Source organism: Quercus lobata, chromosome 3 (assembly GCF_001633185.2).
Source record: "Quercus lobata isolate SW786 chromosome 3, ValleyOak3.0 Primary Assembly, whole genome shotgun sequence".
Classification (NCBI taxonomy): Eukaryota; Viridiplantae; Streptophyta; class Magnoliopsida; order Fagales; family Fagaceae; genus Quercus; species Quercus lobata.
In genome coordinates this window covers 68,683,890-68,753,967 of record NC_044906.1, presented here as the reverse complement: position 1 = coordinate 68,753,967, position 70,078 = coordinate 68,683,890, and the positions used below count along the sequence as shown (strand labels likewise).

The 70,078-nt window shown below is 33.0% G+C and overlaps 8 protein-coding genes and 1 long non-coding RNA gene across 15 annotated transcripts; 3 read left to right on the top strand and 6 right to left on the bottom strand.

The window, feature by feature from the left end:
* The first annotated feature begins 10,205 nt into the window (after window positions 1-10,205).
* Window positions 10,206-16,288, top strand: LOC115978736 (beta-1,3-galactosyltransferase GALT1). Of its 2 annotated transcripts, none has more exons than XM_031100594.1 (9): window positions 10,206-10,503; window positions 11,888-12,077; window positions 12,201-13,010; window positions 13,735-13,913; window positions 14,052-14,333; window positions 14,677-14,805; window positions 14,877-15,056; window positions 15,328-15,435; window positions 15,605-16,288. In XM_031100594.1, exons 3-9 carry the CDS (start codon window positions 12,206-12,208, stop codon window positions 15,815-15,817), a joined length of 1,896 nt encoding a protein of 631 aa, XP_030956454.1. In that variant the 5' UTR covers window positions 10,206-10,503; window positions 11,888-12,077; window positions 12,201-12,205; the 3' UTR covers window positions 15,818-16,288. The 2 variants fall into 2 exon arrangements, with proteins under 2 accessions (XP_030956454.1, XP_030956455.1); XM_031100595.1 differs by having other exon boundaries at window positions 10,248-10,503; window positions 11,972-12,077.
* Window positions 16,289-17,641: 1,353 nt separating this feature from the next.
* On the bottom strand, window positions 17,642-18,292 carry LOC115981336 (protein DMP9-like). The gene has a single exon (XM_031103487.1). The coding sequence runs from the start codon at window positions 18,290-18,292 to the stop codon at window positions 17,642-17,644; it is 651 nt and encodes a 216-aa protein (XP_030959347.1).
* Window positions 18,293-21,959: 3,667 nt separating this feature from the next.
* On the bottom strand, window positions 21,960-24,644 carry LOC115979525 (50S ribosomal protein L18). Of its 5 annotated transcripts, none has more exons than XM_031101580.1 (6): window positions 24,627-24,644; window positions 23,875-23,900; window positions 23,692-23,795; window positions 23,338-23,432; window positions 22,493-22,645; window positions 21,960-22,244 (listed from the first exon to the last, which is right to left on the bottom strand). In XM_031101580.1, exons 1-6 carry the CDS (start codon window positions 24,627-24,629, stop codon window positions 22,089-22,091), a joined length of 537 nt encoding a protein of 178 aa, XP_030957440.1. In that variant the 5' UTR covers window positions 24,630-24,644; the 3' UTR covers window positions 21,960-22,088. The 5 variants fall into 5 exon arrangements, with proteins under 5 accessions (XP_030957440.1, XP_030957442.1, XP_030957441.1 ...); XM_031101582.1 differs by lacking the exon at window positions 24,627-24,644 and adding an exon at window positions 24,184-24,365; XM_031101581.1 differs by lacking the exon at window positions 24,627-24,644 and adding an exon at window positions 24,184-24,364 and having other exon boundaries at window positions 23,692-23,900.
* A 2,265-nt stretch (window positions 24,645-26,909) lies between these two features.
* Window positions 26,910-27,993, top strand: LOC115978734 (E3 ubiquitin-protein ligase MPSR1). Its single transcript, XM_031100593.1, has one exon. It carries the CDS (start codon window positions 27,190-27,192, stop codon window positions 27,868-27,870), a length of 681 nt encoding a protein of 226 aa, XP_030956453.1. The 5' UTR covers window positions 26,910-27,189; the 3' UTR covers window positions 27,871-27,993.
* An 83-nt stretch (window positions 27,994-28,076) lies between these two features.
* Window positions 28,077-30,120, bottom strand: LOC115978733 ((R)-mandelonitrile lyase-like). The gene is made up of 3 exons (XM_031100592.1): window positions 29,981-30,120; window positions 29,245-29,886; window positions 28,077-29,088 (listed from the first exon to the last, which is right to left on the bottom strand). Exons 1-3 carry the CDS (start codon window positions 30,075-30,077, stop codon window positions 28,211-28,213), a joined length of 1,617 nt encoding a protein of 538 aa, XP_030956452.1. The 5' UTR covers window positions 30,078-30,120; the 3' UTR covers window positions 28,077-28,210.
* Window positions 30,121-30,760: 640 nt separating this feature from the next.
* Window positions 30,761-32,784, bottom strand: LOC115978843 (myb family transcription factor PHL8-like). The gene is made up of 6 exons (XM_031100716.1): window positions 32,305-32,784; window positions 32,139-32,215; window positions 31,984-32,041; window positions 31,813-31,891; window positions 31,649-31,718; window positions 30,761-31,558 (listed from the first exon to the last, which is right to left on the bottom strand). Exons 1-6 carry the CDS (start codon window positions 32,435-32,437, stop codon window positions 30,911-30,913), a joined length of 1,065 nt encoding a protein of 354 aa, XP_030956576.1. The 5' UTR covers window positions 32,438-32,784; the 3' UTR covers window positions 30,761-30,910.
* Window positions 32,785-33,746: 962 nt separating this feature from the next.
* On the bottom strand, window positions 33,747-35,277 carry LOC115982745. Its single transcript, XR_004089721.1, has 2 exons — window positions 34,995-35,277; window positions 33,747-34,485 (listed from the first exon to the last, which is right to left on the bottom strand). It is a non-coding gene; the product is annotated as an uncharacterized LOC115982745 (long non-coding RNA).
* A 10,790-nt stretch (window positions 35,278-46,067) lies between these two features.
* Window positions 46,068-47,018, bottom strand: LOC115978639. Its single transcript, XM_031100472.1, has 3 exons — window positions 46,819-47,018; window positions 46,662-46,720; window positions 46,068-46,488 (listed from the first exon to the last, which is right to left on the bottom strand). Exons 1-3 carry the CDS (start codon window positions 46,940-46,942, stop codon window positions 46,363-46,365), a joined length of 309 nt encoding a protein of 102 aa, XP_030956332.1. The 5' UTR covers window positions 46,943-47,018; the 3' UTR covers window positions 46,068-46,362.
* An 11,155-nt stretch (window positions 47,019-58,173) lies between these two features.
* LOC115978732 (cyclic dof factor 3-like) lies at window positions 58,174-62,498 on the top strand. 2 transcript variants are annotated; one of them, XR_004088845.1, is made up of 3 exons: window positions 58,174-58,597; window positions 59,871-61,416; window positions 61,806-62,498. XR_004088845.1 is itself a non-coding variant. In XM_031100591.1 (2 exons), the coding sequence occupies exons 1-2, from the start codon at window positions 58,412-58,414 to the stop codon at window positions 61,152-61,154; spliced, it is 1,470 nt and encodes a 489-aa protein (XP_030956451.1). In that variant the 5' UTR covers window positions 58,174-58,411; the 3' UTR covers window positions 61,155-61,703. The 2 variants fall into 2 exon arrangements, 1 of the variants encoding a protein (XP_030956451.1); XM_031100591.1 differs by lacking the exon at window positions 61,806-62,498 and having other exon boundaries at window positions 59,871-61,703.
* Window positions 62,499-70,078: the final 7,580 nt, after the last annotated feature.

Sequence of the window (70,078 nt, the reverse complement as noted above, 5' to 3'; positions counted from 1 at the left end):
ATCCGGGGTCTTGTAATTTTTAATCTCGAAAGGCATTCATGAAGTTCAGTTTGTTGAGTTTATGTATAAATGTCACGATTTATGTCACTGTGTATGTATTGCTTTTATGGAAAGTTAAGATTTTTGTGAGAATGGAATACAATATCAGGAGGGACTAGCTAGGGTTCTTAGGGTTCCTGAAAATTTATTTGACTCTATATGCATACACGAGTGAATATGATGCATATGTATCTTCTGTGTATACACACTGAGAGTTTGCTTAGCAGAAAACCTGAAAACGTACATATATCCTTAAATGTTTATGTTTGATTATGTTAATTATTTGAAGAGGAAGGCTTTCCTTCCAATGTGGGACTCTTTAAAGTCAAAAATGACTACATGTGCAACACTTGGTTTAGGCAAAAATTGACCCCACACTTATAAAATTAATGAGTTATATAAAATGAAAATGCTTTGGATATTATATTAAATGTTATAAAAATATTAATTAAATGAGTATTTGTATAATTTTTAATATATATATATATATATATATATATATGTAAAAGTGAAGACCTTAATAAATTTATACCTATTTTAAAATTTTAATTAATAAAACAGAGGAGGATAGGAGATATTTGAAAAATAAAAACTTTCCTCCAAAGGTTTGGATGTAAACTTTGTCAGTCTAAATAATGCATGTAAATTATTTCACCTAAGAAGCATACTATAATTTTTACAAATTTTCTATGGAGAGAACTTATTTCACATTTGTTATTTTCAATTTTTTCATAACTACTTTTATTTTCTACTACTCACTACATGTTACTTTAACAAGATGTAGACAAATTGTGTTACCAAAATTATTCTATTTTTTTATGAATGAACGTGGGTAGGTTTTTTATTTTATTTTTAAATGTGTCTTTATATTGTTGAAGAACGTTTTCAAATTCTCATTGAAAAAAACGTTCTTTTTTTCCTTAAAAACAATGCCTTAGTGTTTTTTTTGGTGGCATATATTCTATAAGTCACATGAAGTTTCTTTTAAAAACGTGAATTTTTTTTATTTTTGAAAATGGATGTCTCATTTTCTAGCGTATTTGGAAACGTGGTCTCATTTTTATTGGGAGATGCATATTCTTTTCTTTGAGGGGCATGCCATATTTTTATTATATATGTCTTTCTTTTTATTTTTTATTTTGGAAATGTGACCCATTCTTATTGGAATAAGCATATTAACCTTTCTTTAAGAGATGTATCAAAAAATTTCTTAGATATTGTGCCTTTAAAAATTCTAAAAATGATGGTTGATGCATGCCATACTTTTATTATATATATATATATGTGTGTGTGTGTCATTCTTTTAGATGTTTAGCACAAATTTTCTTCTAGATAATATTCTTCTCAAAAAAAAAAATCTGAATATAATATATTTCAAAGTATGTGGAAATTCTTGAAAATTGAGTCAATAAAATTATTTTTAATAAAAGTTGTAAAATAGGTCCACTCCATTTTGTGTATCATTTATATTTTTTAAAATAATAATAATAATTCGATAGTTGGGAGGGGCATGTGATGTGAGCACTGAATGTCTCCATTGAAAATGTCATAATGTCCCAATTGAGTTATAAAACTTTTAGCTTTTGTATCTCATTCACGTGTGGATCTACTATTAACAACATTTTTTTATTTTTTACTACTTACAACTTAATACTTTTATGAGTTATGAAAAAAGTTGTATCGCTAAACTTATTCTAATTTCTATGAAAAAAAATGTTGATAGTTTTTTTTTTGGAAATGTGTCTTTATTTTTTTGAAAATTATGTTTAAATTCTCTCAAAAAATGCTACTTACTTTTTTGGAAAATTGACAATTTTTTTTATTAAAAACAATACATATATTTTTATGGGAAAATATGATTTAAAAATAAGTCACGTGAATTTTCTTTTGAAAACATGCTGTTTTTTATTTTTATTTTTAAATATTTTCTTAATTTATTTGAAAACGTGGTCTCCTTTATATTGGGAGATGCATAATTTTTTAGACGCATGCCATATTTTCATTATATATCCTTTTTTAAGATACGTTTAATAATTTTTCTTAGATATTATGCTTTTAAAAATTATAAAAATTATGATTTGATGCATGCCATACTTTTATTTTATATATTTCCATTTTTTAGATACATATCATAAGCTTACTTTTCTAGATAAAATTCTAAAACATGATGATTTTCAAAATTATATATGTGGGGCCAGAGAATTTCTGGTCCCGACCCGCTTCCCGTTAGGGCCCAAGGTCCGCGCCAAGGAGAGTAGTTGCCGAGGACAAATAGCGAAAGTCCCAATGGCTTGGGGATGCAGCCGAGGATGACCCTATCCTCGGCATCCCGAGGACTAAAAGGGAATAACGACACGTCATCAAAGGCAGCCTCTAAAGCGCTCTCAGAAGAAAAGGCGTGTAGAATGGCACTCGCACGAGGGTACAGTATGGGAGTGGCTCAAGGGAAAGATGTCACCTCCGCATTGAATGCGCCAACAAACGTCCTAACCATATTGATGGGAAAAGACTCCTGAACAGTGTGATTTTGATTATTGCGACTAACAGAAAGTGGGGGGAGGCGGCTGATGAGACAGGTACTCGAATAGTTACCTGCCTGACCAACAAATGGAATGTCAGGATCAACAGAGAAGGGCTATATAATGTAAGGATCCATGCGCCAAAAAGAAAGGGGACAGTTCGTCTCTCAGACTACTGAGCCCAAAAAAAGGGGAGAACAATAAGATCATGAAGCTCCTCGAACGAGGTCTAAGGACTGGAACCACTCAGGCCACGCCGGGAAAAAGTCTTGTTAGATACGCTAGGTTCATCCTAGTGCGATCACCATAAAAACCATGACTAACCACTATCCGGTGATCAAGGCCTAACCTTTCAACCCACTCTCTACAAATTTATTGTTTGGGCCTTTAACGTTCGAACCCAACACACCAACTTGGGGTCGTTACAAATTGAGTCCTTACAATATACTATATAATAAAAATTGGGTCTAAAAGCCGTGATTGTACCAAATATTTATTTGTTCTTATTAACTACCGTTAGTGTTATTCTAAAAAAAACTATTGTTAGTGTTTTAATTTTTTTGTTTTTTACATTTCCAACAGCTTAATTGTTTTTATTAATATATATTTTTTTTAGTTCTAAACTTTTTTTTTTTTTTTGATAAGATAGTTCTAAACTATTTGATTTTACATTTGGTTAATAATATTGTGAAAGATACAATAGAATTTACTTTTTTGTTTTCTTTTTTTAAATCTATCCTATTTGATTTTACATTTAGTTGATATGTTATTAACAATATTTTTTTAATATAGGGATCTTTTGTTCTTATCCAACCTACATTTTAGGATTTGAAATGAAACAACCACATTAGCATCAACTCAAAATCTATTTTGTCTCTAAACAAAAAAAACCACTTAAGCACTAAAATATCTTTTAAGACTCCCCCTTGTAATTATATAGGTAAAACTAATGTAGATTTTTTTAATAAATTCAGATTTAAAATAATTACTCCCAATCCAAGTTTCAAAAAAAAAAAAAAAACCAGTAGTTCAACTGATTAAAACTGAGAATCGGACTATTTTCCGGTTCTTGAACTATTCTAGTTTTTAAAACGATACTCTCAACCAAAACTTGTATTTTCTCATTATTAAGTAAGTGTACCAAATGGATGAAATTGGATCAAATAGACTGAATTGGACCTAATGAACCGAAATGGACCAAGTTGGACCGAAATAGACCAAATAGCTGAATGTTCTGAATTAGACCTAATTGACCAAATTGGACTGAAATAGACCTAATTGACCGAATGGACCAAAATAAACCAAAGTGGATTAAATTAGACCGAATGGACCGATTTATACTGAAGTGGACCGAATGGACCAAATATGTGCAATGCACAGGACTGCTACTAGTATGTTCAAAATTTTGAAAATTGAGTCAATAATATATATTTTATTTGAAAAATTAATTGTTGAGATTTTCTAAATTTTGGTAAAAATATTATTTTGTCTTGAACCAACTCCCAAGCAAAGGGTTATCACATTTACACTATACTCTAAAATGACTAATTATACTACAGTTGGAGTTCCCTATAAAAGCCTGTATAGAGCTCTAGCTAGTTCAACTTAATACATGACCAGTGTGGGATTCAATATATGTCCATGTAACATACATTGATTAAATATAATCTAATCCAAATACTTTAGGGCACTGCGAGAATGATAATTCTTTTTAATTGTTTTTATTTATGTTTAGAATATTTTCTTGGAAACACATCCCATTTCCCACATAAGGCAATTTTTCCATATGACCAGACAACCCGTACTACTTGAGAAAGGACCGTCCTGGGTTGCTGAAATGTTTTTGAGAGATTTTGGATTGTTGGATTGAAAGGCCTGGATCACGTGTGAAAGGTGAGGATAAGTGTGTCTCCCCTTAAAAAACAGACTGTTTTTTGCAAGTGGACGGAAAATATTTTATATAGTCAACTATAAATAAACCCAATCTGTTTGGATGGAAAATGTTCTATTAGAACTTATACCTGTATTTTAGGCTGATTTGAACAGTCTCCCTTAATAATACGCATCAGACTTTTTCTCAAAAAAAAAAAAAAAAACCCAATAAAGTAGAAAACGTTTTCAAAAATATTACATATTCAACAAGTTATTGCAAATGAACTCCACACAACAAAAATCCCTCCTAAATGAAGCTTCTCTCTATTCTTCCCCTTTGTGTTGACTGACTGTTAGACTCTCTTTCTCTCTTTTTTTCCAAATTATCCCTTTTACTCAAATCATTCTCTTTCCTTCCTTTTTTTTTCCTTTCTTTCACAGGGTCTAAATTTTTTTCCCCCTGCGTTTGAGACTCTCCTAAATGGTTCCATTTTTTTTTTTGAGATTTTTTTTTTTTGTAAATAAATTTTTTTATATATAATTATTTCAGATTGTATGAAATATTGATGGTTTTCCATGAAAATCAAACAATAAAAAATGTTTTTTTCTTCATTTTCGGGATGAAACCAAACACACAAAAACAAGTAAGGTTTTTTTTTTTTTTTTTTTTTTTTTTTTAATATTATCTATAAAATTATTCATTTTTCATAAAAAAATTTCCAACACAACAAAGTCTTATAAGCCAGACTCACTAATCTCATTCACCAAAAGTCTCATGCCCATAGTAGCATTATTTGCTTTTCTCAATAGGAGAATTTAGATCCAAATTCCATCACCGCTACTTATTTTAAAAAAACAAAAACAAAAACAAAACCTAGTCTTTTTCACCTCTTAATTACCCACACAACCACCCCCCACCACAAAAAAAAAAAAGGGAAACTTAAAAGCAAATGTCTTTGTTACCCTGTTAAATATTGATAAAGAATCTTGCACCCATCCCCTCTTCAATCTGAACTTTGAAGCATGAAGCTATTTTTAGCCCATGGGGCCAGTTTGCTGGGAGAAAATTTAAACTTCAAAAGATAGGGAGGGCCCCCATAGCCCAGACAATGATTGGAGAAAAATGGAAAAGAAAAGCTTAATAATAGCCCAAGAAATATCTTCCATCCAAAGAGTTAGTTGAGGCCCAATGAGATAATTGATGTTCAATAATGAGAAGCTCATATTATGGGGTTGAGTACTTGAGATAACTCCTGCTCCAGCTACCAAACGGTCTGCGAAATAATTCAGCTAATCTCTCATTGATATACCTAGTACTATAGGTCTACAGATTACAGACTCTAGGGTCTGTTTGGTTAGGCAGAAAACAAAAGGTGATGATGGGAACCTATGGAAGAAAAAAGGGAGATGATGCATTGAGTTTTCATCCTTTTTGTTGGGTGGAAAATGTGAGTGGAAAGAAAAGGGTGGATTTGGACCACCAAAGCTTTGTACTCTCAAATTGGAGGAGAAAATGGAGAGAAAAATGTGTAAAGATTTTTTTTTTTTTTTAGTTTTTATTTTTTGTTGTTGATAATTTGATAATTACAGCAGAAAATGGACATTTGAATTCTGAATATTTTGAAAATACTAGAATGTATCAACTAATTGAGTTAAGAGGCAAAATTAAGGGCCATCTTTAATTACTTTTTATTTATATATATAATGAAGAGTTTTATAATTTAGATGCCTTCATTGGAAATATTAGGAAATACCAAATGAGCTATAGTACTCTTGGTTTTTTGTATAATTTTAAAGCATAAAAGAATCGTATAGTTTTAAAATCAATGACTTTCATAGTAAAAAGATTTGACTTTGTTAATTATACAATATAATTACATAATAGACATCCTAATTTTTTTTTTTTTTTTTATAGAAGAAATAGACATCCTCCTAATTCAACAATAACAATCCTTTTTTTTTTTTTGTTTAACACAAAAATTATAATAAAAAAAAAACTATAAAAAGAAAAATAATGCAAGAAGTTTGTGAGGTGTCATAGAAAATTGTATGTCTACATAGCTTCACCAAATTGACCTTGACATTTTGCCTACCTTCATTTCCGTACATACTTGCACAACAACAGCGTGTACCCAAACCAAAAAGGAGGGGTGGGGGGGACTATACATTATATGCCCCTCCGTATATTCACACGAAAGCCTCCTTATATGGGTGTCTTATTCATTAAGAAAAACAAACAAATAAATATGTGAAAGACCCAATTACCTCTTTTTCTTTTTCTTTTTCTTTTTTATGATAGAGGTTCATTTGTTCCTATCAAAAAATAAAAATAATAAAAGAGGTTCATTAGTTCCTATCAAAAAATAAAAGAGGTTCATTTGTTTAGGTGGATGGCATGAATGTATGAGTCAAATCCCATCTCTCTTTTTGTCCACCCTTACACGTGCCCCAATTGTTTTTTTTTTTTTTTTTTTTTTTTTTTTTTTTTTGAGAAATGCCCCAATTGTTTTTGACTATCTGATTTAACTATTGATTGTTCCATGAAGTTGAAATCCACAAAGAAAAGCAATTTGGTCCCTTGTGTTGTGTTATTTTTCACCAGCAAAATAGGTAGGCTGTCGGTGCCATTGTTTGTTTAACATAGGAACCAATGATTATAAGTGGCCCATATCTCAAGCATCACCAAAATTAAGATGCCACATTATAATTAGTGAAAAAAAAAAACTTGATATATGATACAGATCAATATAAAAATAATGTTAGTCAAATAATAGCTATTAAGTTAACAAGTATTATAAAAAAAAACTACAAAAAATTATCATAAATCTAGAGTCACAATTTTCCCGTATATGTTGATGACACGAAAAAAAGTTAACACATAATTATTTTAAAATATGTATAGTGTCTGACTGTTTGTGTTGTATTTTTCATACATGTCAATAATATGATATGGACTTGATGCATGATTATTTTAAAACACGTATAATGTTCGATGTCCATGTTATATCTAGTGCATTTGAGTGCTAATCTAATCTCAACTCACACAATCTTAACAAATTAGGAAGAACATTATATGCTTAACGTTACTAAAAAAAAAAAAAATGGTATGCCTAACTAGTTTTAAAAATGAGTTTGTATATAAAGTCTAATGTTGTCTGATTAGGTGGCTTGTTTGGATTGGATTTTACTTTAGCTTTTGTAAAGTGGAGTGTCTGCCTCTCCCCATTATAACGTGACTTCCTGTTTGAAAGTCACCTTTCATCCGCAAACAACGCCATTATCTTTTCTTTTTTCCTTTGTTGTACCTCGTAATTGTACGAAAGCAGTGAGGATTTCGTTGTAAAAATCTATAAAATCCAGCTGTTTCGGCTTGGCCTCTATACATAGCTACAGGCCTTGGCCAGCAATTTTTTTTTTGTTTGTTTAAACAAAACTAGGAGACAAGCATTGTTTGTTCAGATTTGTGTTATAATTAATCCACATGTTGGTCTGGTTCTTCCTCGTTAGCAAATCCATTCCCTTTGATTCTTCTTTGTCTTAAATGATATCACTCCAAAAATTTATATTTAACAAACAATGTTGCAGTCCATTTATTGGAAAATGCGAAATTTGGTAATGCTGGAGTGTAAAATTCATATTTTATACCATCAAATGAGAGATTATTACATCAACTTTTTACTTAAAATTCAATGCATAATACTACACTTAATCATAACATCTCAATAAACTCTAAATTGAATTGGATTTTCATATGTGTATTAGAATCGTTTGAATATAATTTTACCTATGCTTTAATATGAGATATGATAAGGTGACATGTTGAGATTAGAGAGCGTAAAACTTGAGTTTTACACCATATCCTTACAGAATTTAATCTTTTATTGAAAATGGTTGATTCCTTTACTTTATTATGCTAATTTACGTGTATTCCATTTAACTCAACTTATAGAATTTTTTGTTATCTAGTAATTTCAATTGAGTAATGTTAGAGATACAAACGATTTTACAAAAAAAAGAAAAATTACAAATTTCTGATATGGTGAATGATTATTAGCAGATAAATAAGTAATATTAACGGTGAGTCTATATGAAAACCAGTAAGAAGTTAGCCATAACATCAGTTTGTAAAAATGTTGAAAATAGTTTGTGTTTGTAGCATTACTCATTTCACTTACACTAAAAAAGTAATTTGTGTTAATAATCATCATAAAGCAATTATTATAAAACAAACACTATAGATTCAAATCTAATTGTATTTTTTAAAAAAAATGTTAATTTATCTTTTTTCTATTTTTACACAAATTATGTAAAATAAACCAATGAAAATATACTTACCAAAACACACTAAGCAATAAATCTAGTAATTTTGTTAAAAGACTCATAATTTAACTAGCACTTCTAAGTATTTTCAACAAAGATGTACATAGTTTAAATCACCTCTCTCCCAACTATCAAATCATCAACAAAAAAATAGTAATATTTTTTTTTTCAAAATAGTTAACTTTATGTGTTTTGATTACCATATAAAAGTGATATTATTTTAATCAAAATTTACTAACTTTAACAAATTATGAAAGAATTTATTCTTCTAACATTGCTATATAACAATAATAATGATCATTGTCATGAATCTTATAGTTTAACTACAACCTCAAAGATGTTTTCAAGTCTCAAAGAATATCCCAAGTGCAAAAATTCCCCTCCCCAACTCTCCAAAAATGTAAAAAAGAACATTAAAAAATCATAGTAATGATCGTTGATCACTAGGCAGTAACTCTAGAATTGTCCACAAATGAATTCAAAATAGTTAAAAAATAAAAGTAAGAAAAGAAAGGCATAAAAGTATTTTGCTTCTCCACCATACATTTCACATTCTTCCAACCACAGCAGTCCACGTCAAAGAGTTGACAAAAAAAGAGACCAAGAATTACGCTACGTGGCATTCTGCCATTGGCCACTGTAGTCAATACACGCACAAAAGTTAGAATTACAAACACGCCGTCCCAAGTTTCAACTTTACTAGTAATCTTGCTTTTGCGGGTTGGATTTGGTTTTTAAATTTCAATTCCCCGCGAAATTAATTAACTAATCAGTATTTTTTTTTAAATAACTAATTAAATAAAGAAAAAGTTAACTGATATCTTAAAGATATTAAATTAGAAAAGATTTATAAACTTATTATGAGAAAAAAATAATTTTTTTACAACTTTTTATGTTTTCCAAGAAAATAATATTAAAACTTTCTATTGATAAAGGAAAAAGTTAACGAATGTCATAAAAATAACTATTAAAGTACCCATCAAATAAAGGGAAAATTTAATTGATGTGGGTATTAATTTATGAAATATTTTTTATAAGAAAAGAAAAAAAAAGCAACTCATTTTTTTGTCACAGTTTATTATATTTCTCATAAAAATAATATTAAAATTTTATTACAACAGTATATTAACAAATATATTAAAGATACTCGTTAATAGGACCTTAAATAAAATAAGATAAAAGTTATCCGATGGTATAAAGACATTGATTTAGGATATATATTTTAAAAAATTTCTTGAGAAAACATAGTTAGGTCATCTTGAACTTGAACCAGATATATCACTCATGAAGTAAATCATCACACTTATAATCCAACCAATTGGGTAACTAATTTTTTTTTTTTTTGTTATTATATTTTTTGATATTAAAACTTTCTTAAAATGATCGATTATCAAATGTTCTCAGTGTAGACGTTAATCGGACACGATAAATAAAATAAATAAAAGGAAAGAGAGAGCTTGGCACTTAGATTGTTTAAGACAGTCAAAGCGCGAATTCTAACAACTATGAAGACTTTTCTATTCACTCTATAAAAGAATTATGAACAAAGTCACCATTTTAGACCAAAAAAAACCGTTTCTCTCTCTTTCTCTCATTTTCAACTTTCAAGTCTTTCCCACCGTTAACGCGTAGTCTTCAAGTTCCAAAACGACACAGCATCGAACTTTCTCTCTCTATCTTTGTTTTCCTGAGATTTTCTCGCAAATTTTCTCGCTGCCTCATTTTCCGGCATTTTCACGAGCAGAATTCCAAGGTAACTAAACTAACTTAACTGTTTTTTTTTTTTTGAATTTCAAACTTTTTTGAATTTTATTTTATTTTCGTGTGCTGGAACTGTGAATTTCCTTTTCTGTTTATTGTTTGATTAAATATTTTTCCTTTTTTTTTTTGGCTTTTGCTTTTCCTTTTATGTTTTTTTGAAGTACGGTGAGTTCGGATCTGTTTGGTTGCCGAGAAAATTTGGAGTAAACTTGAACTCTGGTTTTTGGTGTTGAAATGAAGTTGATCAGTTGAATCATGCTTAAATTAGTAAAGTTGTTTAGTTTAGAGCAGAACAAAACTTTTTTTTTTTTTAATCTGTTATTTTCTCTCATTTTCTCAGTAACCAGTCAGGGCAGTATAAGATAATTTTGAGCTATTGAATAATTAGAGATTTATTTTTATTTTATTTTATATTTTTTCGGTTTTCTTTGGCTGAGTCAATGGTGGCATTAACCTGCAATGGCAGTCAAGTAATTTTGGGAAAAAGATTAGGTTTTGAATGAGTAAACAAGGGGTTAGTGTAAAATAATCAAAATAGCCTGATTAAAATCGAATATTTTAACACTAATTTTGAATGAAGTTAGGATTTCAATTTGATAAATTATATTTTTTGAATAGTGGTTGAAAGAAATAGTGTGGTCCCATTTGCTTCTTAGTTTAGTATAGGTGATTCTAAGATGGTTTCCTAGTAATATATGTATAATTTTGTCTCTAACTACGAGTTCTTCTAGTTTAATTCAACGAGTCTTCACTAATATAATATTGGGCTAACCTTAGTGTATGTATTATATTGTTTTTGAACGAGGGAAGTAATTGCCATCTCCATTTTTAAGCATTTGGTGATGGTGAAGAGCTCAGGAAGGTGTTGACTCATATTTTTATAGGTGTGATTTGTTAATAATAATATATATTTGCATACCCATAGAGACAAGCCCATATATTTACAAACACGCGTACACAGCACAAATAGATTGTTTTTATTTACAAAAACGTCCTTCATGAATTTGAGAGAAAATGTTCCACTGTGGGGGTGGCTCGAGAACATTAATTGAGTCAATGGTCAAATTGGGATTTATAGCGGAATGAAATTGGTGCAAAACCCAATTGAGCTTATTGTGGAAACTTATCTCAACAAAGGGTAATGTTCAAACTTTTTTTATTTAGTTCCACATTATGTTTTTGCTTCATTAAAACTGTTTTCATTATGTGATTGTAATGCATGGAGGTTCACCACATTTTCATATTTTGGGCAAAATTAGGAGCAGATGTTCAGTTAGTTAACCTGTTGCTTACATGGTTTTAGATGCAAATATGTATATGTACTTTGTTTAGTTAATTTTGTTTGCAAACTTATAGACTGACTGTTTTGAATATAGGTTCAGTGTTGAGTGTCTCATGACAGAGGCTTTATGAGTAACTTTGGTAGTAGATTTTTCATACTCAAGAGCAATCAATTTCAGGCAAGAAGAACATTCTTGCATAACCTGACAGTTGACGTCCGATGAGAACAGACTGAGAATGAGAAGATCTGAAGCATGCACTTCTGAGAAGTGAAAATCCTTCCATGTATGCCTCTATTGATCTGGTTATTTATTACTGAAGGGCTTTATTTTATATGTTAAAACATAATTTGTTTCTAATGCGTATGATGATCACCAACTGGTGGTCTTTTGGTTTCTCTATGCTCAGTTACCATGGAGATCAGGTTCAAAACTTTTGATGCCCTGTCAATCAGTAGAATGAAGAAATGGTTTGGTGTTGTTTTAGTTGCATCAGTGTTTATGCTGCTGGTTCTGAGATATGGCATCACGAAAAATACTATCGGGCAAAATTTTTTGACAACTCCAATCTTCAATACCACTGGCATCAATCCTCTTGAATGGCTTGATCCCGGAGTTCCACCTGCAGCTCAAAATCCAGAGAATGCTTCTAAAGTGGTATCTGCTGATATCATAGTCTTAAGTCTCTTTGCTAAGAGGAATATATCCAATGAAGAGCAAAATTCCCTTCAAACATGGAACCATTTGAAAGACTTGATTAATCATGCTCAGGGTCTACCTAATGCAGTAGATGCTATTAAAGAAGCTGGAGGAGCATGGAATATACTTGTGGATTCAGTTGACAAGCAAAGACTTCAGAATGAAAGTTCACATGGGAGAGCAAAAGAGAAACAATGTCCCCATTTTCTTAATAAAATGAATGCCACGGACCTTAATAGTACCGGTTATAAGTTGAGGGTTCCTTGTGGCCTGACTCAGGGTTCTGCCATTACAATTATAGGAATTCCAAATGGTTTTCTTGGTAATTTCCGTATTGACTTAACTGGTGAACCACTTCCAGGGGAGCCTGATCCACCCAACATCTTGCATTACAATGTAAGACTTCATGGTGATAAGATAACCGAGAACCCTGTAATTGTCCAAAACACCTGGACTATAGCTCATGATTGGGGTGAAGAGGAGCGTTGTCCATCTCCTGCTCCTGAAAAAATTAAGAAAGGTACAGATACCTTTCCCATATTTTTCTACTTATTGAGTACTTAATTTAAAATTTATTTATTTTTAATTGATTTCATGTTTTAGTTCGTATAAAGTGCGCGTTCAACCTCCATGTGACACTCTTACATTCAAAAAGAAAATGTTATCCCCATGGCCAACTGAGCAGAACTTTTACATGCATAAAATTTTGAGTAGTGCCCATTTTGGACTCTTAGTTCAATAATGAAGCTTTAGCCTAGGAGTTGTAGCTCAAATGTACTTCCTCCTCCATCCCCCCCACCCCCACCCCCCCATAAAAAAGGGGTGGAGAGTGAGATCGGAGAATCAAAACCCATTGGATGCATGTGTAATATATCCAAAAAAAAACTGAAGTTTGCAATATGGTAATCTTGAAAGCAATATGTGTTAGAAAAGACTGGTGCCTTTGTTGCCTTCAAACACATGTTCACTACATTGGTCAATTTATTGTTCTGTATCGAGGCGTGAAGCTCTATTGTGCTACACAATCTGTCTTAGCAGCTGGCCATAGGCATCTATACCATTTATACAGCTTTTGTTATAGTAATGCTTGTCTTGTTCTCAACTTCTTAGAATGTTATAATCTGAAATCATATTCAAATTCCTTTTTTTGTTCTTTTATGTTTACTTCTTTGCGATCTATTTAACATCACATGGTTTATTAGTCATTTAAATTGTATAATATCTCTAATAGTTGCTAATGCCAGTGGATGAGTTGGACCAATGCAACAAGATGGTGGGAAAAGATGATAACCAAGGATCTAAGGCTAGAAAATATTTTCCTTTTAAGCAAAGTTATCCATTTGTTGCAACGCTTAGAGTGGGATCAGAGGGGATCCAGATGACAGTTGATGGAAAGCACATTACATCCTTTGCTTTCCGTGAAGTAATCTTCTTATCTTCTTCTTTTATTTTCTTTTCTTTTTTTTTTTTTAACATTCTCACTCCAGTTGCATCTAGAAATCTGTGGATAAATTCATTTTCCTTTCCATATATTCATTGTCTTGGCTGGTTATCTTTTCAGACATTGGAGCCATGGCTTGTAAGCGAAATAAAAATTTCAGGAGATTTAAAGTTAATATCTGTCCTTGCAAGTGGTTTACCCACATCAGAGGATTCTGAGCATATAATCGATTTAGAATCACTCAAATCATCTCCTCTCTCTCCTCGAAAACCATTGGATCTCTTCATTGGTGTTTTCTCAAATGCGAACAATTTTAAGCGTAGGATGGCTGTTCGAAGGACATGGATGCAGTATCCTGCAGTGCGGTCAGGGACAGTTGCAGTTCGATTTTTTGTTGGTTTGGTAAGTTTCACATGTGAAATTTTGTGATCAGTATGACATTTTTTTAGGTGATGGGTCTTCTACATGCTTGGTGATTTCAAACTACAAAAAATGATTTGTTCATCTTAAGGATGATCCTGCCTTAAATAGGTCCTGATCTTTGGTTTAAGACCACAAGCATATTGCAAATAATTCTAGCACTGAGATGAGTTAGATGCCTCAGGCATGTAACTTAGGAAACATTAGATTGCCATTGTTGCATGTTGCATTGAAAATTTAATCTGATTATTTCTCTCTTCCTCTCTTCTAGCTTTGAATTCTTTTACAACAAAACAAAATTTTAAGCCTATTGCTTGGATTGCAGCATAAAAACCAAATAGTGAATGAGGAACTCTGGAATGAGGCACAGACATATGGAGACATACAGTTGATGCCTTTTGTTGACTACTACAGTCTTATCACCTGGAAGACTTTAGCGATTTGCATATTTGGTGTAAGTTCTTATCTTTTCCTTAAAATGAGGAGAATCCATTGTTTGCCTCACTGACCTAATATCTTCAACAGACGGAGGTTGTTTCTGCAAAGTTTGTTATGAAGACAGATGATGATGCATTCGTTCGTGTGGATGAAGTGCTCGCTTCTCTTAACAGGATTAATGTGAATCATGCATTGCTTTATGGGCTCATAAATTCAGACTCCAGACCGCATCGAAATCCTGATAGCAAGTGGTATATCAGCCCTGAGGTAACTCTAAATTCTGGAAAACACGTTTCATTCAGCAATTTTCCTCAGTGTTTACTTTGCATATCGTTCTTGTTGGATATAAATAACTTGGTGTTTTAGTTCCATTACCTTGATCTAAAAATAATTACCAATCTTGTTTGTTTATGGTAATTTACTATTTGAAATACACAATCAGATTTGTTTCGGAATTTAAGATTTAACTTTCAGACTGATATTCATGCCTCTTTCTTCTCACTTTTTTCTTACCTCCATTGTCTGTGCTCTACTGTAGGAATGGCGCGAGGAAACTTACCCACCTTGGGCGCATGGTCCTGGTTATGTCGTGTCACATGACATTTCAAAGGCAATCTACAAGAAATATAAGGAAGGAAATCTAAAGGTATTATAAGCAATTCACATTTTGAAGAACCTTTTTTTAAGAGTAATTTTGTGAAAGTAATAGAGAGTCGTAAAAAAAAATGGAGTCTACAGTTATATTCCACACATTTCCACACCGCATGGTTTAAACATTAACGTCTCAATCTGACAAAATGAATGCTATATGACAGATGTTTAAGCTAGAAGATGTGGCAATGGGAATATGGATTGCAGATTTGGCGAAGGGGGGTTTGAAAGTTCGGTATGAGAAAGAAGGGAGGGTCTATAACGAGGGGTGCAAGGATGGTTATGTTGTTGCTCATTACCAAGGTCCCAGAGAGTTGCTCTGTTTGTGGCAGAAACTTCAAGAAGGAAATCGTGCTATGTGCTGTGGTGATCGATAAACATATTAGTTTCACTGGAGCTTTTTCAGGCTACAGGATACTTGGCAAGAAGAGTAAAAATCTTGGTAACGAGACTTCAAAAAAATTTAACTGACCAGGATTGTGATATAGACCAAAAAGAAGAAGAAATTTCTCTCTTTTTCTTTCTAATTAAAGGGAGCAAGGGAATTTTTTGTGAGGGAGACGAGAGAGGGGCTTAGCATTGTTGTATAAGTAGGAATTCTTAATTAGTAATTAGTATAGTTCAGAGTTTTAAGATATGCTACGTACGCATTTTTCATGACTTGGAAGGATCTGTATTACATGTAGAGAGATAGACAGCAGTACCTTGTATAGAGTCCACTCTGTAATAGGATATCACAAATACTACCTATAATGTTGCTCCAATTTTTTGTATAATTAATACCAAGTTCCTTAAACCTTAATCATTGTATGATGAATCACTTCAAAGAGACAAGTTTGTACATGTTATTATTTTTCCCCGACCTGCCTACCAAATTGATCGGCAGGACAACCATTTCCTTCAAAATGATTTGGATCAGAAAGTTAATTGAAGCCCTATCAGATGGGATGATATACACTTACAACTAGAATCATTTCAGCAGAAATAATTTTAAGTAAATCAACAATCTTGGGAATAAGTGGTATGAAGTATCCAGGCTAGTCTATAAGACAAAGGTGCGCTCTAGGGAAAAGCATTTAAGAACAAATTTGTGTTTAGTGTTACACTTAAATACATCTACAATGATGTATTAAACTCCTGTTTGGGAATTTGCAAAAACTGCATAAGAAAAAAATTCTCTCTCACTCTTACACACGCGCACACACACACACACACAGCTTCAACTGGTTAGAGAATTTAATTTACTTCCATCAGTTCCCTTCGATTAATATAATTTTTTTTTTAAAATTCAATTTCTGAATTAAGTAATAAGATTATTATAATCTAAGTGTTTGCTAGAGCATTAAGTCGCAGGAAAGCAATGATAACACACACACACACCCATCATCATCATTATCATCATACAAGAACAATAGTTCCATTATATAGTTTTGCAATAACCCTCAATACCTCATTGATTATTACAGCCTATCATCCACAAATAACTAATAACAGTAAATTCATTTTCTCCAAATTGAGCAGTGAATTTAATAGAAAGACACAAAATTGAGTTAAAGGCCATATATTCATCCACAAATAATTCAAATTTGATAATCCAATGCTAATCTGAGGAATATGACTATATAAATCAAACCCCAAACACATTCTAGCCACAATGTGTGTAAACAAATGAGACATGTAAGTTTGGTTAAACTTACTTATACTCTGCATGGAAAGGACATGAAAGAACATAATCCAAGAACAACAGAAGACTCTAATTGTAGTGCAAGAGCATTCACTAGAGCCACACCGTGCAATTCTTGAAAAATTTTAAGCACTCTGAACTGAGTTAAGACACTTGACAAATGACTTACAATACCACCTTACCCTGAAAAATGCCCATTATATAAATCCCAAAACATGTGCTGAAAATTTAGAAACACTACGAACGGTCATTTAGGAATTTTATTCAAACATGATATGCATAAATGTCAATAAACAGAATCGTCCAATAATTTGATATGAAATATCAAGTCTAATCAAATTTAACACATAATCCCCCTTCACTTCAAACATTATACAATGACGATAATTACAATTTACGACAAATTTCGATTGTTTCAAATTTTGTCTAATGACAAAAACATTACATTCATACTGAATCAAAACATAGTAATCTTTGAACAATTCTAGCAAACCAGTAATACTAATACTAATCATAATCAAGCAGACATGCATCCAATGCCGTATCGAGTATTTGGAAACACCAAGAACAGTCCACTACAAATAATCCCAATCATCAAAGGGAAACTCTCCATGACTTCATCCATGTCCTTGACATGACCAGGGAAAAGACAGTCCGTGACACGATGATCCGAGAAAGCAATAGCCACGAAAACCATCACAGACATGATTGCATGGACGAAATCAGTGAACGCAACTTTGTACCTATCATCCTTAGGAACCTCAACACCAAGCCCTGACTTAAACAAAGCCAAACCTTTAGTTGTCACAAAGCCATAGTAAGTTTTCCCATCAGGGCCTTTGAAACTGTCAGTGAAGTGAAAGAAAAAGCAAGAGAGTGCGCATATGACTAAAAGGACATGAATCATGATTGTGCTAACATTGGAGCATAAACCATTGCCAGACACAGAAGGAAGAACCATCTCAAACGTGAGAAGAGTCCCAGTTGGAAGAAAGTTCACAAGCATTGATGTTTTTGAGATTGTTTTTTGGACCCCTTTGGCCACTGCTCTTCTTTTTCGGCCATGTTGAAGAGGGTCAGTGGATTCTGAAGATGGGTCTTTGGTTGTGTGTTCAACCGGTTCAGTGGTGTAGATTTTGATTCCAATGTCTTCAGGTTTTGGCTCCATTGTTGAGTTTTTTTTGGTGTGTAACAAAGCCAAAAAAAATTGAGACACAGATGAGTATGGAGTGAGAGAGAGCAGTGAGCGTAAATGTGTGTGTTTATGGGGTTTGGGGGGGTCGGTTTTTGTAGTTTTTTTTAACGTTGTTTGTAACGGTTAGTTAACTGTCTCTCAAAGGTTGCCGTTCACACATTTTCACGAAATACACTGTTTCCACTGTAGAGTTGTTAAAATCTTATCCATTTCATAAAAAATGATTGAAGCATTTATCAAATTTTTTTTTTTAAAAAAAAAAGAGAGATTGAAGGTAAAAAAAAAAAAAAATGAAAGAAGGAAGAAGCAAAATTAAGAAGAGAGTTTTTTTTTTTTTTTTTTTCAATAATAATTACGAAGAGGATTGAAGCAAAACCCAAGAAATAATGTGCTTGCGAGCAGGGATCTTGAAAGGTATAAATGAGTGTTGTAATTTTAGGGATCTTGATTTGATTTTTTTTTTTTTTTTTTTTTTTTCACTATAAACCTTTTTATTTATGGGAGAAGTTAACGAGAGCCCTAAGGATATTGATTTAAAAAATAATTTTAGAAATTTTTTTTGGGAAAAGAAAAAAGTAATTAATTTTTTTATGATTTTTTATATTTCCCAAGAAAGTAATGTTAAAAACTTTCCTAAAATAGTTTATTAACAATTGTCATAAGGACACTGATAAACAAAATTCTTTATTTATTTTGAAAATATAATTGTTAGTGCCCTAGTAGAGACACTAACTCCTACGTCACACACTTGTATAACATCTTTCTCATTGACATGTGGTTCCCTTATGTGGAAAAGATGGTATCTCCTGTGCTAGGCTTATACAACATTTCTCTCACTGACACATGAATCTTACATGTTAGTAAGAAAAATGTTATATAAGTTCGTTGCCCAAGCATATGAAATTTCTCCTAGTGGAGTACTCAAATATAATTTGATGGACAATATTAAATATGTCAATATACTTTTATATATCCTTATTTTGGGGGTCTTAAATCACTTTCAATTAGATAATATGATTTGCTTCTAAAAAAAATAAAAAGATAATATGATTTTTATTTTATTTTATAATTTAATAGTTTTTTTTTTTTTTGAGAAACTATAATTTAATAGTTGGAAGAGAAAAGATTGGAACTCTAAACCTTTCAATTGAAAACAATAGTAAATACCAGTTCAACTGCAAAACTATTTTCATAATAATGATTTTTTTGGAAGTATAAAAAAGGGAACTAAAAGTTCTATTTCCCAAATATTAGATTTCATGTAACCCCATCAATAAACTAAACATTCATCTTTACTGCCTCTATCACCCCCTCCTTGGTGAAGTCTGTTAGGTTCTAAAGTGTAGGACTTTATGTATTTAGAACTCTAATTTGTATTGTTGGCAAACCATGATCAAAACAATGTGTTTAGAAGTGTTTAAAGCTAGCTCAAAGTTGTAAGTCAATGAAAAGTTGGAATCAAGTGTAAAGCAGAAAGCACTGTGGCTTTCGGCCTGGCTCGATTGATCGAAGCTTAGGCTCGACCGATCGAAACTCGGGCAGATCGCTTTTCTGCAGAATTTTCCAACTCGGCCCTAGTTGTTTTAAAACGTTTTTAGAGTTTCTTATTTGTCCTAAGTATAAAAGGCAAACCCTAACCACGTTTTAGTGTTGCTCATATTGCAGTTTGTGTAAATCTCTTGTGAGATCTAGAGGAGTTTTCCTTTACACAAACTTAAGGTTTTCAAGGAGGAGATATTCTCTACACCTTGATGATCAAAACAGTTGCTGCCATTAAAGTTTAAAGAATACACAAGCGGGGGTGCTTGTAGCTGGTGGGAATCCAAGAAAGAAGGAGTCCGTGGATTCGGAGCTTGCACGTGGTCGTGTCAGTAAGTTCTACTGGTTGGTAGCATTAGGAAGTCAAGCGGGGGTGCTTGTAAGTCCTTTTGTATAAACTTCGATTCTTTCAGATAGTGGATTCAGGTTTACCTTGAGAATAACTAGGTCAAATCCTCCCCAGGTTTTTACCGATTTGGTTTCCTGTGTGATCATATCTTGTGTTATTTATTTTCCGCTGCTTTGCATGATATGATTGTTTTATTGTGATAACCTAGACTTGTTTAATTGGACTAAGTAACAACTTGGCTAATTACTTAGGTTTAATCAATTGTTTAAGGGGTCTAAAAACTAACAAAGTCAATACAACTCTTTTAGCCTTGAAACTTTCTATCCAACACAATTTTACTTATGTTCAATTTGAAGGAAATTTCATTGACAATAATAGAAGCTCTCCAAAATACGGCTTTTGCTACCTCTACACCAGATTTTCTTCCTATTTTGAATATTTAAGATCTCCCTTGCTGGGATTTTAGTTTTGTACCTCGGAACCTGGATTTTTTGGCCCATAATGTTGCTTCTTGGGCATCCTTTTGTAATTGGGATGGGCCTTTAACCATCTCTAACCTCCCTGTTGGTTTGCTGCCCAGATGGTAGAGATGGTTTAGGGCCCCCTCTTTCTTCTTAATGCAAGTATTCTTAGGTTGCGTTTGGATTGGGCGTTTTTTGCCCAATCCGCGTTTGCGTTTTTCTATTTTTTTTTTTTTTTTTTTTTTTTTTTTTTTTTTTCACGCGATTTTCCCACAAGCGGCTACTGTTCATGCACTGTTCAATGAACAGTAGCCGCAAACTTTGACTTTTCAAATTTTTTTGGACCAATCACAGCACATCGTGTACTGTTCACGGACCCACAAATTTCACTTTTCAGCAACTTTTTCATTAAAAATGGGTCCCACGATACTATTCACACATTTAAAAATTATTTCGCTACAGTGTTTTTCAGTTTTCAGTTTCAGTTTTCAGTTTTCAGCGGTATCCAAACGCACCCTTAATTACTAAACACCCCCCACCCCCAATCCAAAGGAAAAAAAGGAAAGACCTTCACCAAGAATGTTGATAACAGTTATATTCTTGTTTTCTGAACCAGCCAGAGTATATATGGCAGGGAAATTTTAGGGGTAGCATTTTCGCTATTGGTAAAAGAATTTGAATGTTCTCTTTGCCTATTAACAAGAGGGGATAGTATTAACTTCCACAAATGCCAAGTATAAACGTAAGACTGTCCTTTTCTTTTTTGGCTATTTTGTAGGATAAATCAGAGAGCATAACATTCAATTTATCCCTCAATTAAAACATCCACGTCCAAGAAAAAAAATCAGCTTTGAATAGAAGGCAAAATTCTGTTTTGCCAATTGATGACACAAGTAAAGGCACTATATATATATATATATATATATATATATACACATATATATACTAGCCTCATCACACGCACTCCGCAAGTGCGATAAGGCTCTTTTTTTATTTTGAGTTTAATGTAATTTTTTAATTTGAATTTATCATTGTTAGTGAGATTATGCAGAAATGAATTTTTAAGAAATTAAAATTTAGAATTTGAAATGAAGTAAACTATTAGATTTAGTGTGTGCTAATTTTTAGGGAAAAAAAAAGTTCATTTGGTAGTTTTTTTTTTTGTTTTTGAATTTTGTTGAATTACAATTTTGACTTCATTTTTTATTTTTTAAGAATAAAGATTATCTACTTAGATTAGGGGTATTTTTGACATTTTCCGAAATCATAATTAACTTTCTGAATCCTTTTAATATATAGAGATAAAAGAACCACGTGTAACAGTTTGAACATCCTAGCTAGCAAGAAGTTAACCGAGTTCTTTATTGCAGAGCTCTAGTTACAAAAATTATCAAGTGCTCAATTTGATGTAGATACAAATCTATCGTGGCAAGAACCCATGACGAGAAATTGCTATCTCAAATGCTTGCATTCTTTCCCCACAAGCAAAACCATTGCGATCATAAGATGATATTTCATTTATGTTTAGATCATTACAAGCTTTGACAAGCTCCTCACCAACAAGCTTAGCAGCTTCCTGATATAATCAAGAGTCAAAACAGAACAAAATCAAGACAATAAGGCATTACAATACGAACCAATAAGGGGAGTTTTTTTTCTTGGGGTGGGGGATTGCATTTAATAATTTGAAAGGAATAATGGAATTGCAACTGCACAATCAAATAGATGTCTATGATGACAGTGGTTAAGATCTCTCCACAAATATGTACATTTATTATTTTAATAATTTTGATAAGAGCCTCTAACTGAAGATGGAATACTTACTGTGGTGGTACAAGAGGGATTCTGACGAATAGATTTCTGCAAAGTGCTTCCATAAAACAAACACTTCTTATTTTTATCATCTACCAGCATAGCATACAACTGCTTATCTGAACAGAATACCGAAAGCCTTGGACTCGTAGGTGTGCCATTAAACTGGTCAAGAATTACACAAATTATGGTTTTGATAGATTAGTTGACTCATACTACCAAGACATAAAATAATTGTGTGACATGAACGTATACTTAGTGCCATATAACCAAAGAAATCCAGCACAGCAGCATCATCTAGACTCATATTCTATTATTATATCTTGTTATGGTTCTGTGTTTTTTTTTTTTTTTTGGGTATATAGGTATGTTCTTCTAAGAGGTAAGCCCAATAAAAACTTTATTGACGCCCAAAGAATGAAAGAAGATTATCTCATAGATTTTGTGACGAGGACTTGTACATGAAAAGGAAGTTTATGGAATTACGTCATGGCTTTTTGTAGTCTAAGAATAAACCCTGAATGTTATTTACGGACATAAGACAAATTTATGAGGGCTATACATCCAAGACATTGAGGTAGAGAGCCTCTGACTTGAAGAACCTGAAAACAATAGTTCAGTCTACTACAATACTATCCCCTCCTGATTAAGTTGGAAGAGAAAAATATGTATATATCTCCAAAGAGTACACGAATCTACTTCGAGAAAACCTAATCTAGTTTAAACTACAAACAGCTTCCTCAACTTCAAAATAGGGCAGCCCACTATAAAGTACAAATAATAAGCATGACACCAAAAAATAAAATGCCCTATGCATTACATTAGCAAATTATTTTAAAAATAAAGAGAAGTCATACCTTCTTTTGCATCCTTATATTTCTGATTTTTGCACTTTCTTTTCTTGCTCTTGCTCTTGCTCTCACTTCAACAACCAATGGCCTCACAGAGAAACCTATGAAAAGCCCAGCATTTAACTCAATCAAGAGTCATAAAGGGAACAAAGTTGGCAGAGTGATTTTTTTTTGATAAATACAAAGTTGGCATTGTGATATAGTTATATGCTAACTGGTCCTATATATGCAGCACCTCACGTTTACCTATCACTATGTGTACTGCATGCATCTCCAACTCTGTGCACAAAATTGGAAAGAATACATTCTAACCACAAGTTCCCCTATGTGTAAAGAAATGAAAATTGATAGTTTTCTTACCCTTACTTCTACTCTGCATGGGAAGGAAGTTAAATGGTTTTGAAGAGATCCCAAACATAGCTGAAGACTTGAATTGCAGTGCAGGAGCATTCACCAGAGCCATTCTGTGCATTTCTTGAAAATTTTAAAGCACACCCAGAACTGAGTAAGACGCTTTAGCAATGACTTACAAGACCACCTTACCTTGCAAAATGGCCACTACATAATACCTGAAACATGCGTTAAAACTTCAGAAACACAAAGACTAGTCGTTCAGGAATTTTATCAAACAAGTTATGTGCAGATGTCAGCAAACAGTTTATGCTCAAAATCAAGTACTATATATCTAAGGTCAAAGAAAGTAAGAGTTAAATCAGCTATTTGGATTTTTTAAAAGCTAGCATTTTGGCCTTTTCTTCTTCTGGGTTTTCCACAAAAAATGAGATTGACTATGATGGCCAAGAAAAAATAAGAGAAGAATACAATGGATTCACTGGTCCTTTGTACACGCACCTTAGCTAGAATAAAGTAGATATCTTGCCTTGTCACTAGTGGAGACTAAGGGGTTCCCATCCCATCAAGGCATCAACAAACCCACCAAACCCAACAAAAGGGGTTCCATTTTTCTACAATATAGCACATGCAAACTTATTGAAACCCCCTCAGTGCATAGCAACATGTCATCAACTTATCCAAGAAGTACTCAAATATACTTATTGATTAATTATTCAGCAATATATATATATATATATATATATATATATATATACTTATTGATTGATTCACTTGAGTTGGAAACACTCTTTTACTTGATGGAAGGGTCCCCAATTTACTTTACAGTTCCAATGCTTCCACCATCCCAAAAGCCAAAAGTAACAGCATAATTACTTGTGAAAAAAGATAAGTCTATTAAACAAATGATTAGAGCTAAGAATAAAAGCATCCAAGAGTCTTACCATTTGTAACTGTGTGTTTCATAATTCATCATTACTTATTGATAACAAGTTAAAAGAAGATGAAAAATTAACGGTATAAAACTCATGAGAAGGGGTTTAATGGTTGACTTTTGTCCTCCTCGGCATAAGTGCTTGGACTTAAGTTGCCATTAACATTTGGGGTCATGAGACTACATGAAGAGAATTTACTTTGAAATGACTAACCTTACTAACTTGCCTTTTAAAAAAAAAAAATAAAATCTTTATTATGTTTTTAATAATAAAAAAAACCATATATTTAAAAGGCAACCACAAATTCATAATTAATAAATACATTTTCCTTCACAAATACGTTCACAATTATTGACATTGAAGTGTAATAGGTGCACACAAAAAAGTGCTTTTAAGAATGGAACAATGTATTAATGATATTGTTTCAATCACAAGTTATTACCTTAATAAGTATGAAAAAAAGATTATAAAAAATTGTATCCCCAACCTTGCCCATCCAAAATTTCAACGCTATGAGGATTCACAAATGATTTTTAAAATTATTTTATAAAGAAAAATGAGCTATTAAATTTGTTCTAAGCATATCAATAAGTTTAGAAATACGATAAATTTACAGAATAGCTAAAATGATAAGTTATGATCCTTGCCCATCCAAAATTTCAACGCTATGAGGATTCACAAATGATTTTTAAAATTATTTTATAAAGAAAAATGAGCTATTAAATTTGTTCTAAGCATATCAATAAGTTTAGAAATACGATAAATTTACAGAATAGCTAAAATGATAAGTTATGATTGGTATTAAATATAAATGATATTAAAAATAGTTTCATGTGATATAGCACTGAGAGCTCAATTAGTGTAAAAACACTAATGCTTGTTTAGACCCCCAATTTTAAATTACGGCTTAATTGTTTTTACTTTAACTTATCTAAGTGCAAAATAAGAGTAAAACATACGCAATAAACCGGTAATACTACTTTAAGCCATAAGCAAGTACAATAAGCAATAAATGTAAAGTTTAAAGAATAGGGAAGAGAAATGCAAATACAAGATAATACCAAAATGTGTTATTGAAAAGGAAATCGAAGTACTTAGCGAAAAACTTCTTCATAGCCCTCCAAGTCGAAATCAATCCACTAGTAAATAAGTTGGAGTACACAAATATCAAAAAGACCTTTCAAGCTTAATCTACCCAATGTACTTGAGCTCTATAAGCTCCTACTACCAAAAGATTTTTTGAGGTCTTGTCTTCACTAGCTTTTCAGATCCTGTAATTTCGCTCGATTGCATCTACCACTCAGTGGCTTCTTCCAATACTTCCCAAAGGTACCAAAACTTCTCTCAACACTTAGGATGGGTGAGGTAAGTGGCTAAAAACTTCTCAAGGATGTATAGATGGAGAGGTGGGAGTAGATTGAAACTTTAAAAAAATGATGTAAAGGATTATGGATAAAACAATCTCTAACTCTCAAGTATTTGACTAAGGTTTTTCTCTCAAAAGTTTCTTTAGAAAATACTCATTCTTTACATTTCGTGGATAATAAGGGTTTATATAGTGTTAGTAAAGAATAAGAAAAGTTACACTCCAAAAAGCAACATGTAGTGGGTTTCGCGGGTCACCAGTGACTTGGCCTATGCGGGTCACGAGTTTAGTTGCGAAAACCACTTCTTCACAGATTTTTCACCAAACTCTCACGCACAGCCCTTACATTAAATCTCACAAAAATACAGGGAAATAATTGAACAAAATTACAATAAAATTTGATACGAAATTAAAACCAACATAAAACATAGTTGTAAATCACAACTTTACGAGCACTAATCACAATCTATGAAAATACTCATTGTATTTTCCTGAAAAAAAGGGAAAAAAAAAAACTCATTGTTGGTATGTTGCTATAAATTAAGGGGGTGTTTGGTATACCATTTCGAACAATCATTTTCAGTTTTTAAACAACATTATACATATTTTTACAAACTTTTTCATCCGTACGTATTTTCACACATATTTTTAAATAACAAAACACATATTTTTAAGTGCATATACAAATTACCTTCCAAGATTCAACGCTCAAATTCAGGATTCTCATTGGCAGTCTACACTACAGAGATACTAGGGTATGCCCATCAGTATATGATCACACCCATAAATATCCCCTCTACCCTACTTGGAAAGTGCTACTACTTTGCATTGAAGATTAATGAAGATGATAATCATGAATTGAAAAAATTAATTGAATAAAAAAAATAAAAAACATTGAACTACAACTACAAGTCTCTCTCTAAGTCTCTGTCCGTCTCACACGTACAGTGCTCACATTCCAGATCCTTCCACAATCTTCCAGTGGGCGCACACCCATTCTCTTCAACCTTATAATCTCCTCAAATCCCACTTCCTACATCTTCATTATCTCTCTCTCTCTCTCAATCCATAAAGCTTTCAACTTTTTGTATTCTGTGTGCTCTGAATCCCAGAAAATTTTAAACTTTTTGTGTTTTGTGTTGTGAATCCCAGAAAGCACTATACTTTTTTGAGCGTGTGTGTGTGTGTGTTTGTGTTGTGAATCCAATGGCTTCTGAACCTGAGGTGTCAGAGAATGAACCGATGTTTGAGAGGCTAGTGAGAAATAGAGACCTCTCTCTGTTGCTGCCTTTCATCTTTGGCTTCACCACTCCAAGAAGAGACCCTGAACCACAGCAACAAGAACACCCAGATCAAGAAACTGAGAATAGAGATAGAGCCAGAAGCCCAAATGACAGAATCATCCTCATAGACCCTTTTACGCAAGGCATGGTAGTGATTGAAGGAAACACAGCATCAAGCTTGGATTCACTGATACATGAGCTGGGTACCAAGGATGGTCAGCCGCCAGCATCAAAGGCTTCAATAGAGGCCTTACCAGATGTGGAGGTGAGTGTAGATGATAGTGAGGAGTGTGTGATTTGCTTGGAGGAGTGGGAGCTTTGTGGTGGGGTGGTCAAAGAAATGCCTTGTAAGCATAAATTCCATGCAAGTTGTATAGAGAAGTGGTTGGGGATTCATGGATCTTGCCCGGTTTGCAGGTACAAGATGCCTGTTGATGAGGACGAGGTGGGCAAGAAGAGGGTTGAGAGAGAGATCTGGGTTAGTTTTTCTTTCAATAGTGGTAGGAGAAATAGGCCTGACTCTGATCAAACTCCCTCAAGTGATCCCAATGACTCTTCCTCAAGTCCTACTAGACCTGAACCTGATCATGAAATGGAGGTCTAGACAAAATTTTGTAAATTTTTTCTTTTTGAGAAAAAAAATAAAATGTATATCAAAAAGAATTTGACTTTGATTATGTTTTTCTTGTGAGGAATAAATAGATTGTATATTTTTTCTTTTATTTAATTGAAGTTGGGATCCTAAGGTATGGACAAAGTGACAAACACTAAGCAACTTCATACAAGATATAACATAAGGCATATTGTTCACATAGGTGACCTTGGCTAGAGGGGGACAAAAATTTATAGAGTTAAATTGATTACAAGAACTGAAATATTTTATTTCAATATTTGTTTTCACATTCTTACTTTTAGTCAGCTGATACATACTGAATCAGAATTTCTTATGGCCTTTGTTGCTGGGTATTAAATGGACCAGCATCTGATTTTTCTTTGAGAATCTTGATCCCTTGGTATCTTCCTAACATTAAGAGAGTGGCCATTGGATTTGTGCCTGGTGATTCCAGGAAGGTTGAGCCATCCACTACTCTCAATCCCTCGACCCCATACACCTTGTAATCCTTGTCCACAACTGATCCAACTGTACAACCACCATGGTAGTGATAAAAGGTCCTCACATTTTTCTTGCAAGATTTTCTCAGCTCATCTTCACTAGACATGAGCTCGCTTTTGTGTTCCACCCCCACAAACATAGCAATTGATTGAGACCTTGCAACTCTTTCAAGCAGTTGACTCATCTTTACACATTCATCCATGTCCTTTTCCTTTGCTAGATAGTTGAACTGCACTGATGGATTTTCCCTGGGGTCTGTGCTATTCAATTCAAGCTTTCCTTTTGATGCTGGGAATGCAAGTTTGGCAGCAACTGTCATTCTTGTTGCATTCAAGCTTACAGGTACGATTCCTGCTTCAACTATGAACTTGAAGTTATCTGCTATACCAACAACTTGGGGTGTGTCTGGTAGCTGATTTTTTGGCTTATTGTCCACTAAGAGGGCAATGCCAGGGTTGTCTTGCATTCTTTGTCCAACACCCTCTAAGTCAAGCACAATTGGGATATTGAACTCCCTGAGGTGTGCTTGAGGTCCAAGGCCACTTAACAATAAAATTTGGGGGCTGCCTAAAGCCCCTGCTGATAATATCACCTCTCCCCAAGAACTGGAACATTCAGGTTGGTTGAGATATACTTCATGAGTTTGATCAGGGCTACCATTGCTCTTGATAAACCTTATACCCCAAGCTCTACTCTCATTCCTGTTTTCTGCATCATTTCAAGACAAATGTGAGGTTAATAAGAACTAGATGTTCCAAAAGAAAATGCTGAACCAAAAGTTTTTAGTCAATACAAAAGATGACTGTAAGAACTTTACAGCATCATATTACTATTAAGAACTTTACTATAAGCTTTCTTGCTTACCATTATAGAAGATGACATTCTTTACTGTTGCATTCAAAAGAACTGTGATATTTTCTGGATTTCCTGCCTCCAAAAGATCAGCTGAGGTGTGTCTCATTCCATTTTCATCAAAAACAGTTGCACCCACCTTTGTTCCCTCGATATGTTCCAAACTAAAACCATTGTAAGGTAGAATTCCTGCTTCAAGAAGGCCAAATTCTGCAACAATCTGCCACTGGGTCAACTCAGGTTTAGAGACAATTCTAGATTCCACCCATTCATAAGCATCCTTAACAAGTTCCTTCTCCAACCCGACTTTTTGAATAAAATACTCACTTGCTCTACTATAGAACCCAAAATTTATAGCTGATGAACCTCCAAGAACTCTTCCTCTTTGATTCATGACTCCATCCTTGGAGACGAAGCTTTGTGCAACTGATGTGTATTCATCAGTTTTGATCAATGCAAACCCGTAGTACCTTTTATCCAATACTAAGGGGTTTCCATATGGTGAGCCACCTCGTTCTACCAATAGCACCGAGAATTTCTCAGACAACGTTGCAGCTAGAGCGCAGCCAGCAGTGCCTCCCCCAACAACAATGTAATTGAAAGATTTACCTGAAACTTCTTCGACATCTGAAGTCATGTAGGGGAGTCTGTTTCCTACAGTGAATAAGAATGAGGTCAATGCTCAACTCAGTCAACTAGAATGAGTTGTGCTTATAAAAAAAAAGGCTAATTAATGGGAAGTTCATACCTTGAGGCAGTGAAGAAGAAGCTAAACAAAAGTTAATTAGTAAGAGCAAAGATGCAATGAGAAGCACATGGCCATGAATGGTTTGTGAAAGCTCCATACTGTTTCCACATCACTGGCTTGAGGAGTATAAGGAGGGCAATATTTATTGACCTCGTGGGCAGGCTTCATAATTATCGAGTCTTAGACTTAGTGGCATAAATTGATTACAGCTCCTTTATGTTCATTTATATTTAAGCATACGCGTGGTTTGGTCAATGATTCTGTATTTGTTGGTTGGATAACTAATGATTTTGCTGTTATGATGATTTCTAAGCCATCTTTACTTTCTCACTTGGAACATGTAGAGGAAAATTATACTTAAAACGTTAAACATGCCCTACTTTACTGTCTCTTGAGAATTATAATAAAAAGAATTCAAGCAGATACTGGAATTGTCTAGGTCAGAATGTTTGTTGGGAACATAGTGCGCACTGATTGATGGGATGGGGTAGAGACATGAGACATGCAGCAACACAACAGGATACAACAAAACTTGAGAATTTCGCTTAAAACTATGATTACAGGGAAGAAAAAGTCATATCCAGTGCATAAAACTCCTACTTTTGTGGGTTTAGGAGAGGTAATTGGAAGATAGCCTTGTTTTTTTTTTTTTTTTTGAGAGGCTGCCCATAAACTAAGTTTTGAAGTAAAAACTTGGGGAACTCTGTGTCAGTCATTAATAATTTGCCACAAATAGAACCTTGGCAATGCATGGTAAAATGAGAGAGAGAGAGAGAGAGATCTATCCAAGCAATATATATATTATAATACCTTCTTTTAATATGAATACACTTTCGAAAGTTCTTGGAGGGTCCATACATATAACAATATACATAGGCTATTAACAAAAGTTTAGCTCTAAGAATCAAGTTTGCTGCATAGGCTATCTGACTAAAACCCATTGCATTGTTCCATTCCCTTGCAGTTCAGGTCTATTGCTTTTGGACCTGAATCAATGTCATTCTGATATTGGCTGTTGAGATCTAGTGTCCCCAACAATCCAGATTTTCTCAATTGGTTGCTACTTTTGTCTCTGTGACTTGGTGATCTTTTAGCAACTGGTTGCTCTACACAAGTAGTATTAGAAATGGCACTACCAGTTCTCTTCTTCCCACTAGCTTGATTGCTTGTTTCAATGCTCCTTGGCTTGTCTTCTGGGTGTATGTTCATTAATGAAAGTTCAAGAGTAGTTGTATTAGACTTTTGGAGGTCACCACTCTCTTTCATTGGTCTCTTCTCTTCCTTCCTCCCAGAGCTTTCAGATGATGTTAAGGAGCTCTCCATGGAACATATTGTGCCTCTCATTTGATTCCTCTCTACAGTTTTTAAACTCAAACCTCCTAATTCTGTCAATTCTGAGATTGAAGAGCTGGGGCAGCCAGTGTTAACCATTGAGACTAACTGAGAGAGTTCAGCTTTGGCAAGTTCTACTCCCAGTGAAGAAGAATTATACCCGGCAAGCGTTTCCTGAGCTTTCTTTAGTACTGATTGTAAGTACTTCCCTTGGGCTTCAATTCGCAGCTGCAAATGCCTCTGTACCTGCAAACAGAATTCTAACATGATCAGGATGTAATGATACATAAATTGAAAATTTGCATATTGCTAATGGGATCGGTTTATTCGTCATACCTCAATCTGCTCGTGCAGTTTCCTTTGCACTTCCATTTGCAATTTGAGAGCCTGAGCAATCTGCAAGCTTCTGATAAACACAACACTTAATCAATAGAAGCTCTTGGGATTATCATTTTCCATCCAAATTCATCAAATAGATGTGATCTATCTCTAACTATTACTCATTATTCTGATTGTGGTTTGCATCACTGGTGATTTCCCTACTGAAATGCCCATCAGTTGTCTGAGTCTCTCTGTAATCTGCACCAATAACAAGAATGCCATCAAAACCAAAATGAGAAGAAAATCAATGGATCATGCTATAATTGCCTTATCTGATTCCTCAAAGTTACCTTCTGGCTTGCTGTCAGTGCAGGACTCTGACTGTTGGCTTTTCCCCAGCCTGTATTTCTGCATCAATAAACACAAACATACACTTACAGTTCAGCTTTCATGTTTGGTTATATAATCAACAAAGACCTATAGAATCATTGTCAAGAGAAAGTGCCTGTAAATGACTCTTCAGATGGTACAAAGTCAAGCCAGGAATTCCCATCACCCTCATCAAACTCTTTGGTGTTGCCTCTGGCCAATATATAAAAAGACATTAGAAACTTTATAGTATATACTATGACTAAAATATTACAAAGGGATCAATAAGCTTCTAGACTCACTGTCTGGCCCTCCAAGTTGATTCACTGCTTCAACAAATCTTTGATGAAGTTCTGGAGTCCATTTTAATCTGGGTTTTGCATCAGTGGACAAAACCAAATTCATGTTCTGATTTTGCATATTCTGCAGACCCATATGTGTTTTGTGAATGAGATATAGAGGTAGATGACTGAAACATAAATATTGGTTTTTGATTAGCTCTGGGTGGATATGTGGCAGCTATAGTTCTCTTTATAATTTGGAGGAGTTGTTGGCCTGTCCTATGTTCTCACTCCATATCTGGAAACATAAGTGGGGTTATGTTGGGGGAATATATGCCATGAGCTGTGGCTCTTCCTTTCTCTCATTTCCCATTTCATACCACTTTCCTTTTTCTTTTCTTTTTTTCCTCTATTATAATATGTATTTTTTCATGCTTCTTTGACTTGAAAGAGGTAGAGAGAATCTCTGATGCAGCAAAAACAGAGAAAGCCAACACATTTCAATTTGAGTCTTAAAAGGAGAGAAAAGAGGAAAAGTGTATGGTTTGTTTTTATCTTGCTGTTTTCCAATCTCTCTCTCTCTCTCTCTACCTCTTTGTGCTTGATTCCCTACTGAATTAGGTAGCCCCACCATCATGAATAATGGGTGCAACTTTCCTAGCACTGTGACTTATGAGAAGCTTTGAAGCAAAAATTAAATAAATCAATCAATCAATATGTCTAAAAGAAACAACAAATTCCATAAAAATTTTTTCCACAACTACTGAGGTGGTGATTATGATTGGTATACAATAAAAGTATATAAGTAGTGGTTCCATTTGAAAGTAATGTTGGACTAACAAGTTGTGGCAAAAAATATTAAATTTATTGTATTTGATTATTGAAAATAAATAAATTCATGGGGATAAGGTATGGATATTTCTTTTTGATGACTGAAAGGGAATAACAAATGGGTTTTTCTTTCTTTTTTTCTTTTAATTTACCTTTCCCTTTTTCTTTTATGTTTTCTTTCCTGAGAAGAGAGTGGCCTGATTGGCAGATTCTTTTTGTTCTTAGTAGGGAAGGAGGAATCAAAGAATCTAACCCTAGATTTTTGGACCCAAACTTACTCTATTTTTTTTTTCTCTCTTAAAGTACTCCAGCAAAAGAGAATCAAATTAGCTCTCTTATTGAATTTGTAGGTGATCTTCCCACGTAACCACATCCTCCATTTTTTTTTTTTCTTTTATGAAAATTGGACCAAATGGTGTCATGTAATTGCAAGATTATCCAAATAGAAGGGAATCTCAGGCCCTGAGTTTTATATAGAGGCTGTCAATTTTTGGCCATTACTACACATTGCTTTTAACATACAGTATTAATAGCACCAATGGGTACTATATCAATCAATGTGTGATGTGTCCTGCCTTACAGATATATGAGCATCCAAGACCCAACATTACCAAAGATCCTTTTTTGGCTCAGACTCTAAAATGATTTCAATTGCATCCAGCCATCAAATGGCATATACAAAAGAGGACAAAGAAAAAAAAAAGAGAACACCCTATAAGTTCTTATTCTTTCAAGACTGAACTTGCATGTTTCATTGCAAACTTCTGCATAATTCAATTATAAAGATACCTGGAGATACCTCTCATTCTGTGACCAATTCTAGTATTATATAACTAACACCCTAAAGTTGAACTAGCATACCCACATGGTTGCAATATAAACCTAAAAAAGTAACAAGCTCCTATATCTTACGCAGCACCCCATTGGGTTTGAGATACAATCACAGAAAGCAACACAATCTCCATTGAATCTTTTCTCTCTAATTGGGACAAACACAAACTCATATTGAAATGACAAAAAGTTCCACATAATTTATGGTTGCAGACTTTTTCTTGCAATATGAAAGCAATCAATAGCACTCCTCTGCATAAAAGTCCCAAAAAGAAACATATTCCAAAGGGTAGTGTTAGCTTTAATTCTGTAATCCATATCCAAGGCTGAACTGAAGAAAAGAAATTTTCATCTAGAAAAGAAAAGAGAAAAAGAAAAAGGGAAACCACAATGGCCAACAACAAATCGTAAAAGTCAATTGTATCAGATCAATCTTCACATTTTCTTGGGTTGCGGTCAAGAGTTTGATCACTGGAATCAAAATCCAATGATTGATCTTCAAAGTGTTGCCATCTCAGTGCCAAACATTCAGTTGGTCTGCTGCATTGATAAACAATTTCTCAGGATTCAAAGGTGAAAAATTTAGATACTTAAGTATTAACTATTAATTAATGAACAAACTAGAAGATAAATATATATATATACATGGATGTCTTTGAAGTCTTTGAATATGTTGTTGTTCTACAGAAAGATCTTAGTCAGTTGACAGGCCACATGTTAGTAAACAGTTAAGAGTAAGACACATAACAGTCAGCATAGAGTGAAAAAGGGAAAAAGTCCATTGATCAAAACTGTTACTATCACCATTTTCTCAAAAAATATTAATTGAAAGATCATTGTATGGATCAAAACAAGTGGTGGGTCCAAATTCACTAGGGGAGGTTCTTCCTGAACAAGCATCTGCTTCTTCTGTCATGAGAAATATTATTCCTTAGTGGCAAGCTCATAGTTCACATTCAAAGGAAGGAATATAATAATTGACAAGTTTTAATGGTATGTGGCCCGAATGTTTGAAAAACAAGAAAAGAAGGGAAGAGTTATTGAAGTACCTTTCTCTTTAACCAGCTGCTGTACTTGGAGCTACTTTCTTACTTTAATATATTCCATAACAAGTAAAGGAGATTCTAGGATGATGCCAAATGACCCCCTGGTATTTTTTAGATCAGTAGGAGAAGGTCCGGTGAATCAAAAGTCATTTAAACAAAGGTGCTTCATGATCAATTATTATTCTTTAAAGGGTCCCATTAGATGAGAGATCTCACACATCTAAAAGCATGGAAAGAAGATGAGAAGAATATGGCCTCCGGAATCAGGAAAAGAGAAACAAAAGGAACTTGTCACTATCTCACCAAAGAATAATTGGAATTAAATTGATCAAAATTTTATGTCAAGAAACAGACTTACTTACTCAAAACTGATGTCACCAATATGTCAGCAATAAATTTTATTTCTATCTATTAACTTATTAACTATAATATGCAATTTTTCTGCCACAACTTTGACGTGGTAAACTGTGATTATTTTTACATGGACTCACTACTTTTTCTCTACTTCACAGTAAGTCTCTCTCTTCTTTCTTTATGGTGGTTTGAATATTTTTGTAAAATTTTTGGAGCCTATAGCAGAATTGTATAGTAAGTGATCTTAGTCTTCATGAAAGGAAAAGAATAAGCATGATTGCATTCAAATGACCGTTTACAAATATTTTTGTCGCACATAAATGTTTGCAGTGGGAGTAGAATATAGAAAGTAAAAACAAACTAAATGCAGCATCAGTATTAACAATAGAAGCATATACACAAATGGACTCATGTCCCCTCAACCTTGGTTATGCCATCATTGTCATCGGGTTCCATTCCAAAGTCTTATGGTGGTCATATTTCAATGAATGTTACAACTTTATAGGAGTTTCTTCTTTTATTATTACTGCTATCATTATTATAATATGGAGGTGGGGGTAGCTTAGGTCTATAGGAAATTCAAATCAAGTGAAAAACTTAAGGAAAAAAAAAATGACAATACAATAATAGTAATAACAGAACATTCATAAACGACATTTTGTATTCTTTTTTAAACATGAGAAAGAGTTTCATTTTTAAGTGCATTGAGAAGATCAAAATAAAGCTGTTTTCTAGGCAATATTGAACAAAATAATGTTCTTCTATTTTTGTAGAGTTTCCAAAAAAAAAAAAAAAAAAACTCTGTGAATCATCTCCCATTTGGAGCATAGACACAATAATCATGGTCTAGCTTCAACAGAAAAGGCACATCAATCACCAAACTTCTATTTTCAAATGGTAAACCATTTACTATATTAAGCATACACACACACACACACACACACACACAAAAAAAAATCCAATTTGCTACATAATCCAGACCTTAAAGAAGCTCAAAAAAATGTATTTAAAACTACCAACTTGCTGCGTTAGTTGTAATAAAACTTTTCACCAATATCTACATGTGCAAAATAGGTAACTGATGATGCAAGGTTTAAGGTGTTAAAGACTTAAAGGTCATCTATGTCTTTGCAATAAGAGATGTAAGCAAGAATCTAACATATCACATTGCGTATATGTGGTAGAGATGATTGATTTTTCCACCAAGACAGTAAATGTCACTTATCTCATTAAGTGATGTCTGATTTATAGAATCTTATGAGGCACAACATCTTTGTCCAAGACCCCACAACTTGATTGATGGAGACAAAATAGAATCATGCAGAAATATTCCCTCGAATAATTCAGGCAAGAATTACTCATTCCTGATAAAATTGTACATCCATATCCATAATACTTCTTGGTTGACATGACTCAACCCAAAAGAAAGCATATGGGTTAATTACTTGCATGGAGAAGGCAACCTGTTGAAGAATAGAGGCAGAAGCAAAGTGCAGGAGATCTCAAAGCCAATATGGAAAACTTATTACTATCAATAGTACTATATATGCTTCAATTATAACTTCTAATTACCATGCTTTTTCAAAGTGAAGAGCTATAATTAGTGCTGTAAATAGTTGTGCCGACACAACTCTTGTAGTTATTAGGAAAAAAATTGTTTTTTCCTAGTTTTTTCAACCTGACAAGTAGAGATAATTAAGGCCAACATATATACAGCTTTGATATATAATTCGGACAGTTAAGACCTTGACATAGCAGTTTTCCATATATATAAGATTTGAAAGGTTGCGTCAGAAAAAAGCATGATAATGATTCCTGAAATGATAATGCTTTATTTGGTACCAAGAAGAAAGAGAGAATATAGAATTTGAAATTCTGCAGGTACGTAAGTTTGGAATGGTTCTTATCAGAGTACTCCAAACTTACTTTTCTTTTCTTCATCTTCTCAGCATCTATAGTAGGAGGATAAGCATAAATAACATTTCCACCTAGACTATCTTTCAAAAAAAAAAAAAAAAAACATTGTTATCATAGAGCTACCAATAACAGATAAAAAAAGATAACATAGCCATTAATTCATCCATAGTCTCCTAGACCTCATTCTTGAAAGTATGTCAGATATCAAAATCTCAAAGATAAGGAATTTAGGACCTTGATCCACTTCTCTTCTTAAATTTCTAGGACTGTTTAAAACATATATATATATATATATATATTTATTTATTTATTTATCATTCTCTGTCTGTTCCCATGTTTGTTTTTATCTTTTGGGATTCCCTTTGTTTAGATTCCACACACTTGTCTTGCACCCATTTGCACTTCTTAATGAACTTTCTTGTTTGTTTTAAGAGAGAGAGAGAGAGAGTTGTTGACCCTGCATAAGTAATGGAAGGCAAGGCAGCCAAGCAGAGAGTCTACAATACTTGTGACTTTGTATGCGTTTATTATGGTTTGAAAAGTATAATTTACTTATACAGGTCCTACTAGAAAAGGTCGGCCCATATTTCCCCTTTTTTTTTTCCATTATTATAGTAGTAGCCCAACTTTGAAATCAAGAGGGCCCATAAGGCCTCATGATTCAACAAAGGCCTGTGGGCCCACTACAGTACCAATAGCATTAAACCGAGCCCTTTTTCTTCTTCTTCTTTTTTTGCTCATGCTGCATTAAATGCGCAGTGACAGATTGGAACTTCTGGGAAAGCCTACTGAAAAAAAAAGTTTAGGAATACAAAATTTTTCACAATTTCTTGATGTGACAGCGTGATTGGTGAAAAGAAAATTGTGCATCCATACATAAGTGATGGTTAACCATTTAAACTCGTACACATTTTTAAACAAGCCTTGAAAATGAGAGAGTGAGTACTTTGAAAAATCCTGTGTCGACCCTTTCAGTTGATCGAACAATTCAGTTATTAGTCATGGGGCTTACCAAAGCCCTTGGTGACCCACCATAAAAGAGGTCAAGGCGAGGGAATGGAGAGGACCATTACAAAAAAGACTTGAATATCAAGAAATGGGGCAAAACCTTTAGACCTTGTGAGTCGTGACTAGAAAATCGTAATGTATTTGTAATATGAATATTAAATACTCCATTTTGTAATAAAAGTTATATGCAATTTTTAACAATACAATGTTGGTAAATCTAACTTTTATTAGCTTGTAAATGAAAATTATTCTACTATAGTCATTTATTATAAATATAACCATATTATATTTGTGATAGAGTAAAAAATTTAGTCATAGTGTTTTACTATAATAGAGCAAAATGGGTAAAACTAAATACCTAATTATCATATACATATAATACTATACAAACACAATAATTTTTAAATTTTTTTAATAATAATTTAATTAATAAGCTTTTACTGGTTCTCCAATACTAAAACCAAGAGTAACATCACTTTTTTCCTACCAATAATAACTTACAAATCTGCACCTCAGATCTCCCTTCGAACCCTAACTTCTCTCTCTCAAGCGAGTCCTCAATTCTTTTTTCCTTTTTTTTTTTTTGGTTTTTTTTTTTTTTTGACATATCACGTAGATGGTAGATTTGTGTAGATGATGTTTTGCTGGTCATCTTAGTGTGTGTGTGCGCATGCGCGAGAGAGAGAGAGGTATTTTTGGGGCAGGGCTTTGGCTTCAGAGGAAATGTGAATCTATGATTATAATTCCATGAGTGAGTGAGTATGCGTGCTAAAACGTTATATTATGGATTTGATGGTGGTGGATATGGCATTTTTCCATTTCTGTTGTAAAGATAATCAACGGGATGAATTTGTCTTGGAATTTCCTTTTGTACTATAAAATGGTGGGGATAGTTTACTTTTTCATTTAAATTTTACAAAAAATATACAAGGTGAATTTTAGTTGATTTTTTTTAGTAAAAGGTAAAGACATAAGGTAATTGTTTTTTTGGGAGAAAAAAAAAAGTAAAAGTAATAGTATTTGCTCCATGATAATTGTTTTTTATTATCATCAGGCTAAGACCCAATTTATTTTTAATGTAAGCAGGATTTAAATCTCATATCTCATTTAACAATAAGAGACTTTACCATTGAACTAATTATAACCCACAAAAATAAAATACTTTTCAACCTTAGAAATGTGGAAATATTTCATTTAAATCTTAAAATTTTAAATGTTTCTTTTAAATATAGGTTTCTAAAATTTTCCTTTAAACCTTTTTTATCACAATTTTTTTTGTTAACATTGTATCTATTATTATTATTATTATAAATTGTTAATATTGCTAAACATCACGTAACTAATTGGTTTAAATGAAATTTATTTCAAACTTTGAGATTTAATAATGAAGTTTATTTCAAAATTTGAAATTTGAATAAAATTTATCCAAAACTCGAAGCCCTAGAGTTTAAAGTTTAAATAAAATTAGCTAGGTTTAAATGATTTTTTTTTTTCACATATATAAATGAAATGTTTTTAAAAAATTCAAAATTTAAATAAAATATTTTAAAAGTTTAAGATTTAAATGAAACGTACCTTAGGTTACTATATCAGTGTGTGGCATTGTGAGAATGTGTAGTAGTATTACTATGCATTCGGATGAGCACTTTGTTGATTTTTCTTATTCGCTAAAAATTGGTTGAACTTTCTTTATTAGGCATTAGTTCTGTTAAAGTTGCTGTGGGGTTGAGTGATAAGCAAAAACATGAAAAAGATAGAACAAACAAGTGGTTTACGTGATTCAGTATTCCATGCAAGTTGTATAAAGATGATGAGGAAGAGGGTTGAGAGAAAGACTTGGGTCATTTTTTTTCTTTTAATAGTTCAAGAGATTCCAATGATTCTTTCTCTAAGTCCTAGTCCTAGAACTGAACATGAAATGGAAATCTAGAAAAATTTTGTAAAAAATTGGGAATAAAATGTATAGCAAAAAGGCTTTGAATTTGATCATGTTTTTCTTTGTAAGGAATAAATTGATTGTATATTCTTTTTTATAGATTGAAGTTGAGATATAAATAGATTCCAATGATTCTTTTTAGTAAGCTATTTTTTGAGCTCTTGAGGCTGTAGAGAAACCATGTTAATTAATGAGAGAGTTAAGCCATGCTAATTGACTTGAGCTTTAGCAGAACACAAATATGGTAATAATGAAAAAATTTCTCCACTTTGTTTCAAAGAAGGTAGGTAAGACTAAGAGCTCTACGACGCTGCCGTTTCATCTTTTTCCCGCTCTGCGTCAAAACGCACCGTTTATTTTTAAAATATTGAAGTGACGGTTTAGGCTGTTAAGGCGACTTTGCAATGATCAACATTGCAACTCCCGGGCCTAGATGCTCCTCTAGGCAATGGAATATCCACTCACTATATAGATGAAACTTTCATTGCATTCATCTTTATCTTTCAGAACATAAAACATTTACTTTTAGACTTAAATTCAACGGATAATTACAATAAATATATGTTTTTATTATTATCAAACACTATATTAATCAGCAGAAATTCATGTAGCATTTTGATGGTTTTGACGGGCAAGTGTTCATTCATGGTTCCATCAAGTAGGATAAAGAAGACTTTCGTGCCTCCGCCCATGGTTTAGTAAAAGGGTTCTAATAGACGTGTATCAGTGACTCCCATAAACTCCCATGTTCGCCCCACCTATGGTTGAGTAAATGGCATATTATTGGTGATAGTGACAGTAATGCATGACACTTGTATTGTTAAGAAAAAGACTTACATTCAAAGGGGAGACTAACTAAGGTGCTAGAATTGACTTTGTAGAAAGCTCACACATAGAATGAGAGATTTGTTGTGATACGCGTGTAAATCATGTGGTTGGTTAAATAGTAAAGTCTCATATTAGATATTAATGAAGAAAAAAAAAAAGAGTGGTTAATATAACATAATTGAGTCCATACCTCTTGGCTTAAACTTTTAAGTTAAGTGGTATCTTTATATGTTATATATTATTATTAACTACTTAATTAAAATCTCCCCCAAGATAGTAACATATTTTACACATTTTTAACATTGTACACATAATTAGCATTGTCCTTATTCTGATTAATTGTGGCTTAGATTAAAGCATATCAGTTGTCCTTGTCCTTGATTCAAGACTAATCAAGGACCATATCAATACAAGATAAATGTCAAAAATAGCATGCTAGCTAAATGTTTTTGGACATTTTTTGTCTAAACTAGTTCAGAGAAAAGTTCATCCATCTCCCTAAGTAATGATTCAAATGATCATTCTTATTCTTATGTATTTTTAATCCCATTGTCTATTATCATTTAACCTATTTGAATCACTTAATGGATGATTTGATTTAAAAATATATATATGTGGATGGTTATCTTGCCTTCACGTGATGATGAATTTGAAATTTAAAAAAACAGTTTTCCTAACTAACCATTTTGTGATGACTTTGTTCAATGTTTTTCATGGAATACATATCTAATCAGAATTAATTTATACTATAAACTATAAACTTTTGCAGTGGACTTATAATGTCTAAAATTCATTCTCAAAGAGCTATAAATGCCTCGTTAGCAAAAATACAATAAAAAAAGAAAGAAAGAAAGCAATCTTGTGTTCTACCCAATCAGTACCAATGGGCTTTAGTTGTATTATTATTGGGCAAAATGCTCATTTGCTAAAATGAAAGAAACATCAAAGTGATAGAATGGAGAGGTAGTGACTACCACCTCAGACCCACTTCCTCCACTAGTTTTTCTAGTTCTATGCTTTTGATCTTTATGATTACTCACCTAACATGCTTTTTTAGCACTTTAAAATAAAATAATACCCAAGTCCTTGGAAGCCCAAGCCATTCAAGGAAAACAAGTAGTAATTTAGATACAAGAAACTTTTGATCGAGCATGGTAAAAGTTCCTCGATCACATCCATATTTTTCAAAGGCTATATTGTGCTTATTGTCTAGTGGCATATATGGCCACCATCTAGGAAAGATTTATTTAAAACACTTTCATTTATAGAAATCCAACCAGTTTTAGTTGTGTGGGAACGAAAACTATATTTGATACTAATTTGTTATATATAAAAACTTATACGTAAAATAATAAAATAATACTATCACGACAAACAAATTTTAACACGATTGAATAAACTTTATACCTAGTAACGCCAACTAAAAATCCACCACCAACAATTAATGGAAATCACAAATTTAACCACACAAATTCTCATAAACCTCACAAATGATACTTCATCTCATATTACTATTCTCTCCTACTAGATAAAACTTTATCTCTTCTAACTTTAACACACACTAGAGCTACTCCACCAAATTCTTTACAATACTATCTCTCTATCTTATATAAAAGGTTTTAATACATTTTTTTGTGGACTAGAAACATAACATTACCTTTTTTGATAATGAATGAATTTTTATTCCACATCAGAAAAAAAAAAAAAACTCAAATAAGTAATTTAATCATATAATAAAGTCTCCAAACTATTCCCATCATGAGTTGGACTCATCAATTAGATGTGGCTAATGGAGACTTAGGGTTTTGGTACATAACTTGGATGACGGATGGCCAGTCACTACTTTGCTCATTATCCATGTTCTAACTTTTGTATGATATTTATTGTCTTTCATGCATCTGCTAGGCACTAGCTATTTGCAACCCCACGATAGGAGTCTAATGGTCAAACACCTCATTTGCCTCGCCTTAACGCTTGTATTCGAATTGTATGAGATTCATTAGTACTAGAGATGCGGGGTCATCTAGCATATATGGAGCTTGCTCCGACAATTCCACCTTTTTATGCACTAGCCATCTGCCATATGTGGAGATTCACATTAGGAGCAAAACCAGAAATTTTATCTTAGGAGTTACCATAATATTTTGGGGTCTCCGTAGAAGTGTTATATATTGAAGATGTTAATATAGAACAAAGGTAGAATGGAAATATCTATTATTTGGGGTAATATTGAAAAATTGTATAATCTTTTTTTTTTTTTAAAGGAAAATTGTATAATCTAGTGATAAGCCATTTATACTTTTTTTATACTTTCTTAAAATGTATATATGTAGCAAACTGTTGGTCCATTGCTCTTTCAAATTACTTTAAAAAAATGGTTAAATTGCATATTTTGTCATTGACCTTTAACATTTGTTTCAAAATTGTTTTCAAACTTTAAAATATTTCAAAAATACCTTTACTTATTTAGCATCATCTAATAAATGAAAAATACTGATGTAATGATTTGAATTCATGAAATCAAGGTCACAATATTGATGACATGGAGTCTTTAAAGACATGAATTTTATTTGTCCTATCAACGTTTTTTATTCATCAAATAATGATAAGGATTTTTATGGAATATACAAATACTAACATTTTAAAGTGTAAAAAACAATTGTTTATAAGAAAGTATAAGGACGATTTTAAAATAAAGATGAAAATTTGAAACTAAATATATAATTTAACTGAAAAAAGAAAAAGAGACTATATCACCGTAAGCCATGACCGTAACGATATATATCACTCATTTATGGGTTTTATCTTTTCTCTCCTTCAAGTTACCTATAGAAAAAGAAAAACAAAACAAAAGGACGAATCATTGTCCATTTATACACGAGATCCTCAAACATTTGAACTTTCACCACATTACTACTACAACAACAACAGCAATAATGAAGGTGAATCATAGAATAACAAAAGGTGTGGCATATCTTCTAGACCTGACATTTGGTCATGTGACTCACATCCCTCAAGCTAGAGATATCAGATTTATGTGTATTAGCCTGAAGACCCAATTGTATTAATTCCTCAACCCATGTAATCCTAACCCTATCTCACAATCTTTATATAAACTCTATTTAGGGTTCATTGTAAGATGAACAGTTGAGATAATAAAAATGTAACCATCAAGGGTTTTATCCTAACGTTTTATCTCTCTTTCTTTCTCTCATTGCTTTTGCTTGTTCCTCAATGGTGGAAACCTTCATCTTGGAGCAGAAAAGGACGCGCAAAAACTAATGCGTTAAAGTCACAGATCATCCACACATAACAGGTTCTCTTGGTAATTGATTGATTAGTATTGGGAACATGATTCTTTTGATAACTGATTGATTAATATTCGGATTTCTGATCAGAAAGTACTATATTGATTGAGAAATATTCAGATTCCAGCTCCAACAGTAATGTAAACAATGACAAATGCATGAATGCTGAAGACAATAAGATAATGTTTATAATTACTGATTCTCTATATCTTCTTCTACTCTCTCTCTTTTTTTTTTCTTTTTTTTCTTTTTTTTTTTTTGTGATGAAAAGTTAGATGTATCTATTTTGTGATATATAGATTAGTATCGAAGTATTTCATTCGGATAAACAAACTGAATGGTCACTAGAATCGAATGTCAAATTCACTACTTACGATCCTCTTTAAATATGATCCCTTTCTTGGTGGAAGAATCCTTGCTTCCTCGAGAAAATTTAGGAATAAAAAAATATATTAAAAAAATAAAAACTCTTGCTTTTTATGCTCGAGAGGAATGTGTCGGAGAAGAACACATAAAGCAAAACAGCAAAAGGTTTAAACATAGTTTGGTGGCCGATTGCCTACAATTTGTTTTTTTCCTCAAAAAAAATAAATTACAAATTCATTTAGTATTAAGGATACCAAGCACAAACTTTTTACTATTCTCGGACTTTATTCTCAAACCCAAAATCCCAAATACACTTGAAGGTATTCTCATGTTAATTCATATGCTAGAAAAAGCTTTTCTTCTAACTTTCACATACAACAAAAATTAAACTAAAAGTTGATATGATAATCTCTTATTGGATAGAGTAAAAAATGGGTTTTACACTCCATACTTACCAAATTCAAACTCTTCTTACATTATTTTACTGTGTAGATTTTTAAATACTATTTTACTTATAAATTTAGAATCCAAAACCAATAAAAAGAACTCATAAACTTATGTGACCTTATCCATCCTTACTAAATTTGGACTCTTCTTACATTAGTTTATTGTGTAGATTTTTAAATACTAGCTATTTTACTTATAAATTTAGAATTCAAAACCAATAAGAAGAACTCATAAATTATGTGACCCTACATTATATATAAGCTAAAAATGTCGAAGTTTAATGGCATTGCTTGTTCTCCCTTGTGAAGAGAACCAAAATTCATATCCTCCTCCCTCATTGTAACTATTGAATAAATTTTTATATAAACTAATAATAAAACATTGTATATGAATGTAAAGAGGGTAAACTATTAATTAATTTATGGCTATGTAGTTTGACTTAGTTAGACATTTGCTATTGACTTTTATATTATTATACTAAGCCTTCTTATAAAATGGATTATATTGATACATTTTAGTTGAATTAACCAAGTGATGACACATCATCAATTAATTGACACTTGTTGTCTATAATCTTTTCTTTTCATAGTTTTTTATTTTATAGAAAAAATAAAATGGTTATGGCCTCTTCATGAATTGGATTCAATTGATACACTTTGGATGAAATATTTAAGGAAAAAGGAGGAAGAACATCTGAATACAACTAGAATATTAAATGATGATGGTGTGACATTATTCAATAGTTTAACAAAACATATCAATTTTGTCTAAAACTATAAGAAGGTGCAGTGTAACTTTTTAAACATCATGGAGGTTAGGCTCAACCTGTCAACCAAAATGAAGTAAATTATAATCTACCCTAGAAGTAAATATTGAACAAAGAATTTATATGTTGTGGTAGAAACATATATGTAGCAGTAACAGTATGATGACTATGATTAACCATTTGTTGGTACTAGTGTAAATGTTTTCCCAATACAAACATTGCCCAAGTCCTTCCTACTATATATTTGATCATATTACAATTTTATTTCAGTCCAATAGAAGACATGTATGGAGTCACTCTTCTTGCCTCCTACTGAAGTGGGCTTTCATTCTGCCCCCTTTTTTTATTACAGTAACTTAATAAACACAAGCAACTATACTTATATATATAATTCTTACTTAAGGTTGTAAATTTAGCATCAATAAGAACTAAACAAGTAACTTAGACTTTCACTGCTGGTGGCGTTGGAGTGTGGTGGTTATTAGCTCCTGATCCTGGATAATCAGTGAATTCCAAATCATTCCTGCCATGGGTGAGCTCTTCTTCCTCATATTGCTTTGTGCTAGCCTGTTTTCATGAGACAAACAAACAAACCCAAAAAAAGGGAAAAAAGAGATGAAAACATAACTGCAATTTCATCTTCACTGGCCTCTATATATCAACAGCCTAATTAATATATACTGAGTGTCACATATTCTTGATTAAAAAGTAGATAAACAAGGAAGTATGTGATCATATACCCTGTGAATACTCCTAGAAGCTACAATATCTTGACTAGCATGCAATAGACTTCTTCCTCCTGTAATCACAAAACAAAGCAATGCTTCAGCATGAACTAGAACAGAAATAGTACCATTTTGAGATTGATAGATAGGTAAATAAGTTTTGGATCTTCACTTGGTAATATTGGGACAGCATCCAAGAAGAAAAAGTTGGAGAAAACCAATATCAATATGATCAAAAGTAGATGAAGGGTATTGCCTGCCATTCTCATTAAACACAAGTTAATGATGATAATCATTTGTTTCTCACTGAGCTATAGTTCTGCTTTTATAGTGAAGTAAATTTAATATGTATTTTTTTTAGGTTGGGGTTGGTGAAGCCAAAGAGCCACAGACAGATATACATTGTTTCACCAAAGTCAAAAAGGCAGAGAGCACACTATATATGGAGGATTACCAAACTTGGATACATGAAACCTACTCCCCCCATTAAAAAAAAACTCCCGGGGCTCGGTTCTCTCTCTTTCTCTACAAAAAGCAAACTTTCTGCCTAGAAAAGAAAGGAACCTCAGGTGTCTTTCAAGGATTTGCTCAAGAGTGCAAATAATAGTTGTTAAGCACCATGTTTTGGCTAAGTTAATTTGCTTGAAAGTGAAAAAAAATTGCAAAAAAAAAAAAAAAAAAAAAACCTTGCAGTTCAAGTTCAACTTACAATAATTTTTTAGTGCTTTTAGAGTTTGTTTGAAATCTACTTATTTTATTGAAATTGAAAATTTTTTACTGAAAGTACTGCAAATAAAAATAAAAGTTAACTGAAATAGTACAACGAGTCTCTTGAATAATACTAAAAGTACAATGAGACTCATAAATAATAGTAAAAATAAACTGAATAGTAAAATAAGCTAACTTTTTAATTTAGAGAAACACATCCATAATTTTTAAGATTTTTTTTTTCTTCATTAACTATCAAATTATTATTAAAATAATAATAATAATAATAATAATAGTAAAAGTGACTTTAAAGGGATAAGTTAGACTATGTAGCCTAGGAAATTAAAAAAAAAAAAATTAACTAATTTAAAGGTGAAGCTCTGACTTTTCTAAGGTCAGTAAGGTCTAGGAGTTCAATAGTTCAATTTATAGTGGAGTTCCATCGTGAGAAAATGTCAAGAAGAAAATAATAAAAGAAAGACTGAAAACAGTTTGGAAAGTACAATCACCATGGAAGTGGGGGATGACAAGAGAGAGAGAGAGAGAGAGAGAATTTGGCATTACTTTTGTCCTGTGTTTACCCCTGGGGTGAAGTAAAAAATATCTTTTTAAAAGGCCATCAGCTTTAAGAAAATCCAAATAGTGTCAAATGTCAATCAATATAAAGGTTTGAAATTTTATTCAAAGATGGTACTTTTTAGGAAAAAAATTGTGAACTTTGAAGATGATTATCTTCTTCTTCTTCTCCTAATAAACAGTATAAAGTATGAAAGAGAAGTAGTTCTTTCTCTAATTAAGTTGCATCCGACTGGGTCTATTTCCTACCAACTTTTTCATTTAGGATTTGGTGATTGAGTTTAATCTCATATTTCTACGTTTTAAATAATATTTTATATATTTTTATATACTTTTTCACCAACAATTCACATGTATTTCAAAAAATTCCAAACAGCAATTCTCAAACTACTTTACCAAATATCTCCTTAATTTTTTGTTTTTTGTTTTTTTATAGTATTTAAAAATCTCTTTTTATTTATTTATTTATTTAATATAAGTATGTTTTAGTCTACTTTCAACAAAAAGATAAAGACAATTACTGAAAAGCTAATTAAGCTAATGATGTTAAATACATTCCATTGGAGATTTCCTTTAGGGTAAAATCAATTTAGACAAAGCCTTTACATATTCTACCATAAATATTGTCAAATAAAATCAATATTGAAAGTTTACTTTTAGACCCCTAGAACGGCTTACTCAAATTAACTTAAATTAAGTGATTGATTAATCCAAATTAAATTGCAAACACAAAGAATAACATAATGTATTTCAAAAAACTTCAGACAATAATTCTCAAAATACTCTACCAAACACCCTCTTAGTTTTTTTTGTTTTTTTTTTAAACTATAAGTATGTTTTGGTCTACTTTCAACAAAAAGATAAAAACAATTACTGAAAGCCAAATAAGCTAATGATGTTAAATACAAAGGGTAAAATCAATTTAGACAAAGCCTTTACATATTCTACCATAAGTATCGTCAAATAAAATCAATATTGAAAGTTTACTTTTAGACCCCTAGATTGGCTTACTGAAATTAACTTGAAATAAGTGATTGATTAATCCAAATTAAATACCAAACACAAAGAACAACATAACGGAAAATAAATCACAGCACGCACATACAGAGAAAAGAAATTTTTATGGAGAAAAATTCTTAAGGGAAAAAAACTCTCCAACAGAATCCACTATGAAGATAGTTGCAGTACATAACAAGTTACTAAACCTCCGTTTAAACAATGTACATGTACTCGATCTTCCAACTCTTGTTAGCAACAAACTACACTAATTGTTTCTCTTCATAGTCTCCAAACACAAGTTGAGTACAGTGACCATAAGTTTGATCTCTCACACACTCTAAGGCGGTAAGGCCTCTCGAAAATTTCAACAAGTCTTTGTGCTTTTCTAGCAATCCAAATCACTCAAGGTTACACTAAATGTTTTGGTGAAGTTCTCTCAAAGATGGTCAATGAGAGAAGGTGAAGGTAGGGAAAACACAAGAAATTCTCTCAATGGGTACAATAGCCTCCTACCTTTATTCTATATCAATTAGGGTTTTATTTTCATGCATATAAAGGGTTATAAACCAATGGTTGGATGGCTATACTCAAGGCTAAAATTCTGATATATATGGAAAATTTTCTAAGCAAGTTCAATCGACCCAACTGTCGAGTGAGGGTCAAGTGAACTACTCTGTGGCTCACTTTTCCTTCATTGCTTGACAGTTCTGTTGATCAAACCCTTCAGACAAGTAGCTTCAACTTTCAGCTATCTTCTTCTTGAAAACCCAATGTACAATTATAAAAAATGCACCTACAATTATATATCTCCACTTATATCACACAAATTTATAATAGGAAAATATTAAAACGACAATCAATTTAACTATAAAATGTTTACAAACTAATGTAGCAATAAATAATAAGTGTCACTTCAACAACGTAATAAATAAATTTATGAATTACTTTTTCCTAATTGATGAAACATCAATTTGTAAGGTTTGTATAATAATTAGTAAGATCCATTATTATTATTATTATTATTATTATTATTTTTTGAGAATCAATAAGATCCATTATTAAATGAGAAGAATGAATTGCTAGAAAATTATTTAATATTTATGGAATAATGTCCCATCTTCTCACGCGAATAGTGGGTCGTAGTATAAAATCAATTAGTAGAATTCACTATTAAATAATTGTTGGTATTGTCCACAAAATATTGAATAATTACTCTTCAACAACCAACTTTATATTTCCTTCTAGATGAATGTTAAGAATTTCTTTAATACCTCCTCCCTTAAAACGTGAGTTCATATATTTAAATCATTACCAAAAACAACTTTCATTTCACATCTTTCATTCTTAGATACCATTTTCATTAGAGTTGCAGTGCCAATAGTGAGAAGGTGGCATGCCTAAATATAATGGTCTAACACAAACGCCCACTAGGGTTTTAAGGAATTGTCAAATCTGATTGTTCGTTCTGTTTATTCGAATAAGTCAAGTCCTTTCTCTTAATGTCCTGCTTTCAGCAAGTATAATCATAACAAGAGTTTTTGGTCATAAAGTTTGAGCCCATCTATATCACTATTGTAAATGCAATCAAATTTAAGCACTTTATGACCAACTAATCCGTTCTGGTCGGCCAAAAATAAAAAAGTTGTGGCCCTCTTAATTTAAGCCAATTTGTTGAAAGCCTTTGAAGCCATTTTAACTCCTTTTTTTTTTCCAACTCACTTCTTTTTTTTCTTTTATCATTAACAGTCTACCATTTAATAGAATTGTAACAAAGTGTACATATTTATGTTTTTTTTTTTTTTGGTGAAATACATATTTATGTATGATATTAACATTGTCGTTTTCTCTACTTAAATCCTACTTGAAAAAAAGAAGAAAAAGAAAAAATATCCCTCGTGCTTGCTTTCATAAGCAACATGACATGACATGACATGACATCTCTCATGAATCATGACAAAGTTAAAACTTAAAAAGGTAGTTCCACACTTCCACTTGATTTTTTTTTCCACCTACGAAAACCCTTTTTCCAAGCACTACGAGAAATTCTTCCTCTTTCAAAGCATATATATTTGTTTTGACATGACTCATTTGTGTGCAATGTCGACCACAAATTGTAATTCCTACTTTTCTTTTCCACTTTTTTCCCTGCTTGTTATAAATGTGATCTAGTCATATTGTAAATGTAATCTAGTCATGAACATGAAGCCACCGTAACGCTATATAAGTAGATTTATGATCTTAGTCTTGCAATTTTTAATATTAAATATAAAACGAATCTATCTCAAATGGAGAGAATTCTTTTTATGATAGCTCAACCTCGTAATACTAGATAAGTAAATTTACAATCTTAGCCTTTTAATTTTTAATATTAAACATAAAACTGATTTATCTCAAATGAAGGGAATCCTTTTTATGATAGCTCAACCTCCTTGACAATAGATCAAGCTTTCAAGCCCAATAGGAAGTTAACAAGAAGTTTGATTTTGCTAAAAAAAAATTCCCAGCTTCATTGAACTAATCCAATACTCAAACAAACATGAAAACTAGTCAAAACATTAGTAAGTTGTAGTGTGTATTATTCTGTCCTACCTTTTATGTTCCATTTAATTGTACCAATTGTTGTATACAATATGTCTGATTTTTTTTTTTCTTCTATTTTAAACTTTAGTTATTTTATAAGAATAGTAAAGAATAAAACATGAAAAGTTGTGACTGGTGGAATATAAAATGAAACACAAAAAATATGATAGAAGATTTGATTTTTTTATTCGTTTATTCCATCATAACAAATAAAAGATGTGATCGATAGTAGTTTGGAATATTTGGTACGCATGCGCGCACTCGACACAAACGCTCACATATATACATATAACATTTTTTTTTTTTTTTGGATAGAATACATATAACACGTTTTTTTTTTTTTTTTTTTTTTTGAGAATCATAACACGTTTGTTTGCTTCATAAAAGTTTATAGGTGATATTATTAGATTTTTTTTTTTTTCTGAGAAAAATATTATTAGAATATTGGTCTAGTTTAATTGTAGCTTGTAAAATGGTCCAAGCCATAAGCTTAGTGACAAACAGTATTGAAAATTGAGGTATTCAAATTAAAATTCCCTTTGTTAGCAAGTGCTATAACTATCAATTATCTATAATAAAAAATAAAATAAAAAAAGGTAAATTACACTTTACTACCCTAAACTATACACTAGATTACACTTTGCACACTAAACTATTCGAATGCTCAGTTTGCACCCTAAACTATGACACTTGTTACACTTTGCACCCCGATATTAGTTTTACTGTTATCTTAGACAAAACTTTTATGCACATGACACACACATGTATTTTTCTTAGGTGGAACAAAGTTAAAAGACAAAAACACTACTCTTCACAATCAATTAAAACAAAAACTTCTTTCCTATTATTTTTCCAGATATTCTCACACTTACGAGTACAACCGCACTGCCCTCTGTAACCTAAAAGAATTTTTTCCAACTTTGTAGTCTTATCTCAAGAACACTCTGGAGTTGTTACTGTGAATGTTAAAGAATTTGATTAGACCACATATTATTTGCTCCTTTGAATTAGATTATACATGTTGAACTTGAACGCCGTGTTCAATTAGTGAAAATGAAAGTTGAGGATAGTTTCCAGAGAAAGTTGCTGTTAGTGCACGTTTTGATAAAATTTATCTTACCATTTGTGTTTCAATGAGCTTTAAATTTAGTTTATATTTACGCATGCCTTTGCTCTTAGTAAAAATCGTTTACCAGGAGACTAAGGCATGCTTAAATATAAACAAAAACAAGAAGAAGAACAACTTACGTGTGAGAGATCTAGAAAAAAATATTTTTGAATTGGGGATTTAGGGTTAGAGGGTGGAGCAATGGTGTCACGGTGGTGGAGTAGAAGATATTTCTGATTTGGGGATTTAGGGTTAGAGGGTTTTGATTTGGGGAGATGGTTGTACCTGTACGAGTGAGAGAGAGCTGGAAAAAAATAAAATGAAAGAAGCTTCTTGTTTAATTGATTGTGAAGAGTAGTGTTTTTCTCTTTTAACTTTGTCCCACCTAAGAAAAACACATGGGCGTGTCATGTGTATAAAAGTTCCGTCTAAGATAACAGTAAAACTAATATTAAGGTGCAAAGTATAATAAGTGTCTTAGTTTAGGGTGTAAACTGTGCATTTGAATAGTTTATGGTACAAAGTGTAATTTAGTATATAGTTTAGAATAGTAAGGTGTAATTTAAAAAAAAAAATTAATTTTTTTTTTGGTATTGACTTGTTAGAAGATTTGACACGCACGATGACGTTTTCACAACGTTTTACGTTGAAAGACTTGACCGCCAGTTTCCAAGAGAGCATCTTGCTCTTTATGTATTTTCAACACCATTAGAATATTGACTCTCAATAACTCTTAAAGCCTTGAATCCAAATCAAAATGATACGCAATTGAGAACTAGGAAAATACCATTTTAAAAGTTGACTGATAGTTGAAAAATAGTAATTTTTTTTTTTTTTTTAATTTGGGGTTGAAGACTAATTTAATGTGTCATGAATTTCCCTCCTGCTTAAGGTCAAAACAAGACATGCCATCCCCACTATTAGATACCTAAGAATTCCAAAATTGACTTCTTTTAGACATTTTTATAGGAATAGACTTTATGTAAAATATAAAAATGTTTCTACTATAAATATCAAAATGTATTAATTGAATTACATACAAGGCTCTTGGCATATAAAACACATATTCTGTATTATACACTGTAACCAAAATATTAAACTGCCGAATTTATTATGTCAAACACCGAAAATATACCATAACAATACATATAAATTCATGTACCCTTATATTTTTTTTCCTTTCTTTGCTTTTCTCTTGTCAAAAAGGGGAAGTGATAGTTTGGATTTGAGCAAAATAACAACTATGAACTGGCCAAACTTTTACCTAAATTGAACCAACAGATCTGTTAGCCTTTGTATTTGTGGTTTTGTTCTTTGTGCATGCACCTATTATCTTGGATGCAATTTAGGAAGCATTGTGGAAGCCTAATTCTTTGAAAGCTTAAGTGTTTCTCTCGAATTAGGAAAGGAGGACCATATAGGAAACAACCTAACCGTATCTATACATTGAATCCTAATTGGTAGGTTGCTAACTTGCTAGGGAAATAACAATGAAATGCCATGCCAAATGCAGTCTTACATGTTTTTGTGTTTGGAAACTTTGGTTACCATATCTATTTTTCATGAAAAAAAAAAACATAAAAAGCCATTTTCTTTATGATGGGTCCTAAAGTTGGCATATGATTCTAGCAAAACTAGCAAAAATGAATAGGGGTGGTAGATAAAGGAATAATGCTACAAACACAATAATATTATAATTGTTAAGTTAACAAGTTATTATTGATTCTCATTTTAATTCATCATTTACATTACTTTATTATCCATTATTAACAAGCTGTTACCTCAAATAACTGTAAAATTTGTTATGAATTATATTGTGACCATAAACTTATTGTAAACGAATGACGTTGATAATTGATTTGATGCAAAGCGCCAATTAGTTCAAAAAGAGAGATTTCTTTTGCTCAAGTAATAAACTAAATATGTTCTATTTATTACACACAACCTATTTTTTAACTAAAAATCGTGATTCGAAATCACAATTCCAACTTGAAAATCATAACTTCATGTTACGGTTTCAATTCAGAAATAGTGTATGTATAAAACTATGTGTAACCGCCCAAGGTATTACTCTACCGAAACTAAAAAAAGGCACCAAGATTAGGAAAATCAAAGAGGGCTTATTGGATAAGAGCAAAAGATATTGGTCCCAAGGCAAAAAACCTCCCTGAAATGGACACGTGGCATCCACACAAAAAAAAATGTGGGGATAACATTGGCTCCTCTAAAATCCAGCAAAGGACAGCCACTAGAACAAGATTCTTTCTTTCTTTCTTTCTATCTTTCAATGCTTGTTTCAATTCACCCCCACCCCGGAGCAAAGTTGTTGTTCTTCTTCCATTTTGCCACTTTGGGTGGGCACGTGTCAAGATATTATTAGGGTAAAGATGAACGGCAGGGATGTTTGTACTTTGTCAGATAGGCTTTTCACTTCACTCACTTTTTTGGGTTTGTGGGTCCCTTGGTTGATGGTAGCAGCGCGCAAAGTGTTAACTCCTTGATAGCTGTATAAGGCACCTAGGTGGGCTCTACTTGCTTTTTCGGTACACAACAATATACCTAGGCCGTCGGCAAGGTTTATTTTATTTATTTATTTTTTAAGTGTATTTCAAAGCCCTTGTTTAATCACTGTTCTGGATGGGTAAGTCTTAGTGGGATAAATCACTAGTTTTAGGGGTTTTTTCAAAGTGTAGGTACTCTGACTCGAACTAAGAAGCACACCTAATCAAACTGGGAACAAGTATCTTAAGACCAAATGTCCAACCATTTGACCAACCCATCTAAATTTGTAGTCGACAATATTTGGTCATTATTATTATTATTATTTTTTGTATAATTATGGCAATTTTTAATGAAACATTTAAGGTAAAGGTAATAATAAACTTTACACACACACACACGTGTGTGTGTGTGTATATATATATATATATATATATTATTGATAGTTGGGATAAGAAACTTGAATTCTAGATATTTTAATTAAAAAATATTAATTGAATTATAAGATTTTTGACCTTTTTTTAAAGAATAATTAAATTAATTATGTTTGTCGATAAATCATATAATTGAGTTTAATTATCATTATAAAAAGATAACAACACTTGTGTTGTATTGACTAATGTATCAACATGATTGAATTAAATTAAGAAAGAAAATGATGTACTACCACCTAAAAAGTTTCGCCTAAACTTTTCCTAAAAAAAAAAATGCGTTTTTTTGATACTTTCAAACCAAGTTTGGGGGCTTGCATGACTAGAAAATCATATGTAATTTTTTATTTTTTATTTACTTATAATTAAAAAAAGAAACTTATTTATTTGATCATCTAGTAATGTTCATAAGTTAGGCTCAGTCAAATTAAGGATCAATTTGTCACCTAGCTTATGGATATTGGGTTGGGAAGTGAGCAGCTTGCGATTAACTTGAAATGATCGAGCCTTCAACTACTTTTCTTCAAGTTGGTAGTCGATTTTGTCAAGTTGGCGAGTTAACACCAACGGGGAGAGAGAGTAGGAGAGAGAAATGGAGGAAAGATAGGTCGGTAACAGTAAATGACAGTATTGAGAAAAAGAGAGAGGAGAGTTTAGGGCAAAAATCAATACATTATAGATCTCGAATTATCAAACATTGAAGGGAGGAAGAGAAGTGTCACTAGGACTAGCAAAGGTGGATGATGGTTGAAGAGGATTTGAGGATTTGGCAAGCTTGGTTAGACGAGTGATAGGTGTTTAGACTTGAAAATTGATCTATACAAGTCATGTTTGATGGTTCAAAACCCGCTACAAACCAATCAAAGCCAATTAAACCGAGCTAGGTCAAATTAGTCGGTTTTGTAGGGTTTATACTTTATAGTATATGTGAACAACCCGAGGGTTCTTACTTCCTGTAGTTATTATTTCTCTTTGTCAAGTAGAGAATTTGATAATGGCTTAGTGTCTAAGGTATAGTCAAAGTCTAATAATATATTTGGACTTACAAAGTTACACTTACAAGACTTTCTCTATTTTTCTTCTTTTAAAATAAGTTCGCACAAGGAAAAAAACAGGCATACATACATATTAAGTACAGCTAAATTCCCACAACCATAAAAACAATTTTCTTTACAAAAGCCTAGTGAAATAAAGACTAAGGCTGGATGTTCTTTATTCTCTTTTTTTATTTGTTTTGGTTTTAGAATTGCAAGTCTATTCTTTCTATAATAAATACTGTAAAATTTTGCTTTAGAAATAGTAGCGAATGAAAATTTCCATATATTTATTATTGCTTGATAATTACGTCAAGCTTTACTCACCGTCACTCCTAATAATAATGATTGACTAAGTTTGAAGTTTTGAAGTTGAACACTCCTCGACGTGAAAGCTTATAATTCGATTTAAACAGGTATTACTAAATTCCATATAGAATTATTTTAAAGTCGTTTAGTTGTGATTAATTCATTTAAGTGGAAACATTGTTTGGTTAGCTTAATTGAAGTCAAATTGGAATTAAAAAAAAAAAGCATTTGAGTACACTTTCTGAGAATTTCAAGAACATCATATTGTTTACCAAATACTAAAGTGAATGGACTCTATCATGAAGAAAATTTTGGTCAACCTATTCAACAATTTTGTTCTTTTTTTTTTTTTATGAATGTAGCAAACAATTCAACAATTTTGTTCAAAGCTTGTACTAAATTTAAATTTATTATAAAGGTTCTCAAACCTTGACATATGGGGTAAAAAGTCATACATGCGACAAAAAGTTAAAACAGAACTCAAAAGGGATAACCAAAGTCCCATCAAACTAAACTACAGGATGATTACAAATTATTGAAAAATAATAATAATTAGGGTGATAAAAATGGAATTGGGGACGATTACATGAGTGTCTTTTGCTTCTTCTTCTTCTTTTTCATTTTACTTTATTTATTTAATTTTATATTATTATTATTTAAGATATATAAAATAATTGTTCTTTACCTAATAGTGTTCCTTGTGATAATGAAATACGAATTATTATCTTTTATTTGACATCAATTAAATTCAGATCTAATTAACCAACGTCAAAATGCATTAATTAAGTTTAAGTTTTTCTTCATAACAGATCGGGTTTTTTTAGAAAGTCAAACAACTTTATTATGATCATAACCTCTAAGATTTAGAGCATATGAGTTTGACAGTAAAAGAGCAATTTTAAGGACGTGTGTGAAAGTGAATCTTAAGTCCAGTATTCCTATGCATTGAATCGAACAAAAAAATAGACCGACAATAATCCTTTTTGAATACATGTCAGGTTCCTATGTTAGGTTCCTGTTACATTCAAAACATTTTCAAAACATTAGAGCCTTAGACGCAAGCTAAATCTTAAATGTAAAATAAAATATAAAAATGGGTAGAGTCGAAATAGAGGTGCTGACATGGAACAAAAGGGGGAGACAACAGAGCACTATCTTTTGGAGAAATGTAGGGAATCCAACAGCACACAAAGATCTCAAAGGCCACAAGAACTTGTGGCTCACAAATTTTTCCCATTTGATGATGTGGCATACTCATGCTCACCTCGTTAAACACCCCCCTTCTTTTCTTTCATTTCACAACACACTCTGCCTCTTCTTTCTTTCTTTTTTTCTTTCTATCTTCCTCATTTCTTTGATCAATATATCTCATTTCACACTCTCACCAAAACAACATCAACAACAGCAACAAAAAACTCCAACAGCAGAGACAAGCAGTACTGTTTTCTAAAAGCAAATAAACACAGAGAGAGAGAGAGAGAGAGAATCTTGTGGTTATTGAAACCTAAGCATAAGAACAGAATGTTGGAGTTAAAAGACCCGGCGATAAAGCTGTTCGGAAAGACAATTCCGTTGCCACTAAGGAAGCAAACTTTGACTAACGAGTCATCTGTAGCTGAGGATTGCTCTGACCAAAATCTTCATTCTCCAAACATTTCCTCCTCTTCGCGTGAAGAGAGCTCTGCCAGAGAACGTGAAGGGAATAAGGTATGCATGTGCCATGTCTTGTATCGAGTTTGAATTTCTTTTGACATGTGTGGATTGTGTGTTTTTTTTGCAATTTCAAGACCTACCCGTTTTTGAGAAACTCGAAACTGTAACTGGGTCAGTCTTTTTTTCACAAAAGGTTTTGGTATTATGGGTGTAAAGTTTTGTTATTTTTAAGCAATTCTAAGAGCAGCCCATTTTTAAAGAAATCCAGGATTTTCAAATGGTTGATTTTGTCACCTCTTTAAGCTTATGGTATTGATATCTTGGCTCAAATGTTATTTCTAAAGGAAACTAAAGAAAAAAAATTCTGGGTTTGCTTTGCTGTTGCTCAAGTTGGGTTTTCCAGTTTGATTTATTCACTTTTTACTATTATCCTTTTGCCTCTCCTTTTTGTTTTGGTTTGACCTTAAGGCTTAAACTTTGGAGTCATTGGCTTGAAATGAATTAGGCTCCAATTTACCTGAGATTTTACTTAGGCATGGCAGTTTGATTACAGCTTTGATTTTCAACCTTTTCTCATTGGGATACTCTGTTTTGGAGCACTAGTTTTATGTGTTTTTCTCTCTGTAACCTTGCTTAGGACAATAAAAAGGACTTTTGAGATGATTTTATTCATTTGCTAGATATTCTTAGTATATATTGTTGAACTGTAGGTTTTGTATCAATGTTTCACCATCTGTAATATATTCTTTACTGCTTTTGTAATGGAATCTTTTGTTATTATCTCAAACCAATCTGCTTGTTCTGTAGATTGACAGAGAAGAATAAATCTTTAGTTTACATTACAAAAGTAGATATGATATTCAATAGCTTTCTCATGAATTCCTAGATGAGCTGGGTTTTTCTGTGGTGACTGAAAATTTTATCCACTTTGCTATATCAGCTTGTGTGTTCAATTGATTGTAGTCCATACACGATTGAATCAAGCTGACAATTACTACCAACATATCTATGCAGCTTTACACGTTTTTATTTTCCATTCTATTATTCATCATTTCTAAACAGCTTTTGAAAAAAGGGTAATTTATCATAGCATCAAAGTAGTACTGAGTACGAAAACTGTCAGTTGGAATATGATCATTTGAATATCTACCAAAATTGTCATAATATTTACATTTAATTAAATAAATATATACTTAAAACATATCTGTAAAACTCTTTTTGCTTGTATTCACCATCAAGCTATTCACTAATACATGAAGAAAAGTATGCTTGAAGCTGAAGCTTCAGTTCTATTTGTTCTAATTGTAATTTCAATTTGGAATGTTAGGAACCTTTGGGAAGAGAACTCATCACAAATAAACAGGAAGATGGTACCTCGCATCAGATTTCAGAAGATTCAAAAGATCCTACATCATCAAGCACTAGCGAGAACCCTAAAACTCCCTCAGTTGACATAGAAACTTCATCAATAAAAGCCTCAAAGAATGGAGAACAAAGTGAGACAAGTATCTCACAAGAAAAGACCCTGAAGAAGCCTGACAAAATACTTCCATGTCCCCGGTGCAATAGCATGGACACCAAGTTTTGTTATTACAACAATTACAATGTCAACCAGCCCCGTCATTTCTGTAAGAACTGTCAAAGATACTGGACTGCTGGTGGAACTATGAGGAATGTACCCGTAGGTGCTGGTCGTCGGAAGAACAAAAACTCTTCCAATTCACATTATCGTCACATTATAGTTTCAGAAGCTCTTCAAACAGCTCGAGCTAATGGAATTCAAAATCCAGCTTTTGGAAATAATAGCACTGTCCTCACATTTGGCTCAGATTCTCCTCTTTGCGAATCCATGGCTTCTGTATTGAACCTTGCAGAGAAAACGCAAAACCATGTTCCAAACGTATTTCACAGACCTGATCAAAGAACTCTTGTTTCTGGTGGAGATACTGGAGACGATTACTCAAGTGGATCCTCTATCACAGCTTCAAATTCAACTGAGAAGGAATTTAATGCTGGTTTACAAGAGTCAGCAGTTAAGAATTATCAAGGGTTTCCTCCCCAGTTACCATGCTTTCCAGGAACCCCTTGGTCTTTGCCTTGGAACTCAGCTCACTGGAGCTCTGCGATGCCTCCACCTGCTTTATGCCCATCAGGCTTCCCGGTATCATTCTACCCTGCACCAGCATATTGGGGTTGTAATGTTTCAGGCTCTTGGAATATACAATGTCTTTCCCCACCATCTTCTTCTCTCAGCCACGGTAGCCAAAGCTCGGCCCCTAATTCCCCAACCTTGGGCAAACATTCACGGGATGGGAACATCATTAATCCCGCGAACTCACCGAAAGAGTCTGTTAAAGAGAACAGTTCAGAAAGATGTGTTTGGATTCCAAAAACTTTGAGGATTGATGATCCCAATGAAGCTGCAAAGAGCTCTATATGGACTACACTTGGGATCAAGAATGAGAAGACTAGTTCTATCAACAGTGGAGGTCTCTTTAAGGCATTCCAAACAAAGGGCAATGACAAAAGTAAAGTGGTCGAGACATCTGCTGTGCTGCAAGCCAACCCTGCAGCCTTGTCCCGGTCACTAAACTTCCATGAGAGTGCATAATTGCAGAGAAACTTGCATTGTTAACTCTGCTTGTGGTGGCAATGCAACAAATGGGGTTTCCATCATTGCAACTCCTTGCTGACAAATTTGTGCAGCCTTTTTTCCCCAAATATTGTATGTTAACCAACCTCGATGCAAGAATTGGTTAGCAAAAGCAATCCAAATTAGAGGAAGATCATGCAGGAAGCAGTTAGCAAAGCAATATAAATTAGAGGAAGACTAGAGAAGTTTCCGCCTATTTTTACCTTGTAGGAGAGCAGAGGTATCTCTGACTAGCTCATATAACTTCCTTTTTATTTTTTATGAATATGTAGCTGCTTTTTATCTCATCTGTAACAGTATAAATAGGTGTTTTTGATTTGGACTTAGATGGCTTGTTAAGTGTTCATGTACATAAATATATGTAAGAATGTGAGATATAGCTGGAACAAATATAGATTCTTGGATGGAACAAAATCCTAGTGTAGAATAAACTTATAAGTCTTAATCTGGAAGATTTTATTGCTATCTTATTATGTGATAAATCTGGAATAATTTGTTGTTTTTCCAGGAGCTTTTAATAAATAATGTTTAGTTCAAATCTTACCAAATACTTACTCTTGCTCTACCTTAAGCTTCTGAATTAAATTTTCTGTGTCTTTACACTTGCAGCCGTTAACCTCAATTCTGAGAAAATCAGATACAAGGATATAAAGGTATGTAAGGAGAGAACATTAGATCATCTAAAATCTCTCTTTTTGGTACTCTGTTCCTTTGGGCTTGTATTTGGGGGTGTAAGATTCGTATTTCTTTATCTGATTTTTTATCCTCTAGTTCCTTTAGTTCTTGATTTTTTTTGTATCCGTTTCTTGTTTAGAGTGTTCACTAGCGTGAGCATGATGTTCAATTTTTAATATAAAGTCTTATTACCTATCATAAAAAACCTATGTAACCTGGTTTGATTATGTACTGATGGGATTTCCCTCTCTACTAAAAAAAACAAAGGCACAAAAAGCTACACTCTGTTGCTGTGGCAACCCAACCTTTCGTCAACTCTACATGGAATTCCTAATTATCATGTTAGATGTTACATCATTCACATAGACCCCAAAGGAGAACATATTTTTTTTTTTAAATCATCAATATCAAGAAAATTGATTGATGTTCTTGTCCTGCCTATTTACAGAAGTTTGTTTTGGAAGTTCAAGGCTGCAACTAAATGTATGGCTGGTGCAATAAAATTTGGTAATGGTTATTGTATGTCGTACTGTTAGAGAGGCACACAGTAAAATAGATTTGGAGATGGGGCAGATTCAAAAAGATAGAAAAGTTCTCTAGGCCCACATTAATGCTGATAACTTTGAATATATTTCAAAAAAGGCCAAGCATCATGCTCTCTCTCAAGCCTAAAGAATCCTAACTGTTACTATCAAAAGGTGGAAAGCAAGGATAAAGTCATCTTTTTCTCTGCTTTCTTTTTGCCTACTTTTCCTTATCCTCTACATATTTACTTCATTTTCTTTGATAGAAAACATACATAATATAACTATGTGAACTGTGCCTTCCTTTGTTTCATTCTGCTGGATAGCTATATTCATAATTAGTCGCTGTATATGATGTGTCCCTGATCTATCAGCCTGGAAGCAACACTCAGATATTTCATTGTTGTTATCATCACTGGGAGGCTACAATTTCTGCACAGATTAGTTGTAATGGGACCCCAAGCATGTGAAGGCATGGATGCTTTTATTAAGCTCTCTGTCCCTTCCTTTTCTTTCCTTTTCTTTTTGTTCTTTTGCTTCTATATAAAGGCAAATGTGTTTGCTCTTTTACTTTCAGAATATCCTGATATTAGTCTATTATCAGTTATTAAATATGTGACAAGTGCTTGTTCAGTCTAAATGGCTTGAAACTCTTTCTATCCACTATTTTCCAACAAAATTTGAGACCTTGACGTTTAATAAGGACTAGCAATATTCCATGCACCCCTCATAAATTCTTTCTTCTGAATATAGTGGTTCTCCTTTGTTGCATGTTAACATCAACACTCTCGTCACACTTGAATTAGTTGTCCTAAGAATGTTTCATAAAAAAATTAAGAAAATTGCAAATAAGGCAGATGAGATGAGTAAACGGGGAACATAGAGTTAATCTCACTAAACTCTCTTGAGGCATTAATCTCTGTTCTTATTTCATGCGCTAAATCCTGATCCCATTTCCTAAGAGGAAGGTGCCACAAAATAAAAATAAGGTGGAATATATGAGTGGTCTCTAAAATTTGGGCCAAGTTCTATTTTAGTCCTTAAAATTTGAAATTTTCTTTTTTTAGTCTAAGAAAAGTATAAATATATCAAATTAATAATTTTATAACTCGTAGGTCAACTGACAATTTTTGGTATTTCTTATTGAGACATCCAAGGTTGAAATCCTGCCTCCCTCAACTATCAAAAAATTTTTTTTTTCTTTAAAGGGTGTTACATGAATATTTTCTCGTATAGCCAACACAATAGATAGCACCTCGGAAAGTATGAAATTAACCTGTTGTCTATTTGAGATTTTTTTTTGGTTGGAACTCATGTAACTTTTCAAGATTTATGTGATAGCAAACCGCTAATAATTTTCACTCTATTGACTCCATATCAAAAGTGTAAAATTAATTTTACAACTTCATAGTTTTGGGTGATCGCAAATTTTATTCAGTTGATGTTTAAGTTATTTTTTCCTTGATCTCACTCAACTTTTCAAGATATATATAGGACACTGCAAGCTTCTGGCAATTTATCCACTATTTGGCATCATATCAAAAAGCATTTTAACGAATGAAATGGGACTAGGGGTGTTCATGAAGCCAGCAAAACTGGCCTGATTCGACCACAACCGACTGCCAAGGTGGTCAACGGCGGCATTGGTAACGGTGGTTGAAACACAAAATTGAAAAATCAAAGTGTACCGACCATAAATATTTTATTTATTTTTATGTTTTTTATATTTTTGAAGCATTAATATATGTGCAAAAGTCATTTTGGAGAGAAGAAATAGACTATTTTGAAGGAATTTTTATTTTGTACTATGGTGATATAAAACACCCTCTCACATAGAAGCGAGTATCGCAATACAAAATTCCACCTCATTTTGGAGGTTGCTAAAAAAAATTCTCTCTCTCGAGTTTTTGTTATTTTGCAAATTTCACTCAATTTCTCTCTCGAATTTCAAGTCCCTCAAGATTCAAGAGGTTAGGGCTTTCCTTGTGTTCTTTTATCCCTTTTTTGGAAGTGAATAAATTTTAGTTTTGAACCATTTTTTTTCTTTAATCAAATTAATTGCATGTGATGAGAAAAGTTCTTTAGAAATGTGAGAATATTAATTGTTGTTGAGTTTTTCAACATTATTGTAAGGTTGTGTGGTATGATCTTTTGCCTTGTACTAAGTGGAACTAAAATTGTTGAGAGTTTTATAACCCAATGACATTGTCTCTTCTCATTTACAAGGAGAACTAAAGTCATCCCCACTTTTTATTATTGTAACTATCGAATCATCACCACACGCGAAGAAAAAAAAATTTAATAAAAAATAAAAACTGAAAGAAGAAGAAGAACGTTGTTCATTACCCAAAAGGCAAACCGATGGAATTGTCTGCATCACACTTGGAAAACCGCCCTACAAGGTGATCAACATAGCTCACTTCGTGGTGTGGCTCGGTTTGCAAGTTGAGGCCATTGACCTCATCGATGTGGTGAAAAAATGGGCAAAATTAATGAACCTACACCAATGAACATTTCTGAATGGGACAAAGTGATATCTTAATGTTTACTATACCAAAAACAATATACCCATTAATCTATACTACTATGTATAAAACCAAAACCTTTGAGTTTTTTTTTTTTTTTTTTTTTTTTTTTTTTTTTAACTTTTTCAAATGTTAGCTCATAAGTTTTTGAAAGCTGATTATTATTCTAATATATATATATATATATATATATTTAATTGAGCTAATTTTAATTCTCTAAGGGTTTTCTATTAAGAAAAAAAAAATCATCTATTTTTACATATTCCATTTGATTATTATCACATCATTTTTTTTAAAAGAAGGTAGAATAAATAATTTTATATTGAAACAGAATGATAATAAAAGTATAGGATATCATTTCCATTAAACTATCATTTCAAGTTTAACTCTGTGAGAGTGCCTTTTTTCTGTGACACTTAGGCCCAAGGATCCCGGGCCTAAATAAAAGGTTTGATGAACTGGACCTTGACTCACCATAGCTAACAAGCTGTTTAAGAATCAAGTGATATACAGGGGATGCTCCTGACAATAAAAAAAAAAATGACAAGCAAGGATATTCGTATTGAAGAATGCCAAAAAAACAACAAGGTAAGTTCAAAAGGAAAGAAGCAGGATTAGCAAAGCGATACAAAATTAATGCTAATGGGATCTTGGGATTAATGAGGTATATTTCATTAATACATTGTCTGTTAAGTTACAGAAAGCTCACTAGGACGTGATACAAGGTTCAATTAAGTTCAAAATTTACAGTCTTGAGTGGCTATTTCAGCCTTCAAAACTTGCAAAGTTTAATTATCTTTGAATCCGAGTATGTGCAATAGTGGCTTTTACAGGATACCGGGAAGCAATATTTGTTTTCCCTTGGTGTTTTTCTTTCTCTTCCTCACAGATTTACTGATAGTTTTTCTAGAAAATCTCTTCTTTTTTGTGTTTCTCTCTTTTTTCACTGCCTTTTCTTCGCAATCCATCCCTTCCTTTTATAATGGAGTTTTTGGTCTTCCCGAGGAACCGTTGGTTCCCCTGTTTTACCTTTTTGCAAACAGAGCACGTCCTGTACCTATCACTCGGTAAGTCCCATTTCCGTTTTTTCTCATCCTTTCCTTCTTTCAGCTCTAATTCTTTTGAAAGTTCCTGGTTGGCCATCTTCTTTGGGATGTGTTGAGGTATGCCCTTCTCGGCATCCCCGTTTTTGGCAATTTTCCACTTTTCCCTTTTCTTTCCCATCTGGGCGAAATCCTGTTCTGCCAACTTGAAAGCCGCTTGTTATCATTCTTTCTTTTGTGCTTCCCTGTTCTGGTTCCCCGAGGTTTTTTTCTGTCTGTGCCATGAAAGGTCGTTGGGTTCTACTGGCGCTTATGTTCTTTTGCTTTTGTTTCTTATTTTCTTCTTCTGTCTTTTTCTTCCGAGCTGTCCTAGTCTTCCTTTGTCTTTGTGCCTGAAGGGATCTGCGCCTCTTGATGATTCCTGAGGATCCTTACTTCTTATCCCTTGCCGGCCGTGGTTCTCTTTTTTTTTTTGGATGCTTCTTCGACTGGGCTTTAGGATCCCCTGGGCCTTTTTATTCCCTTCATGGGTCTCCTGCATCTACTACTTTGGGCTTAGCTTGATTTTTCCTTTTGAGCCTGACTCATTCTTTTGGGCCTCCTTCACTATGATCCTTTTTAGATCTCAACAAACTCACATTGCACAAGTTACTTATGAGTAGTAATAATATGTATGATTTTTTTTTTTTTTGAGAAGGTAAGTAATATGTAAGTTTATTATATTGGATAAGATATCATCAAAAAAGAAAAATACATATCGAATAAGATGCAAAAATTGCTAACTTAAATACCTAAGTTTAGGGCAAAGATTGGGTCTCGTGCACAAGACTACAGAAGCACTGGAAATAAGCTAAATTCTCTAACTTTAAATTACAAGTTCAGCATTAAACAAAATTTAGGACCTCTCTCTCTCTCTCTTTGGCGTGTGGACACCATAACTTATTGGATTTGAGATATTATGTGATTGGATTATTTTATGAAAAATGCTACATTTACAACATTTTTATAATAATTTTACAAAAAATTCTAATTGACAAGTTGTTATTTATTCTAATATGGGCTCATCATTGAAATTATATTTTTGCTCACCAATAACTGCCAATAATAACTTTTCATCTAGGATTTGTTGTAAGATTGTGTGAGAGTGCCTTTTTTTTTTTTTGACACTTAGGCCCAAGGATCCTGGGCCTAATAAGTGGTTTGGTGAACCGGGCCTTAACTCACCCCAGCTAACAGGCTATTTAAGAGTCAAGTAATGTACAAGGGATGCTTCCTACAATATAAGTAAAATGACAAGTAAGGATATTCGTATTGAAAGACATGCCAAAACAACAAGGTAAATTCAAAAAAAAAGGATCAACAAAGAGGCACAAAATAATGCTAAAAGGATCCTTAAATTACTGAGACGTATTTCATTAATATGTTCTCTGTTATGGTTACAGAAGGCTCACTAGGACATGATACAAGGTTCAATCAAGCTCAAAAATTACAGTCTTGAATGGCTATTTCAGCTTTCAAAACTTGCAAAGTTTGATTCTCTTTGAATCCGAGTATGTGCAATAGTGGCTTTTACAGGATACCGGGAAGCAATATTCATTTTTCCCTTAGTATTTTCTTTCTTTTCACCGCAACTTTACTGATAGTTCTTTTCTCTAAAAAAATCTCTTTTTTCTCTCTTTCTCCCCTTGGTTTGTCTTCGTAACCTACCCCTTCCTTTTATAATGAAGTTCTGGCCTCCTAGGGGAGAAAGCCATTGGTTCCCCTGTTTTGCCTTATGGTGAACAGAGCCTGTTCCGTGCCTATCACTTGGTAGGTTCTATTTCCCGTTTTTCTCATTCTTTCCTTCTTTTAGCTTTGATTCCTTTGAAAGTCCCTGGTTGGTTACCTTCTTCAGGATGTGCTGAGGTATGCCCTTCTCGGTCTCACCGTTTGGCAGTTCCACTTTTCCCTTTTTTTCCCATCTGGGCGAAATCCTATTCTGCCAACTTGAAAGTTGCCTGTTGCCATTCTCTTTTTCGTATTTCTCTGTTCTAGTTCCCCGAGACGCTTTCTGCTTGTGCCATGAGAGGTCGCTGGGTCTTTTGGCGCTTGTGTTTTTTGCTCTGTTTCTTATTTTCTTTTCCTGTCCTTTTCTTTCGAGCTGTCCTAATCTTCTTTTGACTGTGCGCTTGGAAGGATCCGCGCCTCTTGATGGTTGCTGAGGATCCTAGCTACTTAACCTCTTGCTGTGGGTTTCTTTTTCTTCTCGATGTTTCTTCGTCTGGGCTTCAAGCCTCCTGGGCCTTTTTATTCTTTCGTGGTCCCCTTGCACCTGCTTCTTTGGACTTAGCTTGTTTTTTTTTTTTTTCTTTTGGACCTGGCTCACTCTTTTGGGCCTCTCTCACTGTGATCCTTTTAGACCTCAACAGATTTTTATGGACATAGTATTTCTCATTATTTCATATTTTCATTTCTTTGCTTTTAACTCTAGATATGGATTATAATTCATATCTTTTTAGATAGGGATCAATTTCAACATTATTGATCTTCAATAATTTTTTTTTTTTTTTTTATAGATTATCTTCATTTAAGGGTTCTATGGGGATATGATCTTTAATTCGGTTGTTATATCGTGTCCGTTTAGCATGAGCTTATAAGCTCAGCTTTTATCTTTTAACTTTTATGTACATCTTTTTAAAACCTCATTTTTTTTCTCCTTTTTCATACATTTTCAAACTATAAGTACATGTAGAGATAAAGGGCCTAGAAATAAATATTGGGCCGTGGGCCATATCCGAGGACATTAAATCGTCTGAGGACAGGTAGACACTAACGGGGGCATATAAGTTAGTAGTCCATGGAAGAAGTCTAGTCGTGAGGGATTAGGAGTGTAGTCCGAGGAGAAATACCTCCTCGGCTAAGCAGAGTAGAGGTCAAAGGTCCGACCTTTTGTCAAAAACAAGGTACCAGACGATCATACTGGTAAGGATAAGCATTAAAAGGGGATAAGACAAGGGAAAACTGAGAAATATCTAAGAAGAAAGCTACTACCACCACATTGAATGCTCTGCAGCTAACTCCTTGACTACATTAATGTGGAGGTGATGCCTGAATAGTAACATTCAGCCTTACAGCTGCCCACAAAGATTTCAAGAAGATGCTAATGCGACAGGCATCAAAGCCAGCAATCTGATCTACACGTGGAAGGCTGAGATGTAGTAAAGAAGAAGAATATAAAGAAGAAAGGCCCCATTACATTGGGGGGGGGGGGAGATAATATGGAGAAAAAAGAGGACTGTACACTCAAGAACTATAATGTTATTTAGGTTTGTTAAGGTCTAAAAAATCATAACACCAAGTCCCAAAAGTAGCATAATAGGCCAACCCTATAGAAAGTAATATTAAAAGAGTTGAGCTCACCACAAGGGAAAAGAATGGTAAGCCCAAAAGATTTAAAACCCAAAACCTATGAAGGGACAAGTCTTAGGGCCCATGAAACGAAAGGAGGAAAGAAAAAAGCCCAGCCTATCCAAAATCAAAAACGAAGGGAGTCTAATGAAAGAATTGGGCCAGGATACCCAGAGGCTGCTAGAGGCTCAGGATTCTCGGGACGTGCAACACAGCTAAAGTGGGATTGAGACAGATCAAAAGGGGTGCCACGAAACACAAGAAACGAAGAACAGATATGTCCTTCTCAAGCACCCAGTAGCGCAGCAAAGAACCAGAAGGTTTGAAGAGTAACAATTCATGAACAAAATGCTGGTACCTCGGGAAACCCAGGAAAAAGAATCATAAGGGGAAGTAGTTGGGAAAACCTTCACCCTGGCAGAGATGGTTTGGCTCACTTGGGAAAAATGACAAAAAAGAAGGACAGCCAAAAGTTGAGTCTAAAAAGGTAAGGTTTAGAAGCCTTGAAAGAGGAGAGATTGAAGTTTAGCCCGGCCTCCAAGGACACCCCAGAATAGAAAGTCAACAAGAGGCTTTTAGGGAAACAGCACCAAAAGAAGAAAACTATGAGAAATAAGGAAAGAACCAGTTGTTAGAGTGGCTAGCACAGTAGGGGCTCTAGTACCTAGGGGAGCCAAGGAGGAAAATCAGTGGTACCCCGGAGCTCTAGAATGACATTATAAAAAGGG

Excerpts from the sequence above, each read along its gene's own strand:
- LOC115978843 (XM_031100716.1), bottom strand. The coding sequence starts at position 32,437 with ATGGGTCTGCAGAATATGCAAAATCAGAACATGAATTTGGTTTTGTCC. Across the intron at positions 32,216-32,304 it reads TCAACTTGGAGGGCCAGACA|AGGCAACACCAAAGAGTTTG; the intron begins GTGAGTCTAGAA and ends TATATTGGCCAG. Across the intron at positions 31,719-31,812 it reads AACCACAATCAGAATAATGA|AAGCTTGCAGATTGCTCAGG; the intron begins GTAATAGTTAGA and ends TGTGTTTATCAG.
- LOC115978733 (XM_031100592.1), bottom strand. The coding sequence starts at position 30,077 with ATGGAGCTTTCACAAACCATTCATGGCCATGTGCTTCTCATTGCATCT. Across the intron at positions 29,887-29,980 it reads TTCTTCTTCACTGCCTCAAG|GAAACAGACTCCCCTACATG; the intron begins GTATGAACTTCC and ends TATTCACTGTAG. Across the intron at positions 29,089-29,244 it reads GAATGTCATCTTCTATAATG|AAAACAGGAATGAGAGTAGA; the intron begins GTAAGCAAGAAA and ends GAAATGATGCAG.
- LOC115978734 (XM_031100593.1), top strand. The coding sequence starts at position 27,190 with ATGGCTTCTGAACCTGAGGTGTCAGAGAATGAACCGATGTTTGAGAGG.
- LOC115981336 (XM_031103487.1), bottom strand. The coding sequence starts at position 18,292 with ATGGAGCCAAAACCTGAAGACATTGGAATCAAAATCTACACCACTGAA.
- LOC115978732 (XM_031100591.1), top strand. The coding sequence starts at position 58,412 with ATGTTGGAGTTAAAAGACCCGGCGATAAAGCTGTTCGGAAAGACAATT. Across the intron at positions 58,598-59,870 it reads GAGAACGTGAAGGGAATAAG|GAACCTTTGGGAAGAGAACT; the intron begins GTATGCATGTGC and ends TTGGAATGTTAG.
- LOC115979525 (XM_031101579.1), bottom strand. The coding sequence starts at position 23,909 with ATGTTTCAGGTATTATGTAGTGGCCATTTTGCAAG. Across the intron at positions 23,796-23,874 it reads TGTAGTGGCCATTTTGCAAG|AATGGCTCTGGTGAATGCTC; the intron begins GTAAGGTGGTCT and ends AGAAATGCACAG. Across the intron at positions 23,433-23,691 it reads CATGCAGAGTAGAAGTAAGG|GTTTCTCTGTGAGGCCATTG; the intron begins GTAAGAAAACTA and ends GGCTTTTCATAG.
- LOC115978639 (XM_031100472.1), bottom strand. The coding sequence starts at position 46,942 with ATGATTATCATCATTAACTTGTGTTTAATGAGAATGGCAGGCAATACC. Across the intron at positions 46,721-46,818 it reads TGCTGTCCCAATATTACCAA|GAGGAAGAAGTCTATTGCAT; the intron begins GTGAAGATCCAA and ends TTGTGATTACAG. Across the intron at positions 46,489-46,661 it reads CTTCTAGGAGTATTCACAGG|GCTAGCACAAAGCAATATGA; the intron begins GTATATGATCAC and ends TCATGAAAACAG.
- LOC115978736 (XM_031100594.1), top strand. The coding sequence starts at position 12,206 with ATGGAGATCAGGTTCAAAACTTTTGATGCCCTGTCAATCAGTAGAATG. Across the intron at positions 13,011-13,734 it reads TCCTGAAAAAATTAAGAAAG|TGGATGAGTTGGACCAATGC; the intron begins GTACAGATACCT and ends TGCTAATGCCAG. Across the intron at positions 15,057-15,327 it reads AGTGGTATATCAGCCCTGAG|GAATGGCGCGAGGAAACTTA; the intron begins GTAACTCTAAAT and ends GCTCTACTGTAG.